This window comes from Dermacentor andersoni, chromosome 6 (genome assembly GCF_023375885.2).
Source record: "Dermacentor andersoni chromosome 6, qqDerAnde1_hic_scaffold, whole genome shotgun sequence".
NCBI classification, from domain to species: Eukaryota; Metazoa; Arthropoda; class Arachnida; order Ixodida; family Ixodidae; genus Dermacentor; species Dermacentor andersoni.
The window spans coordinates 55,453,335-55,525,423 of NC_092819.1; the positions used below are offsets into that span (position 1 = coordinate 55,453,335).

The window sequence follows — 72,089 nt, forward strand, 5'->3', positions numbered from 1 at the left end:
AATATGTAATCTGCTCGTAACTACCCATGTGTTAGGTGTTCATATTATATTACTAAGGCACCTAGTTCTAAGAGAACCAGTAATATCATAGTAAAATGGGTTGCTAGCAGAGCCAGTTCGTACGTAGCTAAAAAGCGAGCCTGAAAACAAGACATGATCAATGAGGCGACTGGACTTGCAACTAAGTGCATTCTGCACGAGTTGTACAGCTGTGAGGGTGACGAAGAATGTGCGCTGTATAGAGGTGAGTTAACTGAGAGGTTGAAACGTTGGCCGTTAAAGTGGTGATGCATACGATATAAAAATTGTATGTAAGTTGGGGATACAGAGTAACGCATTTTAACAAAATATGTGATAATACAGTAGTAAAGAATCTGATTTGGTTTGGAGGTAGTTTACATGTTCAGCGAAGGTTAAGTTTGGATAAAATATAGCGCCATGGATATTTTTTTTTTCTGCCGATGGTGACTTTCGCACAAGAGGCACAACAGGGAAATAACATCCGGGCAGTAAAGCGGTAAACGACAGTTCGATGTTTGAAGAAAGATTTTGTTATCTGATGGCAAACGTATTTAGAGCAGTTATGAGGCTCTGAACAACTGTAATATCTTGGGATGCAAAACATTTGTTGAAATGGCCTTTGAAACCAAAAGCGATGAGCAAAGCATGTGGCTTTTTGCCTTTTATTTAATTGTTTTACGGGGCATGTACAAGGCGAGGGGCACGCTCTTCCCATGTGAAAACGAAATTGTTTAATATCTGTGAGAACTTAAAAATCGTTATGAAATTTTACCAGGAATGGAATTCATTAGATTAGGCCGGTGGGATAGGAGTGAGTTGGGTGATCAGTTAGGTTTCGCTACAAAAATAATGCTACAAGAATAATAAAACAAAGAAAATCTCTGCTGCTCATGAAAAATAATTTTCGGCGTGGGAAGAGTGAGCCCGTCCCAGGCATACCCCCTGAGCAGAAATAGCGTTACCCAATGATGTTCAATTTCTTCAATGGTTTTTGAAAAGTATGTCATTAGTCAGATTGTGCCAATTAAGCCATTAATTGCCGGAGCCTATAGTCTAATAGTCATCATCGGTGTATCTACTGAAATTTATGTGGTTAACAACTTAGCAGAATGTAAAACACTTGTTGTGAACCACTGTCTGGAAGTGGAAGGATGAAAGTTGTTACGTGGCGTGCCGTTTCCCAAATGAGATTTGCAATGCAAGGCCAATATATTTCGCTGTCTTAACGATATGCAAAGCTGCTTGGAGGCCGACGTTTACAGCAAGATCAATATACACTTTATAAGTGGCGAAAGTGATACAGTATTGAAGTTTTGTTGAAGTCCCCTAGTTAGGTTTCTGTTGTTTTTCTAAAGTCCCTAAATTTAGTTATTTAAAGCACAAGATATCCATGGACTTAAGTTTTTCGGGATGACTTGATGTGTTTACGTTAAATCACCGAATCTGGCGCACACCAGGAATTGATCCCGCCTGGTCGCGGTACAACTGGTCGTAAATTAGTTTTACGGAAGCATTTGACAATATTATTTAATTTCTTAATAAAATATTCCAGACCTTCTTTTCAATAAAGGCAAGTTTGTTGAACCAACTGGAAGCAATTTGAATTCTAGAGTGATTCCAGAATGTTTTTGTGTCCCAAAAATTTTTTTAAGGCAAATTTTTGTTGAGGCTTGCTTTGACAGAATTAAGAGAGGGGATCAATTGTTTTGATGGTCAGAATTTCGGAATCACTATCAAACCAGTTGTAGCCGTACGAGTTCAAAGCAAGAGATGATAGCCTGCCATCGATCCAGCTGTGAGCAACGTGCGATTGTAATGTAGTTTGGAATCAAGGGTTATCGAGTGCTACGAGATCATTGGCGAATGCGAATTGCGGTGGCCATGCAGCACGCGCATCTCCACCAACCAGGCCCTAAAGTTAGAGTTTGGCGTTAAAGTCGCTGGCAATGATTATAAATGAGTACATGATGCGAGTGATGCAAACTTGAATTTTGTTGACCAATGGTCCGAGTAGATCAAGAGGCGCTGCATAAACCCCGATGATGACAAATGTAAAACTGGGAGCTGCACCCTTAGCCACTACTATATAAACTTTGAGGCGAAATATCCCCTATCAATTAACGGTGCTAAAAGGTCTAGACAGTCAGATTTTTCGTGGTTTTGGTGCAAGGTTTGTAAGAGGAAACTTGGTCATAGCTTTTCTCCAGTGGCATTCAACCCTTTTCTGCCAAATGAATGAATATAAAGAGGTTTGAAAGAATACCGTACCAGCCTAAGCAAATTTAATCCACTGATGCCAACCTCCTGCGCTGAAATATCTCTAACTGCTAAAGATCCATAGTCTACAACAACGAAAATCCTTAGCTGTATATATTTATGGCTATTCTTTTGATGAAGTTGTCTGCTCAGTTATGTTGCATGACAACACATGCGCATAAAATGAGGACAAATGCTCCAAAACTCAAAAAGTTTCAAAATATGTACGTTACAAAGAAACATGAACTTATCCCAGTTTCCATTCATGCTTCATTGTTCCCATACTTTAAATGGTGGCCACTTGTTATTACTAAGGGGTGTGCAAATATCAAAACTTTCAAACACAAACACATAGCTCCAAATATCAAATAACGATACAATTATTAGTTGCTAGCTTAAGTTTTCCCTCGAGGGTATGCATTTCTTATTTGCCCTTTCATAAAGGCCGGTAAAAAAGACTACCATACATTGATCTTATCCTAGTATGCTCAGATGAGACATCCCCAGTTCCGATATTTATGAACAAGAATCTTGATAAAGGAGGCCCTGATACCAACACACTATCAAAGGTAGTCATTCAAAGAGACACTGATGCCAAGGTATAATGTTTAGCAGCTGATGAGTGCCCCTCAACACCTCATTTTTTGCATTGATTGCATATAGGCAAGCCACTTTTGACAGCAGCATTTTCTGAGGGGCTATGTGGCCTGTATTTGAGTCTGATAGCACTGCTACTGGTTTGCAATGCTGCCGAGCTTCTGGAGAGCCTGTTATGACCTAAAATCATACATGTACATAGTGTATATCATACACATGTACATTACAGTGAATCATCGCGTTCGACACTACACAGAAGCAAAACGAGAACCAGTCACTAGCTTTTTTCACTTCGTCTCGCTGGTAGCAATATATTATCCAATTACAATTAATTTCATTTTATACAAATCTTTTTCGATTATTATATCCTTTGTGCCAAGTGGCTAATCCTGCCGGCGTCCCAACCAAATAACAAAGGTAAAAAGTAGTGGGAATTGAAATGATTACATAATAGAGAACCAGTTGTATGATTTCTTAAGTAAAAAGAAGGCAGTGCGAAAAAACAGGGACAGAAAAGAACACATGAACAAGACGCAGTATTTTCTGTGACTGTATTTGCCCTGTTTGTGTGTTTGTTCGTGCTGCACTCCTTACACTTAAAGAATGAACCAACTAGTCAAAAGCAAAGCCTTATTGTAATAATACGTATTTCGGAAGTATGCCTACATCTGCCAGCCTCTTCCGAAAATCCTTACATGTTGCCACCAAGATGCCAAATCCCTAACTCAGTTAGAAAAACTTAGATCTAGAGACAAATCTCTAGAAGTGGCATTGCTGGTCCTCAACTGCAGTTTGCCAGTAAGTGCGAAGTAACGGGTGCCGGTATATTTTCTCGTAGTTGAGCCGCCTTGGAGCGCAAATGCTATCAAAACTTTCAAGACTGACTATTCTGTTCTTTTTAGAATGCAGTGTAGCCCTTCTATTCCAATAAACAATGAAAATAGGCCCGAGGGGATGCCGCTAAAACCCGCGACATCATTGCGAGCTGGTGAATGAACTTCAGGGCGATGTCTCCACGGCGATGTCTCCACCAGTCTTTCATGTTCGCATCTTTTCTGGCTTGCCCCACATCCTTTTCCCGATGTCACAAATCGGCAACCCTATATTATAGTCAGTGACAACATAAGGTTTCAGTGGCACAAATGCAGCTGTACAACTCAGATTTTGTATAGATGCGCCAGCCAATTAAATTGGCTCATTTTCTTGACGTCACGGCAGAGGCAATCTTCTCTTTTGGAGCACGGAGAACAGAAGGCATGCAGGTCTGGTGGGTTCTTATGGCGGAGCTTGTAATATTGAATTCTTAAGGCTGTGACAGAGTGCATAACAGGCTATATGTCAACATAAAGCTAAACAAATGTACTTCCCAAAGTTATATATATTTTTAAAGAGAGATGCTTGGGCATAATATGTACAATGCACTGTGCAAAAAACAAGCTTTACTGAAATGTGAAAAGTGCAGAAACTATTTACACTGTTACACTGATAACGCAAAGAATGTGTGTGCATGAACACACACATGCACAAACACACACAATTTTTCCACTCCAACTGCCCACAGCACATGGAAGTTTCTGCTGAGCTCACATAATTTATAACGGATGCTAGTCAAATACACATGCACACACAATATGGCAAACTTGTGCAACCCAGCCCAAGTCCTAACAAAGTTGTTTCTTTCAAGCAGTCGTATCAATTTTAACTGCCTGTAATTAAACCACACTTGAAAACCATGTCTACATATACAACTCACAACAAGAATCCCACTTAAAGTAAATTAAAAATTTGTGACGCATTTTGTTCTGCTAGGACATCAAGAAACGATGGACATAAGTTCTAGCAGGTGAGTGGGCAAACAATATTTTATGCTGTATGGAAAACACATACCTATATAATGCATTAGGTTACTTGTATAAGTAGCTTACTGCAAGAACCAGAACTAGTCCAGCGATTATCTGCCAGCCGAATAATTAACTCAGACTTAATACTTGGGCCACAGATTAAACCTTGCATGCCCCCCTTGTGCAATAAATGTAAACTCAGTCCTGGATTAAATTCTCGGACACACGCTTGGAAACAATGCATACAACAGCCACATAATGCTTTTCGGCACTTGGCTAAGCAAGTCCTTGCAAAGTCCATGTAATCAGTCAACTTTGTTGAAAGCTTGCCTGCACATCACCCATAAGATGCCTTCTGCTTCCTTGAAATGTAAACTCTGAGGCACGTTCAGTTCATCAGGCAAACCTCCTTATGTTGTTCATAAAACGCACTTGAGATGCCCTGGTAGGTTAGTACAGGTAACTCCCTGCAAAGGCTACAATTAACTTACTACAAGTTTAAGCTTTAATTGTACTCTACCAATGAAATGAGTGAATTTAGGGCTAGGACACACACTGGGAAACAATGTATACAAACACCGTACAAGAGCTCTTGGCTAAGCAATTCCTTGAAGCCCATAATAATAAACTTGCACAAAAGTTTCCCTGCACATCACCCGTCAAAACAGGTAACCTTCTGCAAAGCTACGATTAACTTACAAGAGTAAACTTTAGTTGTACTCTACTAACGAAATGTGTCAATTTAGGGTTAAAGTGATGTGCCTGCTTTCATTTCCACTATCTCCAGTTTGTGACACTGGCATAATTGCACGCTGGCGTTGCATTTTGGCGTTGTATAGGTTGGCATTGTATTTCAAAATTTCCCTGTCGCGTTTCCTTCCTTGAGTATGATACATCAGACACAACATGCCTGCCATCCCATGGAAATTCAACCTCATGAGTAAAGGAGAGAATGCGGACCAAGAACTAAAGATTTATTGAAAAATGAAGATATTACTGCTCCCATGTGGGAGCCGAAATGCTATAGTTTATCACTAAATGATCTTCAGTTCCTGGTCAGCGCTCTCTTTCTTCATCATGCCTCTTCCTGACCAGATGAGATTAAGTCAAACCCTGGATTTCAAATTTAACCGCAGTTTCATGCTGAGTTCACCCAGGACAGCAGGCAATGCAAGCACTTTTTGTAACGCTGCTAGAGAGAAAGAAAACAAGCATCTAGTCATTTCCAAAACCATGAATTAACCTGCACACTGCAAGCTTTCGATACGCACTGCCTATAACTTGGCCCCTCATTCTTTCCAAACATAAAATTTCGGCCACCTGTGCTTGTTCCAGAACAACAGAATTTTTAAAGTTGTTTATATATCACCTAAAAGACAAAAAAGGAGCGCCTAGCAAATTGCATATACCCCCCTAATGAACCCACACATTTCAACTTTTGCCTACACATGACTCATTACCTCTAACTGTAAACTCTGTGCCGGATTTGGTTATCTTGGGCCACAGGGAAACGCTAGTATTCAAGCACCTCTATTCAGGCCAACAGCTTCACTGTGCTACGTTTCCTGCTAAGAGGAAACTGCCGTTTTCAAGAAATATTGGGCAAAAGATCACTCTGCTATGCTGGTGGCAGTAAATATTTTCCATGCACATCACAGGCACTGTAAGTACAAGATATAATAGTGCTAACCTCTTTGCAACATCTCTGTCCACACAAGAAATCGGTCAACCACCGACAGGCAGAAAATGAAATTTGCCTACAAACAGCTGACAATTGTCTAAGCTGGTCACGCGGGTTATCCATCATACAAATTAAAAGTCCATGATCTGACATCATCGTCACTGCTAATGTAGCATCCAAACAACCATCCAAAGATGCAAGACAGTCATGACACAACTGTTCATGCAAGGGTCCAGCTACCAGACTGCATGCAATCTTCGCAATCACAAGGTGTTCACTGCTGTGTGGTCATTAAAGATCACCCCCGCATGGCAATAACATACACCAAAAAATGAAAGTTTCCTTAGGGCTGTTCTAGCTGGCACTGAAAGTTTATCGTACGGGTGCCAGTAACCTTGATATCGGGCCCAGCACTCGCGGGTTGTTTGTGATCCATGTTCAATGGCGATCACAAGAAACGAGTTGAAATTTTATGTGAAACCTACAGCACTGCGTGTTTTCAGGACTATGGCAGGTGCTAAACAATGATGCAAGACTGAAGGGCATAACCATAAAGCATGCTTTTTTTTTGTGGGAGGACTTGTTGGGCTAGTTGGCGTTTGCTTACCAACATACTGTAGCGCGAAGTCACACTGCTTTGTGGTCGTGCCTTTGCAATACAATACGTTATGCTTTTGTGCACCTTAAAGAATGGTTCAAGCAAAGCAAGTAGCCCATTTCTGGAATAAGGTTATTTCCTCAGTGATGTTGCACATGCAATTTCTGAATCCTGTATGAATAGTCATCCCGGTGCTGTTACTGCAATTTTGAACTCTTCGGGCGATGTTCTTAGTTGACCCCATTCAGGAGCACAATCACTTTCGCGACATTTTCACATGGCTCGGGACCAATGCATGTCAGTGTCTACAGGTGACAGTGTACCTGGCACGTCAATCTAGAATACCACTCCTGCAGAAATATAGGCTAGTGCAGACCGAGTCATCAAACAGCCTCCTGGGCCAGAGGTTTCAAACATGTACGGTACCAAATCAACTGTAGAACACAGCCAAAGGGTGAAATCTGCTGCATCAATTAGGCACAACGCTAATCAAGAACGTAACCAGTAGCAGGTATTAGCATAGGTTTTTTGTCTACTATTAACAGTGTATTTTTAAAGCTATATTTAAAGAAAGTTATAAACGATTAGCTTATCGGTCTGTTTCAATTTGCCAGAGACTACACAAAGGGCAGGAGATTGACATGTTTTTTATTACATAGAAATAGCGCTATTCAGGAATGATTGAGGAGTGATCACGTAAACTTGCACTTGGAGAAGTCCATCTCTGGATGCTGCTCCATGAACCTAGAATAAAAAATTCAAAAAAATATTGCACCACGGATGTGTGTGACAACATAACCTGTCCTACTGTCAACTGCCTGAGAATAATACAGATTTCATCGGTCTATAAGCAAATGAGCAAGACAATTTTTTGCGTTTGAAAAGAGCTCAGAGCATCATGAAAAAATAGGAAAAGTGGGTGTTTAAGTTCGCATACTTTAAAACATTCAGTTAGCCAGTTTTTAAGACATCCTGTGGAATGTCATCGTTGTCTGAAAACGGAAAACACTTTTGCTATGCCAGGTGCCCAATTATGATCCCAATGAAGCAGCATTTCATGAAACGCGCACTGAGAGCACTGCATAAGGATACTGGGTTGGCATGGATTGCAAGAAACAAAACTACTTGCTTGGCATGCTGAATTGTTTTTCTTAGTTACTAAGTGAGCCAATTTCGTCGCCCCCTACAAAAGGAGCCTGATCAGCAGAAAGGTTTGCACCGCTGTATCAATACGCAGGTTGCACAAAAACTGAAAAGATGAAACGGAGCAGAGAGGAACTTGTGCTTCTCAAGTTGCTGTGCATGCAGTAGTTGACAGAAGTGTGCAGCAGGATTAACAGGTGAATCGCTCACAGGGAGCACTTTATCTAGAGTAAAAACAAATAAGCACAGTGAAGTCAGCAGTGACACAAGATGTGTAAGCACAGCACTTACACTCCGAACTAGCTATCGCGTTTGCCCTCACTTGGCTTGCATGTGTCTGTATTAACCTTAAACAAAGCCCTCAGGCACCATCTCCCTTCATTACTTGCGACTTCTTCACAGACGGAATCCTACGTAGTGTTTGTTTTCAGATATACGAGCCGTAATATGTGCAATCAGAGATGTCCAAGCATAGACAACATTCTGTGTCCACCTCCGTAATGCTGGCACCATTTCATGCTGTTTGCAACCAAATTCACAAATTCACTCATTCTCAATGAGAACAACACACACTCTTTCAGCTAAGTTGCAGCTTTTAATCTTTTGTAATAAAAATGTGCCTTTATTGTTTGGGGCAGTGGTTTTGTGTGTAACCATACACTAATGAGACCCTGCCCCTTGCAATAACCTCTAAAATCCAGCTGTACTAAAACTTTGGATGAACAGGCTATAAATGAGTAGTATGCACAGCTGAAGCAATCTTGGCAAAGCCACAGGGCTGGTGATCACCTAATCTCTCTAATCTTTAACTCTTTTCGTGCCACGGGGAAAATGGCCGTCTTTTGCAGGGTACACCAATTTTTTTTTTTCTCAAGAAACTACTGCACTAAAAATTTTACCCAATATATTAAAGTAAAGCAGAATGAATGCTTTTCAGGCATGCAAGTTTGATTAACGAAATATAAGTCATAAAAAGATATAAATTGGCAAGAACAAGACTAGAATTGAACAATGCTTGTATAGATACAGCTAAGAAATATGCTTAAAATTCTTTCCGTACATATCCAAAATGTTTTGCTACCCAATAGCCAATAACTGCAAAGAAATCAAATTCTTTCCTTGAGAAACTACTTTCGCTAAAAAAAATTCAACTGGAAGCCCTACAGTTGGACATGCCATGAAGCAAAGCACCTGATCGATGTGAAACAGGTGAACATTGCAAGCCTTGCAGTAAAATCTTGTTTTCTGCTGGGTTTTGCAGTCGCAACATTTCTGCGGTTTTGGCACGTCGCCATGTTAGCTGGCTATGCTCAATGGCTTTAGTTGGTGGAGGAGCACCAACTAGGAGTGCATCCTCATTTTCTGGATTGATCTGCTTCGTCGTTGCTCTCAGAATCAAAGTCAGATGAAAAAGGCAGGAAGGAGCCTCTGACTCGCTGTTGCTTGAGCCATCGATAAAATCAGCCGCAGATGCGAGATCTGCGATGTACTGGAGGCAGCCACTTTTGCTTTGAATTCTGACGAGTGTGCCCGTCTTCGGAGCCCGTTTAATAGACATCACCAGGAAGGCAAAAGCGAACTCCATAAGAAACGAAAATGTTGTTTTCGTACTATGTCAGATGGCGCAGTGTATCTGTGAGCGGCGTGGAAGGTCTCGAAAATGGCATTCAAAACCATCGTTAGCGGGCCAGCAAAGCCCAACTGGCACATTAGGGAAAGAGTTAAATAACAGCCTTTAAGTGGCGACTAAGCAGACGACATGCGCACCTGGTCGCAAGCAGATACAACACAGATCGCAGAACATATGCGTGTTGATCTTGCTGTTGCATTTTGTCGTACAGGTGCCCATGTGAGTGCTGGTTCTTAATGTTCTGGGTTCTGCATCATTTCCAGTGAGCTGAAGCAATTGGCAGCATTTCCTTGTGTTTTGACACCCAAAAATGTAAACTTTTGCGACCCTTTTGAGATGCATCCGCTCATATTACAAACATGAAAATTTGCATAGATGTTTTATATCTACTATATCAGAAACTAAGCTACGTTATGGAATCCAAACTTTTGTTGCCAGTTCGCCCTTAGCTCCCTCTTATCAAAAACAAGCGGTGAAGCTGTCGTTTACTCACTTCTTAAGAACGTCTTGTTTCTTTTGCTCGTCGGATGTTGGCAGTCCCATTTCCCGCTGCCTCTGGTCGTACATCATTTTCTCCACCATCCCTCGCGTTTCACCGTCAAGGTCAGAGAGCTGCACGAACCAAGCTATTCAGTTACCCAGACAGCAGACACACGAGAATGGCGAGCAAATAATATTTCATGGGATGTAATGTTTGAAAGGTGGAAAAACTTGGCCGCCTCAAGTTCTTCTTTTCAAAGAACACTTAACGTGCACATTAAGTCAAATTAAAGTTGCAGGTTAGCTCTGCAAGGTGTCCAAAAATGGTACTTTACTCGAAACTGAGTTGTGTGCAAGATTAGCAATGTAGTAGCGCAAACACTATGCCACCTCACAGGATGTAACATTCCTGTTTATAACTGATCAATTGTATACAACCACAGATATTAACACTTTTTATTGGCTTTTCCCGTATGACAGGTAATTCATGCTGCCTCTCCACACCAATCTGTCAGAGCCGTTTGCAGGAGTGTGGCGCTCCCTCTGTGCTGCGTTCTGACGTGAAGCAGGCATTAGTGCCCCAGCAGAGCATGACCTCCAAGATTCTGGACACTGATATGTACGAGACCCCACCCCATTCATCAAGAAAAATTCAAGTCCTGGAACTGCATGGCTCCTATAGTAGGAAATTTCATTGCAGCAAAGTCACCTTTTAGCATAAAGTTAGCATCATGAGGTATTTTGATAGACAATGTAACATACTATATCTGTCCTTTCTTTTCCTTCCTTTATTTAAAGGTAGAAAAAAAAAATGTATTTGCAAGGTGACTGATGGGCCAATAGACAAGTGCTAGTAAAGGCCCATCATGAACAGTTTATAAAGCAGTGACCTTACAGCTGCAGTAATGCCTGAGTACACACACTCAAACAAGAGTAATTGCAAAGTGAATGGTGCAACTTAAGAAACAAATCAAAATAGCGCAGCCTCGATAACTTGCATAAGTGAAACAGTGGAAGTGGAAGCTTAAGATAAAGAGATAGCTCCATTGTTTGACCCCTATGTCTCTTTAACATGCCCCGAAATCTCAGCCCATAAGCATATTTGCATTCTGCTCCACTGTTGAGGCCAAATTCTGGTGGCATGTGACACTGCTTATATAATTCATCTGGTGCTGCAGTTGAAAGCCCCTGCGAGCTATTGGCTACCTGGCAATGCTCAAACCGGCTGCATCTACCAAATCGATGGCCACTCATGCACCCTAGCGCTGCAAGTTCTTGCATGCGCTCTCCTGTGCTCTGTGTAACACAGCACACTGTCCTTGGTTGAAAGTAGTGTTTTTACACCGAAATTGCACATGAACACCTGAGCGCATAGCTGATGGCACATGGAGAAAGGGTATGCTTTAGTACATACTGCGCTGTCTGCACATGCGCCATAAAGGGGTTTTCCACGTACTGGAATTACAGTTTAGAACAATCCATTTCGACTTCAGTTTTTTTTTGTTGCCCTTCATCACTGGCTAACAGAGCTGAGCCACTGCTATTAATGGAATAGGGCCACAGTGGATAACAAGAACAAAAATTAAAAGAATCATATCAAAATGTGACCTCCTCAAGTTTCTCACTGTCACTGGGATTATTAGCATTTTATGAATGTGACAGCACAGCACTGCAGGCCTTTCATTTTCTGCAACATTCTTCGGTAGATGCCAGCGTAAAGCAAAACATGTTTTGTTGTTTAGGAGTGTCCATTTTAGTACAGCAATGAGCATTGTATGAAATTGAAAACTTGCAACGCTCATCCGGCACGTTCCCGAAACGCTGTTGTGCTGCTACAGTTTTTGTGCACGCGACAACAGTGAAGATCACTGAGCACCGACAGCTGTATTAGAAAAAGCCATTGGTTCGTGCACAAGAAGTGGCAGAAAAAAATCTTTCAAGGTTGTTTGGCAGTGTGGCGCAGGCTTTTGTACAGGCTTACACTGTGGTTAGTGACAGCATCCCCCCCCTCAGCGTGCAGTGTCAGCTGCGAAAGTGGAGAACCCTTATAACTAAGTAATGAATATACAGTCGCCGACCGATTTTCCGGACTCCGAAAATTCGGACATGCCCGATTATTCGGTCAGCCTCGCGGCACCGCCATTCTTCCCATAGACCATAATGTATAACAACTGCCGAAAGTTCGGACACCTTGCAACCTCTCGTCTGATTTTTCGGACACTCCTTGAGCCAACTCGGTCGAGAGCACCATGCACCGACTCTGATCGGTGCATGGTTCGACTTGCTGAACGCCATTTTTGTTTTGCACGGAGCTTCCTTGCTGCCCCACGAAGTGGCGCTACTGGAAATCCCCGCTCATCATCATCGTTTCTGCTTGGTTAGATAGAGTGGCTCTGCAGCAGTTCCGGTTTCAGTTTAGTAAGCCATGTCAAGACAATCCAGCAGCTGATTTGTTTCTTCGCGCAAGACGCTGCGAGCAGGCCGCGTTTTTCGTTTGTGCGACTGGTGTCGGCACGGTGGTGTTTGCTTTGTGTGCTGTGTCGAGGTTTCGGTGAGCCAACGCGGCATACGTAAACATCGCGTCAAGGGTCTAATGGCGCCGACAGTGCCCGCGCAGTCTGCGCTGGGGAATGCCGGCAAGCGGGTGCCGGGAGGCCTAAGACTTGTCGCCTTCCGATGTGCTCCCTACTGACGCGGAAAATGTTCTGCCGAGACCTGCGCAGTGGTTGCATTGCGATTCCGGACACAGTCTCATTTGACAGTTTCATAGGTGCTGACATGCGCAGAACTCGACGACGGCGAGATCATTCGTCAGGTTTCTGCTGCACCGTCGGACGACGACTCTGAGTCGGAAGATGACGCACCATGTGCTACGCTGCCGTCGCATGCGGAGCCTGTACAAGCAGTGACTGTGCTTTCAGCCGCTAATAGTGACCGTACGACCCTCTCCGAGATTCAGGCTTATCTGATTGCGCGTAAACGGAACAGCGTGCAACGGCGCATTCACGATTTCTTCCAAGCCTACTGCCGAGCCCGAATAAGTGCGTGGAAATAAAGGATTTAATTTTTTTTCTTAATCTGTTTTTTCGGACACCTGTTTATTCGGACATTTTCGCAGTCCCCGTGAGGTCCGAATAAACGGTCGGCGACTGTATTGAAGTAAGCTCCACTCCCTCTTCCACTTCATTATAGCAAGGTCTTGCTGTATAGCAGGAATAAATTTCACACGAAATTCACAGTAGTGGAAATCATTAGCACGAACCTTGGATGGTTCGGGGTTCACTTTCCTAGTGTTGATTTCTGGGTCCGTCATCACTAGACGTGTCCACCATTCCATCTTGTTAATCTGATAGAGAGAGAGCAAGAAGACAATGCCATGTTGAACCTTCACTGTATTTCCTAAAGCTAGGGAAAAGAGAAGTTCTGGACAGCACTGCTATAACAAACAGTACAAATGCCACAAACTAGCTTCATATACTCAAGATCTGACATAAAAAATCAATTAGATATCAATGCTTCTTTATAAGGAACTAGTGCCAAACTGACAACATTTGGGCGGCATGCAGTTTGAACACTTTATCTTCATCAGCAAGTGCCCAATCCCAAAACACCCATGAAAAAAGCTTTAAAAAAAAACTCGTAATACAGTTGGCTATTTCACAGCACTCTGATTGGTTATGTAATAATAAAACTGTATTACATAGACAAAAGAGTTCAATAGCATTATCCTGGCTTTGCTAACATTGTAGGAGCAGGCTCATTGGCACGATACAGGTTCATTGCTATGTTGAACGATCTTAGAAGCTTTGCAGCAATGCTGGAAAACCACCAGTAGAATGTGACATCTACTTCCTCGCAGATTGTTTCCAGCTTGCAATTTAGAGGGGCAAAGCATTTGTCATGCGCAGATGTAAAGCGCATTTTCTGATCTAGAGCAAGGCACTCAGGCTATGACACAAAGCTGAAGCTTGTGCAGGTGGCAACACAACCTACAGCAACAGTCAACAATGTGTACTGGAGACACATTGGCTTTCCTCATACCATAAACACTCACTTTTTCCATTGTGACTAGGATGGTCTTGGAATCCTCGAGGATCCAGCAGGACTCTTCCAACTTGATCTCATTGAACAGGTCACCATCAATGATGGGTGGGAAGCCCTTGAGACCAACTTTTAGGTGCTGCATAGAAATAGGAACACAGTTACACTTTCCTCAACCATATACATTAACCGTTGACTGCATGAGAGCTAATAGCCAAGGTGTAGTACACCTCGAGCACCTGGCTACTTACATCTTACGCCTCTGAGAGACAGTTTCTAGCCAGGTAAGAAGTACTGCGAAATTACGCCAACCGGACCTGTCAAAAGAGCCTCCCTGACGGCTGCGTGTGGTTGGGTGCATTTGGCGTGGGCTGCTGTTCTGCAAGATGTCCTGGTGCGGTCGTTTGCCAAATTTGAAATTTCGCTGGACCACGACGTGCTGTGGGACCGCAGCAACGATGACGATGGCAGCACTAGTGAAGACGAGTAGTCCAGTGACCATGTCAGCTACTAATAAATTTTCGTTATCGAATGCGCCCTCGGGTATGCTCCCTTATCTTTTTTTTTTTTCGGTCACGCGATATGGGGGGGTCGACTTACATTCGAGTCGACTTACAATCGTGTAAATACGGTAACAACTGCCGAAAGTTCGGACACCTTGCAACCTCTCGTCTGATTTTTCGGACACTCCTTGAGCCAACTCGATCGAGGGCATCATGCACCGACTCTGACCGGCGCATAGTTCGACTTGCTGAACGCCATTTTTGTTTTGAACGAAGCCTCCTTGCTGCCCCACAAAGTGGCGCTACTGGAAATCCCCGCTCATCATCATCGTTTCCGCCTGGTTCGATAGAGTGGCCGTACAGCAGTTCCGGTTTCAGCTTAGTAAGCCATGTCAAGACAATCCAGCAGCTGATTTGTTTCTTTCGCGCACAACGCTGCGAGCAGGCCACGTTTTTCGTTTGTGCGACTGGTGTCGGCACGGTGGTGTTTGCTTTGTGTGCTGTGTCGAGGTTTCGGTGTTCCAACGCAGCGTACGGAAACATCGCGTCAAGTGTCTAATGGCGGCGACAGTGCCCGCGCAGACTGCGCTGGGGAATGCCGGCAAGCGGGTGCCGGGAGGCCTAAGATTTGTCGCCTTCCGATGTGCTCCCTACTGACGCGGAAAATGTTCTGCCGAGACCTGGGCAGTGGTTGCATTGCGATTCCGGACACTGTCACATTTGACAGTTTCACAGCTGCTGACACTGCTGTACTGACATGCGCAGAACTCGACGACGGCGAGATCATTCGTCAGGTTCCTGCTGCACCCATTCTCTATGCTGCACCGCCGGCGATGACTTCGAGTCGGGAGATGACGCACCATGTGCTACGCTGCCGTCGCATGCGGAGCGTGCACAAGCAGTGACTGTGCTTTCAGCCGCCTATAGTGACCGTCCGACCCTCTCCGAGATTCAGGCTTATCTGATTGCGCGTAAACGGAACAGCGTGCAACGGCGCACTCACGATTTCTTCAAACCTACTGCCGAGCCCGAATAAGTGCGTGGAAATAAAGGATTTCATTTTTTTTCTTAATCTGCTTTTTCGGACACCTGTTTATTCGGACATTTCCGCAGTCCCCGTGAGGTCCGAATAAACGGTCGGCAACTGTATAGCAACAGCGGGTGCCGAGAGAGCCAACAGCGACGTTCGCATGGATAGCTCACATGGTGACAACTTACGAACAGATGGGTTGATGGGCAGTATGGTTAATGTTGAGGCTTTCTTTATAACAATCTTTCAGAATAACGAACAATTTACCGCGGTCCCCTGAAGTTCGTTATATTGAGATCTCCCTGTATTTATAAATTCTACATTTCAATTAAATAAACAAGCAATTCCCCCTACGCTTTCCTTCTTGTCATTGTTTGTCAGCTTTATATTGTCGTGACTTTCGAAAAACTGGTCCCTTGGTTCCCTTTTTTTCCTTTCATTACAATCACTTTCACAAGACTCTACATCGGACTTGTATAGAAGTATGTGCCTGACAGCATTTCTAGCACTGTGCGCAGATAACACCCTTGGAACAGCGGCAGAAACGCTGGCGTCCGATTACACCAATGCATTTGGTGGAGAGTCGCACAAAATCTTGTGAAAGTGATGGTACATGTTTGAGAGCCGAGAGCACCTCTCTAGATCTTAGTCTAGCGCAAATTGAATGAACAACAACCTTCATAAAATCGTGCTCTGCCGCAATTTTGTGATGGCTATGACGCTGCATCTGACGGCTCCTATGATTGGCCACAGGCAGGACGTTGCGAATGCCGCGAATGTGGTTTTAGTTTCGTATCTGATTGGAATGCGCAAGCAATCTTCAAGCACATCTTGCTGGAAAAAAGGTGCACGTTAAATTCAGGTAAATACGGTACTTTGGCCACAAGCTAATTCACAGTTCCAGATTCGTTCTACTATGAATGTGCAAATGAAACGCTTAAAAAGTCAAACAAAACAACAGCTACACTCAGGCGCAGGAAGGAATACAACGAAGGACTAATTCTATCCTAGTTCTATTGCGAGCTGTGCGGTGCGTGGCTTTTACGACAAAGTGACCTGTATAATTAATGATTCAGGAAGCCTCAAGCACTCTGTTATAAAGGCGTTCGACTGTACCAATTAATGCATTACCCAAAAGGTTGATGCCACTAACCTTTTTCTCAAAGTCGATGACAACATCTCGTGCCTTGATCTTTAGATTCCTTGGTATGGGGACCCTGAGCTGGAAAAGTAAAAAAAAAGAAAGTATGAATGAACATTTTGTGGGTGGAACACTATGAAAAATGCCCATCCTGTGTCTGACACAAGAAAAGAATTGAATGCACTGTAGAACAGCTGATAAACAACAATGAGAACATTCACATATTATTCCTACTCTAACTTGCGGTGGCTTATGGCTGCACCGCAGATACTGAGCCAAGCCCAAACCACCCATCACACTCTGTTAACGTGCCGTGAGCAAGAGAGAAAATGAGGCTAAGACACTTTGTCAGAAAGTTGTCTTTTTTTTTTTTTCAGTTTCATTTTCCTTCTTACATGCACATAAAAAAAACACACAGGTCATTATCCCTATGCTTTCTTAGCTTCATGGTGACATCGTATGGCTGCTAACAAAGTTTTCCTTAATTCAAAGAAGTTTTATAGATGTCCGTCGAATGTGTAACGCGAAGGGGATTGCGAAATAGCTTGATATACCAATAATTTGAAATTAAAGGTGTGCGAATACTTGAAGAATTCAAATATTATCGAATATCATATTTTTAATATTCGTATTCAATTTGCAAAATAGATGTTCTAAAATGTTTGAATATTCAGTTGGATACAAGTATTCCTATCAAATCGAATATACTGCTGGCTGTGAGGGAGAAAATACGGTTCTTAGCATTTGTTTCTATCCAATCTAAGAATACCGGGGCGATCTCGTGCTGAATTTCGTGATGCTTCCGTGCTGCTTGCGAAATTTAGCCTGTAAAGCACACTTAGCCACTAAACGTCTGAACTTTGTGGAAAAACCAGCCTTTCAGTACAAGGGGGCACGGGTTTGTAAACAGCGAGGGTGCACTTTTCTTTTTTTTCTCAGATCTGCCTCCAATTACGACCTTATTGCTTGACAGCAAGTGTGACGAGTGACGACTGGTACAGTGTCAAATGCCTCCGAGATTACGGGCATTTGATGCATTATAGTAAGGCACAGGCTGGTGAGGACAGCTAGTGGGAATGACTAAACATGAGCCAAACACACTATGTTTTAGCATAACGGCTAAGTAGTCTCGTTTTTTAACATTGGCAATGTAATTTCAACATTCTAACATAACAAGTTAACCCAGCTTGCCAATAAATGCATGTGCATGTCATTATTCGATACTAGAAGCTAAGTATTCATGTTCGATTCATATTAGAAAATTTTTGCATTCGCGCACTCCTAGTTGAAGTACAGTAAAACCTTGTTAATTAGAATTTTTGGGGGATGCTACGAAAATTAGAATTATACAAAACTGAACTAATGAAATAAAAAAAATTATATAGCGAGCGTGCGCACTCTACGTCATGTTGGCGAGAACGTCTATGGTTCGAAGCACTGGTGCAGCCAACGTTAACCGGGCGTGGCCAACGCGGTCCAACATGCCTGACGTCAAGGTGGCTCTTGCTCCATCCGCGCATTTGTTGCGACGACTGCACCGAACCACAATGCATGGCACGAAGAAAAAAGGTGCTTACGCCGCTTCACCGACATATGCAAGCAGTTGTTCAAAGCAGCGCGCGGGTTGGGGATTGTTCTGCGCATGCTGCAAAGAAAGCACCCGACGGTGCATGCAGAGAAGTCTAGAGGGGATGGCATTTCAGCTGGTGCAGAGCAAGCGGTGTAGCGTGACTGGTCACAAGCGGCACGTGCCGCAAACGTTGAACTATACACGCGCCTTTGCATCACCGACGCTCTCCAAAGAAGCAAGAGCTGCGCTCTAAAATGCACTCGCGAAACGCACCACAACCTGCTGCGACGTTGGTCTCAGTTGTACTTTCATAGGAGCCCTGGCTGCACACTGCTGAGTTCCACTATATGTATAGGTGGCATCCAAACACATATCCCAGCAATGCTTTCCTTTGAGTAACAGCGACGAATCTCAAAAGCTATGCTTTTAGGTAATGCAAATGCCGATAAACATCAAGGCCACCATGTTTGAGACATTACCTAGTGCCGCTTCATGGCAGAACACCTCATAGAGAAAGGGCATAGCCTCCAAGATGCAACATGATGAAAAAAAGAAAAGAATGTGGTGCCGCGTCTGCGTTTTTATCTTGACGGTCTTGAGAGAGGGAGAGAACCGACCTGCAACAGAGACGTTGGCCACGCCTGACCAGGCCCAACGCGTCTCTCCAGTCAGGCCTAAACAAAGGGCCGCAGGTGGAAAGAGCAAAGCTGCGCAGTGATGCCAGTGTCGCCAACGTGCTCCCACGCACTAGCACTCTCTCCCCATACAAGATCGCGGAGTTCGAGTTATCGGCGGCAGCGTGTGGATTTCAGTGTGAATCGGTGGGATGTGTTACATATTGCTTTCAATACATTGTTGGACAGACCGCGGCAGCTACAGTCGAACCCAGTTATATCAAACTCACAAGAAAATGCCTATCAGTTCGATATAATTCGATATAAGCCTGCTAAAGAATCGGCCGTCATAAAAGCACATAAGCATATATAATTTATAAAAGCACTTCATTGATGAAACCAGCTTAGTTTCGCAAGAAATAGTCCTGTATTTTCTTCTGCTTGGGCAATTTCACTGCCTGCGATGCACACACTTTCCCATTGTCCAAGGAGTCTGAGCAGCTGTGGCCACTACCTTCCACATTCACGCAGAAGCGCCAGACTAGCGCCAGTGCGCCAATCACCTTGGATGATGTTGACAAAGGATCCTCGTTGCTTTCCTCATTGTGCCCACTATCACTTGTGCTCAGTATGATGTTGGCAATGTCGTCTTCGTTTTCAGGCTCTCCCGTGGTAACGACACCATCATCCGCACTCACAAACTCGTCGACCATTGATCTGTCATCGGCTTCCGGAAATTCTGACAGCTTGCTCCAAACTTCGGCCACCTCGGCAACGGCTTCGTCGCACTCATCAGAATCATCAGTCACCACCGGGCATGCAGAAGCCAGCACATCTGACGCAATTTCGTATGAACCACTTGCACACAGCCGCCTTGACGTCGTCGTGCGTACGCGTTGGGTGCCACAGGCATTGGGTTGCGAGTTTGTCCACTTTAGCCCTAATCTTCCCGTTATTCTTTCTTCAAGTTCGTGCTGAGAGAGCTCCTCAAAATCTCGTATGCTGCGGCGACATCTGACTTTTCACCACCTTCGAATCGATTCACGATTTCGAGCGTCACGGAGAAAAACAAATTTTGCCACTTAACGCTAGCCATCATGGCAGCACTGTGGGAGAAGGCCCACAAGGACCAAACACAATGAACCAGAAAAGCAGCGACACCACTCGCACTTCCACCATCTTGCACGACTGGGCGCAAGGGACTCTGGCTGGCTGTCTGAGCAAGGGCTGCGGGAGGGCCAGGATAGGATAATTTTTTTTGCAGGGGAATGTCTACGGCTCGCATGACGCAGCACAGTCACGGTAGGCAGAGTGGGTGGATGGAGCCGCACCGTTGGGCTTCCCCGCCGCCATGAGGGAAAGCCAACTTCTGGGAGCAATTTTGCACCTCTTGACGTTTGATATATCGGGAGTCACTGCTATTTTTGTTCGATGTAAGCGCAACCTTTGCTACATATACTCACGGTAACTATACCGTGTTCAGAAATTGTTCGATATAGAGGATAATTCCATGTAAACGGGTTCGATATAGTTTGGTTTGACTGTACTTCGAATTATCTGAAATTTTGATTTAACGAGTTGTGAATTAACGAGCTTTTACTGTATCAAATTTACCAATATGAAGCTTATCTTATAGCTTCGAACGTTTTGGAGTTTCCAGAGATCACGAAAAGCGGGAATTTACCTGTTTGCTTCTCAAAAGCTGTGACAAAAGCAAGAACATTCTTACTTTTTTTGCACACGAATGCCAAAACTCACTCGCACTACGAATGATCTTTGATATACCGACCATGTTAACTCTAAGAGCCCACGTTTCCTGGCACCAAGACCACAATGTGCCTCTTGCGTCGAAGCATTTATTGTGCCTTTTTATTCAGGATAAGGTAGAAATGGATGCAGCTCAGAAGCAAGCCTGCCTGTATGGATACGCATCATGAGACTACCAGCGCACTTGCCCCACAAAGTGCGTGTGAATGTTCCCCAGCCTGTCCGTTATAATGGGTAGTTTACGACCGATTGCCGTATATCAGCAGGGAATCAATCCAGGCAGACGCTGTTAAATTCGAAATTGGCTTTCAGCTTACGCCATAGCCCGAGCCCATTCCCACTCACGTGCAACCACGCGAGCATGAATGGGACGTGTTCACCGTGGACCCGCAAAGTGGACAGCGATGAGCCTTGCGCACCACTGCTGCGGTGCCCTTTCCCCAAAAAATGACCTGTGTGGATGTGGGGTCAGGTGGTTTTGTTCAATTCAAACTGTAATCTAAAATTCGCCAGTGTGAAGAGTTGAGGTCAAATTCGTTTTGGCCACTTTCGAACCTTAAAATGTCGTTTGCGGAAACCCGTAGTCTGAAGTGACAAATCCAGTGGTGCAAACATATCTGGTTCGGTATCCCGTGCCTGAACCCACTCAGTGAAAAGGTAGTGTCATCCACATTTTCTTGTGGAATGCATACAGTAAAACCTCATTAATTCCGATTTCATGGGTCCAAAAGAAATGTCTGAATTAACCGAATGTCGAATTATCGAGGGTATCAAGAAAACAAACAAACGCTTACTACGTCAACAAGCCCTTATTCACTGAATGAACCAGCAAATCCTGTTTCTGTTTTGCACAAAAGCAGTGCTGAAGCTGCAATTCTTGTCATCTCGTGACCGATTAGCGTTCACAGGGGCAAAGGCCTCGCATTGATTTCCTTGACAGCGCAGCCGCAGCACGCATCATTTGAGACATGCACGCACATCCCGATTATTTTTTCACCAGTGTCGCCACCCATCGCGATGTAAACGGTGCTCTTCATCCTCGACAGCTTTGCACCGCGTAAAAACTAAGCTACTGTTTGCCACAACCACTGTGGATGAAATCGCGGCTGCTGTCGACGTGATCATGGGCAGCGACCTTGTGGTTCTGAAGGCGCGTGGCCAACGCACCCACCGAGTCAAAACGAAACTACCATTTGCTGCAACTGCGGACGAAACCGCAGTCACTATTGACGCGATCATGGATGGCCACTGCGCAATCATGAAGACACACGGCTGACGCATGTACCGAGTTAAAATGAAACCACTGTTTGCCACAATCGCTGCGGACGAAACCTCGGCTGCTGTCGACGCAATCATGGATGGGAACTACGCAGTCATGAAGGCATACGGCCGACGCGCACACCGAGTCAAAGTGAGACTATTGCCACAACCGCTGCGGACGAAACCACGGCTGCTATCGACGCGATCATGGGCAGCGACTACACAGTCATGAAGGCATGCCACAAACGCAGTGCTATGCACGGTGGCAACTGCAAAAATAATGGTTTTAAAGGCACAAATAGGCACGCAGCGTTCTGACATTGGTGTCATTCACATACGATTTCCACTGACGACTATGGCAACGCGAACTCCACCACTTCGTTTCGGTGGATGCCAACGCCGTGTTTGCTCTTTTGCGTCGCACATTTGCGGGGCTCGCCGATGTCTGACAGTTGGCAGAATTCACCTATGTGTGGCCAAATACGTCCGAATTAATGAAAGTTTCATTGCGTTAAATAATGTATACGCCTGCAGGGACGAAAGGGCAGGTCCGAATTATGCGATTTTCCGAATTACCGAGGGTCGAATTAACTAACTTTTACTGCAATGGCCGAGCAGGCCTTTTATGTTTTTGAGGCAGTGTGGAAATCCACTCTTGCCAATAATAAATGGCTGCTTGACGCAACACATACTTCGCTCATTTTTCCTCCGTAGCAGGTGAGGCTCTTTATACTCAACGCCTTTTTTGACAGCATCTGATAAAACAGCATAGGTTACCAAACTCACTCATCAGTTGATTCACTCATACTCAGACCAATCCATGAGCCTGAGTGAGCTTGGCTGAGACTTTTGGCAAGTATGAGTCCAAGAGAGCGCAGCTGAGTAGAATTTGAGTGAGACCGAGTCAGAGTGAGCTCTAAGCCAAAAATATTTTTTGTGAGTGTGTTCCGTTTAATTTGCTGACCTATGCAAAAGGGTAAGTACCATTTTGTCAGCATTGAATATTTCACACAAAAAGTGATTGCAGCCCCATTAGGGAAAAGGTGCACGTGTAGGGGTGCGGAGTGGTGCAGTGTTCCACATATAGAATGTGGAGACACATGAGAGTTTGATACAGGCAAAACTTTGAAGAACACACTGCGGGATAATGTACCAACACTTTCGTTAAGCTTACCTCAATTTCAGAGAGGGTCTGAGTCCACCTGTAGTTCTCCAAGTCACAGCCATTGCCAGCATTGGGCTTGAGCTTCCCTTTGTCCTTCTCGTCTTCCTCCTCGTCCTCATCTCCCTGTTCAAAGTGAGCCCAACAATAATGAGCCACAAGCACAAAGAGTCGGAACTTCTCATCAGCAAATAATAACAATTTACTGTATTTAATTGCACAATGATCGCACTCGCGTAATGATCGCACCCCGGAATTTTGTCGTCAATACTCAATTTTTTTCCTTTCCCGTGTAATGATCGCACCCCGAACTTGTCGCAGCGATGTCGTGTGCCAAGTCTAGCTAATAATGATCGCGCTTACCATCTGTCGAATGCTACGCGAACGACTCTTCAAGACGAACCAAGCGGTCTGCACGCACCAAACATCCTTAAGCAGATGCCCCATTTCATTCCTTTCATCACTTTCCGCACTTCCATGACAAAAAAAAAAGAAAAAGAAAAGCTACGACCAAACTTGCCTTTATTATGTGTAGGCATTATAATGGTTGTGGTCAACAACAAAAAAGGCGCCTTCTCGTCTGCACTCGTGGACACGCAACAAACCGCGAGTGGCAACGATAGCAGCCACGTTTACACTGATACATTAGAAGTGTACCCTATTCATATGCCGACGCTTGTAACACAGTTATGATATTCGCCCACCCTTAGCGGAAACGTACCATATTAGGATAGTAGTGAAGACAAATACCGAAGGGGCTGGTGATATGTCTCTTTTATTATGAAAGATCCTTTAAGAGTTATTTTACGTGCTAAGCTAGTGGTAACAGAGCACCACACCATATTCTTTATGCTCCAGAGACACATGTGTTAAGCTGAACTGGAGAATTACCGTATTTACTCGAACCTAACACACACTTTTTTTCCGATAAAATCGGTCCAAACATTGCGTGCACGTTAGAATCGAGTACGACCCTAAATCTGCATTACCATATTACCATCGGCATTTCAATATGGCCACCTCGTATGCGCTTCGAGCCTAGCTACGGCGGATTCCTCTGTGTGATGTACGTGTGCTTAGGCAATACGGGCAATGCTTTCTTTGGCTTAGGATAGTGCACCGTCCGTCTTCCTGTTTTTTGTGCTTGCTCTATCAACATGGAAGTGCAGACTGCAAAGACATGCCGAGTTCATCACGATGCCGCAATTAAAAGGAAAGTGATCATGCCTGCGGAGACGGACGGAAATCGGGCCGCATCACGGGCATTCAACGTTACTGAAACATGCATGCAGGACTGGCGCAAGCAGAAGAGGTGTTCTACACCAGTGGCTGCTAAGTAAGGCATGGCCTATCTTGAAAGAGATCCGAGAGTTTGCGATGGAGACAAGGGTACGCATCTAGGCACACCGCGCTGTGTTCGCGTTGCTTAGCTCGCGTTAAAGTGAGAGGCCGCACTAAGGTCAATTCCCTCGCTTCTGCTACCGCACTTCCTTGCTCCAGCGCTTTGATAAAGAGTTTCTGCGGTCATTGAGTGAGACACGTTTATTTGCTTGTGCGCGCTTCACACTGTGCTTGTGAATTTAGTTAGTAAACAAATGGTTAAAAGTTTATACGGCCAAAAAAAACTACTATCCTTACTTTTCGTATAGCTATCTACTAATTTGCTATCGTAATCGATGCTTCACCTCTCAGGCGAAACTGCGACTTTTTTCATTTATCGCAACTTTAGTGCATTTGGAGTAAATCTTTTTTTCCAAATGAGAGAAGTTGTATTTCTGTATGAAAGAATGAGGTGCGCAGTACTGTAAAGGACCTTTCTTTTTTTCGGCCATGGCAAACGGGTGCGCGTTACAATCGAGGGCGTGTTAGAAACAAGTAAATACGGTAGTTAGTTGGGGCATGAACTATCAGCTCATTTGCGATGGTTGCAGTCATTCGAAAAAATCAGAATATGGAACACATGTTGTGGTACATAGACAGCAATGAAAAGCTGCCCAAGCGTACATAAATTTTACTTTTGAGAAGGCAAATTTTGGAGGCTGAATTTTTTCTGGTAACGAAAATTGGAGGTACAGAACTTTTATTTTAGTTAAAGTGGGTGTGCATTCAACTCAAGTGCCCATTACTTTCTTACTCTGAACCCATAGAAAGTGGGTGTGAGGATGAATGTGTGAATGGAGTGCTGCAACTTTAAGCCCTTGAGGACATCTCTATTGGTCACCATGAAAAACAAAACTGAATTGTGTTCAGACACACATCACAGCTGTAATACTATACCTCAGCTGCATATACATGGCGTAAACTTCTCCACACGGTCAGTCCAAGGAATAGCGTACAGTAAGGGAAATTTTGGCTGCCATCATGCACCATTTCCACAGCAGCACATCACAGCACCCAGAAGGTCAACACACTCACTCATGAGCCCACTGGCTCATACACACTCTACATCGATTTCACAGGCGTGGCATACAGAATGTGAGTGACAAAAGGTGTGGTTAGCCACGAGTATGAACAGGAATGAGAGCTGGTGAGTTTGAGTGGGTACGAAGAGTGACTGAGCACTGGTTAATGCGAATATCTGCTTACTGTACTGATCTATGACAGCACCAGAAGGACATAACCATAGCACATAACCACTCCGACCTCGAAAATTTTTTTTTTAGTCGCAGCTGTGTCCCAGCCTACAATGAACATGCAGCTGCAAGAAGTCTGCGAAATGATGCCACAATAGCCAAGTTGCAGGCTTATGACCATGACTATGCAGCCGCCTTGGCTTCTTACTCACTTTGCTCCCTTCTCGGAACACACAGCCAGCTCTTGCCATGTTGGCTCTCTCATTCCTCGATCAATAAACAGCATTTACCCTGATGGTGTCACCCGCATGACCTTCCTGGCCCTATGACATGTGAAGATGGGATTGGAAAAGCCCAGAGAGGAGCGCAGGATTGTATTCTTGGTGTGTGGCTTCCCCTCAGCGAATGGTGCTGCCATTTTCACTGAACACTATCATTGTGCCATTTTGCATACAATATGAACGTTTATTTCAAATGTGTTGTTAAAAGTGTCAAAGGTGGTTTGGGGTCTTTTAAAAATAGGTGCCAAAAAAAAAAAAAAAAAAAAAAAAAATGAGCCAGCAGTGTCTAAATTTATAGACATAGTACACTAACCTTCCCCTCCTCCCCCCCCCCCCGCCCCCACTTCTGCATCTTTCTCATTTACCTTTTTCTCCTCATCTTCCTTTTGTGCCTCAGCAGCCCTCTTTGCTTTCTCTTCCTTTTCCTGAAACATAGTGCAAAGCATAGATGAATGATTTGCAATAATTTCCTGTTAGCGTTTATAGAGCCTGAGAAGTAGGGGGAAAAAAAAACTAAGTGCATGTTTACAAATGCTCGAACAAGCTATGAGCCATTTATGAGCCACGTAATGCAATATACACTACATATAAGCGAATTTGAATATTGTTAGATATGGCTGAAATTAACATGATTAGCCTCTTGCGGTAAGGACACAAATTATGTTTAATTAAAGAAACAACGTATTTACAGTATACAAGACACACAACTCACTTGTGCAGATCCACACAGTTCTTTCGATTTCACACACTGCAGCATTTCCTTGAACCACTCAGCCACACATGTGCACGCATGAGAGCGCGCACGCGCGCGCGCCCACACGCACGCATGCACGCACGCACACACACAAAAGAATGTGCGCATTACTGGGCACACATGGTTGGATAATCCGGGGACGAAATAAAGTGTGCAATTTAAAACTCGCATCAAACTACATATACGAATTTGAACATCGCTGGCAGCAGATTATCTGAAGATAAAAGAAGCCAAAGAACCGTTCCTAGAAAAAATTTTTTTATTCATGGAGCACCAGACATACTTCAGACATGTTTAACTGCAACTTTGGTGCTCTTCTATTACAAGTGCAACACACATGACACTTTCCACTTCGGTTTTCAAATGCACAATCAGGATACTGCACCTTAGATGTGCAAATAGAAAGCTACTCACATGTACCAATATAACTAAATTTCTTGCACAAGAAACCGTGTCGAAAGGAACAATACACAGGAATTTAATGAATGCTGACTCAATATCAGTATGAGTGGGAAAAAAATGTCCAGAATACATTTCACAACTTAGTACAGCCCCTGTTTGAACTCGGCAAGAGTTGCAACTTGATGTTGGTGTCTGCCCTGCATGACGTGCTGCGTATGTGCGTACATCTGTTCAATGTCGTGAAACGTTTACAGAAGGCATGCCGTTCCCTCTGCTGTTCCTTCGTAAACCTAATGAGTTATCATTACAGCTCCACAGACCCTTAACATAATAGTGGCGTTCCTCCCAAAAGGAACTAGTTCCATGAATGCCGTTCCGTAAAACACTAATAGGTACCATCATAACTTCTCTCTTGTATGCACTATTTTGCAATCTAGACACACCTCGTTCTTTAACCCCTTTAAAACTTAAATTTTTCATAATAGTGGATGCAACATTTGTAAAATTGTAGAATAAGCCTAAATTCGAAAACATCACAAAAAATTGGTAGAGTTGGCAGGTATGCATCCAGTTTTTGTCAAAAGTAAAGCAGCCACTGCTCTCATGGCCACTGCTGGCTCTGATGTATACCTGTTGACGATCTCATATATTTATGCAGCTTGAAAGCTCGAAAGAGACAGGTGACTTCCATCTCACTTTGTAGTTTTCAAGTATACAGAGTTAAACAGGCACTATACAAAGCTGCCAGGGGCCGAATCTTATAACGGTTCGGAATACGAACCGTTCGCTTCGCCACTTACGTCACTTGATGTGCCACTCCCAAGCCGGCGGTGCAAGAAGGGGAGGACGCGACCAATAGATGAGAGGGTGCCACCTCTGAAGTGCACGTCACTATATGACGAGCTAATCGAGGAATTGCAGAAAGTTTCTGCTTGCTAAACAAATGTAAAATATAAATTAAATATTATACGCCAAGTATTGAAGTATAAACTTGCGGTGCCAGGCATTTACGCAATGCAGAAGTAATTTATTAATGTCATTCTTTTTCATTCTCAGCCCACAGGCGGTATCGTAAGCGTAAATGAGTTGGCCACGGAGTGGGCAGAGCGCACCGCTATGTCGTCTGCTACCAGGAGCTCGCACGATGCATGCAACAGGAAAGCACTACCAGCACTTCTAATAGATAGCGCGACAAAACCGTGAACTGGTTCTTAGGACACCTTTACTGGCCGACTATATCAATTTTCCTTCTTTTTTCGCCCTTCGTCATCGGCTCAGACATGACTCGCTCGCCGCCGCGCTGCCGCTATCCCTGCGATCTGCCCCACGGCGCGTCGCGTGATAGAAGCAATGGAACTTAAATCGAACATTACGGTATACGGGGCCTGCATTTCCTGCGCGAAGTCAAATCGAAGAGTGTGGTGCTGACGGTGCGCGCTGTGCCGTGAAATTGAGAAACAAAATATGGCACTCCCGAAATAGAGAAAAAAGGGCAGCCAAATAACAGAGCTCTACAATACCTTCCCGTCCTGACTGTATAGTTTTATCAGCCGAACGAAGGAAGCGCTGAACCAGCCTAGGTTGAACCCTTCTGACTGCTGAACGGCGATCTGCGAGCTATTCACACTGGCGATAGCACTGGGAATTCGATCTCACCATGCAAATATCTCCTTGGCATTGACCTTGAAGCTGAGGTCACGGGAAAGCTGACCCAGCCCTTCAACGGGCCAACACAGTAATTGCGAGAGCAACTTTGTGGACAATGTCGGCAGCAGAGATCTAGGCAATTCCGATGAATGCTTCGCGTCCGACTGAGCTCTGGGAGCTGCAGGCCGGTGGCAATGAACCCCAGCGCGCAATATTCCTTCCTCTGCGTGGAATGGCCACTCGTACGCTTGCACCCGAGTCTCCTCCATTTGATAGCGTAGCCTTCAAAAGGTCTACTTAGAAAACCAGCAAGGGCGGTGCAACTGATTATCCGCCACTTCTTCGAAAGCGTATCGCATTTCCAGCCGTGGTCGACACCGAAAGAGCAACGCCAAGCAGACGACGAAGGCAAGTAATAGCCTCCGAAGCAACCAACGCACGCGCGCGCCACGCCCACGTGTCTCCGGGGACGCGCGACCGGCGCGGGTCACAAGCCAACAGCCAAGCCACAGCAACGGAACCCAAAGCGGACTACCCCTTCGCCGGTTCCTACGACCGGTTCGCTTTGAAGATGATTGACATATGCGTGACTTATTCGAAAATTGCGATACCGCCCCGCTGCCTCTAACGACCTGTGACGTAATCAAAATTTTGGCCAATCAAGTGAGGCCAAAGGAACGGTTCCCCAAGCGAACCGTTATAAGATTCGGCCCCAGGACTCTGCAATGCTCCATTTCACTTCACTGCTCTTGGCAAATGACTGTTCAGTTGGCCAAAAAAAAAAGTTTACCCAGGACACAGGCTTCACATCAAAGGTGAATTTCCGTTCTGTTAGAGCACAGCATCTCTAATTTAATGAAGATCTACGTAGGTCACAATAACTACTGCAGTTGGAAACTTTGGATTCAAGGCTATGCACCCAGGCTATTTGAGAATTTGGCCTTTCACAAACTTCCTGTCCAACAAATACTGCGCACAAGAACAGGAAACTGGGCATGTTGGATTACGTTCACGATGCAACAGCACAAAGAGCTGGCGCAAACAAGAATACACTTAAAGAAAATGCTTGTGTCATCCCTTCTACGCTGCCTTAAAAATAGCACATTGCTTTTCAAAGTTAACTCGGAAGAAATCCCTCAAAATATTCACCTTGCGAATGAACATGTGGAACTGTGCAAAAATAATTTACTCATACACTTGTCATCCGCTTTGGCAAAATTTGACACTAAATTGATCGAAACATCTGTGCTGTCACAGACTGCAGAAAGCAAAATGTTGAAGTGTGTTTCGAATTCCTTGAGATTGCAAGAAAATCAGCAGCAGCAACATGGGTACATACTACACGTAGTTCCATCTTCACCTCGGTTCTTAGGCAATGAAATGCAGTTTTTACCACAGCAAACATGAGGAGATGGTTACTTTTTCCACGTACATGGAGATGCGGGTTTTGGTATGTAAATGTATTTAAATTGAAAACAACACCTTTTATGTTCGTACCATACCACTAGACAATAAAAACGAGCTTGAAGAACGATTATACCCTACAGCTGTGTTCAGGTGTCAAAGTACTAGCACGTCGAGTAGCTGCATAAACAATAAATGTGACAGCATGACACAGCACTACATGCGTGTCTTGCACTGAGTGACAAATCGACAACAGTAATAATCGGGTGAAAAACAATCGCCGGCTAAACACGAAACGTGTTACGAGTGATCGCATGGTGCAATGACATCGTGGCTGCATTGTTTGGGTAATAGCACAGTGAGAAGCCACCCTCGCGACAACATGTCAAAACTATATTTAGAGGCCGACTGTATATAGCCACTTTGCGCAGAATTAAACAGTGGTACAGACCTTTTCCAGTTCTTTTTGAAGGGCTTCAGCCTCAGCGTCGCTAATCTCTTGGACTGTGCACTCTTCTTTGTCCTTCTTGAGCTTCGCCTTCCGCCGCTCCTCGGCTTCCTTTGACTTCTTTTCCTTCTCCGCCTTCTCTGCTAGTGCCACAGACTCGTACTTAGAAAACTTCTCTAGTATGAGCTGAAACGCGTGAAAATAGATGTTGGCAACACAATCACCAATATACAAAAACACAGGCCACCTCAAAAAATGAAATGTTAAGGTGGCATGAACCGTTGAAGATGATCGTCAATGTCAGCAATAGCTTTCTTGGGTGACCTGCTGCGTATCCCCATGCGACCTGTCAATTGCAAAACCTTATGGGCACATCAAACAACAAACGAAGTGGCAATCTCACTGTTAACCACAATGATGAACGACACCACAACATAGTACACCTTCTTGTAATCACAGCGCCCCGGCTGAAACTCCGTAGCAACACCCACTATCCCAAGTATCCTGGTTGCAACTTCGTTGCAATGGTTATCCATCAAGTGGCTGTGCTTGATGCGAAGTTGTCTGTTGTGGATGAGTCAATACCAATTTAATATATTTAAGATTTACATACCCCAAAGTAGGGGCAAAGTCGGGGGGAAAACCCAAGAAAGCTATCACATAAAAAATTAAGCCAAGATGGGATGCGATTTTGTACTTGTCGCAGACAAGACGAAGCACCACTTGGGCTATGAGGTGTTCCGTAGTGGAGGGCTTCAGATTAAGTTCTGCTTAGTAACGTCTGCTGTCCGGCTAGTTGGTAACATGGCTAGAAACGGTTTTAGGCGCAAAATTCGACACGGACAAGTGCTTGTCCATGTCTGTTCTTAGTACGTGCCTAAAACCATTTATAGCTGATTTCTTTGACGTGCGCCGAAAATCTGAACACGCGGCAAATAATCCCATGGCACAGTAGCAGACAGTTAGCCGCAGCAAACCGGCCTGTACAAAATCGTCTGCAGCACTACTCACTCAAGCAAGTTTCTTAGCTACAAAAGCCACCAGCTTTAACAGTTGCTCGCTGATCTGCACTGGTGCCGAATTAACTGATGGAGCTGCTTATTAAACACAGTATGTATAAATTCATATTCAGAATCAGAAAAATGACCAACAGGTCGTCTCAAAAACGCGCAGCTGATTAGAAAAGGTGAACAGCGAAATTACTTCAATCGACACCTGTTTCCACTGACGCGGAATAGGCTCGAACAGTTAAAGTTCCAGTAGAATCTTATCAACCCTAGCGAAACACAGCAGAAAGGTCGTGTTACCCACCTTTTTCGCGGAGCCTGGTCCCCCGCCAATGTAGAAATCAGTTTTTCTGGCGAGAAAGCTGAAGATTGTGTCTAGGAGCTAGGCAACAAAACGAAAGCAGATCATTACTACAAAAAGTCGAGTAGTTGGGCCGCTATTTCGTGTCAAAAAGTGCATCACTGCCATGCTTTCAATGGCTAAGTATTACATTCTGTTCGTTATGTTCGTGAGCAAGCAAGAACTTTTTTTAGAATCAACATGAGCGATAAAAGTCAAAAACCGCCAAAGCAGCTCGTTTACATACTCCTGCTCAAACTTCAATAAACTGAGAGATGCAGGTTCAATAGACCTAAGATGATTTCAACGCTTCTGTTTCAGGCGACGTTGGTTTATCTACCACGAAGGCCACGCCGGCTCCAGTCGGAGATCCGTCAATCGCCGGATCAGGCAGGCGTGTTTACGTCGTTAGGCCTAGTAACAACCACGAGCGGCACGGCGAACGGGCACCACTACGATTCGAGTCAACTCACATGCTGCACACCACCTTCGTGCTGTTGCGCCAAGGCAAGCAGCATACCGTCGAATTTCTCAACGTCAGATTCAGGCATTGTGGTTTCTACTAGGTAGTCAGTTCACTAATCGGGCTTGGCTCAAACTGCCAAAGCACGTCCGACGTCCCTCTCGTCCGTCGTTTACCGGCGTTGCCTGGCAATGCGCAAACCGAGCGTCACGGATATCATAATATAAAAAAGGATGTAAAAAATAATAATAAAAGTCAATTTACATATCAAATTAAATTAAATTAATATTTTCATTGGCCAACTTGGGCAGGATCTAGTTAACAAAATGTATTGTAGAGAATTGGTTAAGATTTCGCTTTCGCCGCTAGATGCAAACTTGTCGATTTGCTCCGTGTAGGTAAAATTGTATGCTGGCATAGAATTGAGAAAACAATATGGCACTTTATCACTGTAGAAAGCCTCAGAAATAAAATCTAGAAAGTTTGTGTTTCAGCACACAACGACGCGTAAACACGGACTCGTGTCAGAGAACACCCTAAGAAATATTTGGTCAATGCTGACACACACGTACGCATACGAATTGACAGCCTTGAGAGTATGTACATTATGACGTACCACAACATCACGAATGTATTTGTTCGACGGTGTGTTGTCCAGGATCGGCCGTCCCTGGAAGTTTCGATTCGCAAAAACACAGCGCGGAACATAAAGCGTCGGCTATTTCGGAGGCCATCTAAACTGGCCGTAGGTCACATTGCCTCTTCCTCTTTATTTCCAGTAGATGGCGACTCTAATCACGTGAGTTTCTTTTTATTCGTAGGTCTTCTGACTAAACGTTTGAGGGATCGCCAGTCGTTTGTGCGCAGGCGCGAATAACAGCAAGCGCGAGAGAGAAAGTGTGGGGGATTCTGTGGAGCAGGTTTGTGCTGTATGCGTTTGTCCCATGCCGGCATTGCGGAGTGGCGTCGAGTTTGTTAACGCTCGGACAGGCGCGATAAAATAAGTGAAGCTGCGGGCACTGACCACCGATTTGGCGACCGCTGTGTTGGACAGGCTGTCTCACACCTGCGGCGCTCGTGCGGTTGGCGGCTCGACGTAATTACATTTAATCAATCGTGTTTTTTTACTAATTGTAACAACGTGTCATTAAATGATTTCGCGTGCCAGGGATGTATAAGATCGGCTGTCCGCCATCGCAAACAGCCAATTTTTTATGTGAGCGCCCACTGGCACGCTTCGACCTTCACGGCCCAACCCACGCGGGTCGCCCTGCTGCCAGCTTGATCCCCCCACTACCTCTTGGGTGCCCGGAGGTCCTGCACCGCCTGCTTTATGATAACCTCAGGTGCTCTCCTGAGGCCTGCGCTTGCCGGTTACATGTGCCCTCCTGAAGCAGTGCTTGTGAAAAATCAAATCTATCGTCGCGACAAAAAAAGCGACCCGCGAGTTACACAACACCAGTCAGAAACTTGCCCCTTTCAGATACAGCGATCACCAAATGGGGCGTCCGTGCCCACTGCCTCACCGCGCGGGCAGCTGCAGCGGCGGAGTGTACTCGACCGCACGCCGCAATGCCGGCATGTCTAGGGGACAAGCGCATACAACACGCGCTAAGAAACCTCTTCCACAGTGCCCACGCAGAGTCACATATTCAGGGAGCCAAATGCCCCACATTTTCTCTAGCGCCTGCTGTTAGGGCCGATTTAGGCTCGAGCCACCCATCGCCGCAAGCCGCACCGCACGCTTGCGGTCGCGTGAAAAATTGCACGTATCCAGCACTTCCGCGTCGGAGTTAGCAAAGCGGTGTGTTAGTCATCTGCAGCCACAGATAGATAATCTTTAGCTTCAAATGTTGTGGAAATGGCGCATTTGCTGATATAACATAACGTCAAAACGTAGCAAAACATACACATATCTGCGCGTATGACTCACGTTGTTGCACATAGAGATGAGTCAATATGAGCGACCGAGCCACTTATCCCATTACGAATGAGGTGTTTAAGTACCCCCCCAAAACTACCTAAAAGTGCAAAAGGCATCAATATCCATAATCAACAAAAATTTTAAAAAAATATCTTGCGGGATTTTTTTTTTTCAGTAATATGGGGAAACACCCAGGCACGAAACTGGAAGTGCGCTTGACCCCAAGCCACTTCCTTGACCCCAAGGTTTCGTTTTATGTTTCTAAAGACAGCTCTCGTCATATGTGAACCAAAGGTGTACATTTCTTTTTACAGCCCATGTGTGACACCAATGCAGCTGGATATTTCGTGGCGGCCGGCTTCTTCTGACTTTTCACTCGAAAGACATGATGATGATGATGATGATGATGATGATGATGATGACCTCGATGAGTTTGGCGCATACCCGCTCACGGGGATTGGCCAAGAGTCGGGCAGTCTGCAGGGAGTCGCGGGTCAAACTTCTTCCTCGTTCAGTGTTCCTGCTCTAAACCGACAAATGACGCTTGCTGCCTGTCGTTCGGTGTTGGCCTTAAACATAGCCGGAAACTTCGTACTCAAAACTGAAACTCGGGAAAAAAAAAGAAAACGAAAGATGTTTTTCTGGTCTGTTGCCCGCAGGCAACATTAGTCAATAAAAGGCTAAACAACGTCAACTGTGATCCAGACACATTACGGGCTGTTATTCCGATTACCACTTTTGTTTCACTGCGTCACACTTAGTTTGCGCGTGCCATAAGGTATTGGAAAAGGAAACCGCTCGACATAAGTGCTCACTTATAGGCCACGTAATTCTCTCGCGAAAACGCGGATGCCAGCGCGCTGGTATTTGAGCGAGGTGGTTGTTTACGCTGTTGTACCAAATGCGCATGTAGTCTCTTGTTTCCCGTTTGATGTAGACTTAAACGTGCATCCCTGGAATTAAACGTGTCGGCATAACAGCACGTACGGACCCACCAATCTACGCAGTGAATGAGACTGGCAGTCTTAGGGAACGGTGATCAGGGTTGCCAGATTGGGCTATTAATAGCCAAATTGGGCTACTTTTTGTCCGAGTTGGCGTCAGAATTTTCCTTTTGGCTATGTGGCTATTTCTGGGCTACATCTTCTTCCTGTATAAAAAAAAGTAAAAATAGTTAAGCACAAATGAAAAGCACACTGGAATCAAAATGCAGGCGACAGTAGGATAAAGAAATTGAACGCGTATGCTAAGAAATCAAAATTTTCAAATTCTATGTAAGAGGACACATCATAATCATCATCATCAGCCTGGTTACGCCCACTGCAGGGCAAAGGCCTCTCCCATACTTCTCCAACTACCCCGGTCATGTACTAATTGTGGCCATGTTGTCCCTGCAAACTTCTTAATCTCATCCGCCCACCTAACTTTCTGCCGTCCCCTGCTACGCTTCCCTTCCCTTGGAATCCAGTCCGCAACCCTTAATGACCATCGGTTATCTTCTCTCATTACATGTCCTGCCCATGCCCATTTCTTTTTCTTAATTTCGACTAAGATGTCATTAACTCGCGTTTGTTCCCTCACCCAATCTGCTCTTTTCTTATCCCTTAACGTTACATCCATCATTCTTCTTTCCATAGCTCGTTGCGTCGTCCTCAATTTAAGTAGAACCCTTTTCGTAAGCCTCCAGGTTTCTGCCCCGTACGTGAGTACTGGTAAGACACAGCTGTTATACACTTTACTCTTGAGGGATAATGGCAACCTCCTGTTCATGATCTTAGAATGCCTGCCAAACGCACCCCAGCCCATTCTTATTCTTCTGATTATTTCAGTCACCTGATCCGGATCTGCGGTCGCTACCTGTCCTAAGTAGATGTATTCCCTTACCACTTCAAGTGCCTCGCTACCTATCGTAAACTGCTGTTCTCTTCCGAGAGTGTTGAACATTACTTTAGTTTTCTGCAGATTAATTTTTAGACCCACCCTTATGCTTTCCCTCTCCAGGTCAGTGAGCATGCATTGCAATTGGTCCCCAGAGTTACTAAGCAAGGCAATATCATCAGCGAATAGCAAGTTGCTAAGGTATTCTTCATTAACGTTTATCCCCAATTCTTCCCAATCCAGGTCTCTGAATACCTCCTGTAAACACGCTGTGAATAGCATTGGAGAGATCGTATCTCTCTGCCTGAAGCCCTTCTTTATTGGGATTTTGTTGCTTTCTTTATGGAGGACTACGGTGGCTGTGAAGCCGCTATAGATATCTTTCAGTATTTTTACATACGGCTCGTCTACACCCTGATTCCGTAATGCCTCCATGACTGCTGAGGTTTCGACTGAATCAAACGCTTTCTCGTAATCAATGAAAGCTATATATAAGGGTTGGTTATATTCCGCACATTTCTCTATCACCTGATTGATAGTGTGAATATGGTCTATTGTTGAGTAGCCTTTACGGAATCCTGGCTGGTCCTTTGGTTGACAGAAGTCTAAAGTGTTCCCGATTCTATTTGCGATTACCTTAGTAAATACTTTGTAGGCAACGGACAGTAAGCCGACAAATATGCATGTCAAAAGGCCGAGGATCGCGGCCTTATGATAATCATAATTAAGAAAGCTGGCCTCAGGAAACGCGTCTCCGTACGTGAACTGACGCTTCCCGCGCGCATGCGAACATGGACTATTGCTGTCTCCACATGTGAGCTTTCGGCGTCCCACGTTTTAAGCACGATATGCTTAAAAAAAAAAAAAGAAAGCTCCAGTTGACGGTGCGCCGCGGCTCACCTCGGCGCCAGAACGGAGGGAGAGCACCGAGCTGAACCTAACCGAAATTTGCCGAATTTCCTGCCTGCCGTATGGCGCCTACGTGGCAATTAGCTCGGACCCTTCCTGCCCAAATTGCCCCTTCTCCGACGCCAACGTAGAACGTATCCTCTTCCGTTGCCCCACAGCCACCACAGCCATCCATTCCCTACACAACTCCAAACCCTCCTCCCGTCTTTGCTATCACTATCCGTATCAAATGCCGCCGTCGAACGAGTGTTCAGCCAGGTCTTGCTCATTAAAACCGACCTTCGAAAACAAATGTCGACGAGACATTGGTAGCGCTCTCCCACGTGAAGTTTGGCGTGGCCAGGAACGGAGGCTGGTGCAAGGATTTTAAACCGGGCTAAGAATTTTCGTCCCGTTTCAGCTTTATCATTTTGTACGGACCAAGCAGTTCCACTTCGTAATAAGCTTGTGATGCTTAATGATAGCATGCTTTTTTGATGTCTATGTATCGTACTAGATTTTGTACCAACCGCCATCTATTGTGTTAGACTTTGTATTGAAAGTTTTTGTAGTTTTTCGTTTAATGCACATTGTGGCGTTAAGCGAAATTATGAGCTGTAAGCTAGTAATAATACTTAACGCCTGAATGCATGCCATTGCTTAGCGCGTTTATTGCGCGGTGCATTTGTGCGTTGTTCCTTGCGATTTTCTGGTGCTCTGGGAAAAATAAAACAGCGCACTTGCAATGAAGACCGCATTTGCCTGCATGCCTGCGTTTCTGCACTTCTTGCGCAGCATCAGTTTTCCGTGCCGCATGGCATGCGTCACGATGCGCGCGGAGATCATGCGTGGAATTAATATGTGGGTACTCTTGCCGAAAATTAATTCAATATGCCTAAGAAATGACGTAACAAAAAGACAAAGCTTTTTGGCTACTTCGGGGCTACCCAAAAGTTTCGCTTTTGGCTACTGCGGAGGCGAATTTGGCTACTTGTGGTTGGAGCGATCTGGCAACCCTGGACTGACGTACATACGCTGGCACAGCCGTTTCTCCGCTTGCCACTTATTCTGCACGCGCCGTGCGAAGTAATGACTTGATTTGAAATCGCTAAGGCCAGAACTGAACTATAAGAGCAGCTTCCATCGTCATAACTTAATACATTTCAGTTCCGCCGGTATAACGGGTGCGCTAATTCGACGGCGCCAGGCCTTACCTTCGCTGAACAGGACCGTGGCTGTTGATCGGATACGGTACCACACCACAGGATCGAAGGATATATCAGCATGCTGCAAGCTGAAAATCCTTGGAGGCATTTCAAATGCAAGACATTTCAGAAGCTGCATTATCGACTCTGAAACTATGTGCAAAACTTTATTTCAGTTCGCATGTAACTCCAGCGAATGCCGAGTTTGCAAGAATATGTACCACAAAAAAGTAAAAATGTTTGCAACTGTACAGTGTTCTCCACACAGGGGAAATATTCCTAAAGAACAGCTTCGTCATTTTATTAAGTCCTAGTGAACATTATACCGTAAGTGCATGTTACAGAAAGGTACAAGTGGATGCAAGCAGGTAAATTTACACAGGGCAGTGAACAGTGAAGTACAAAAGTAACGGTGATTAAACTGATCAAGACGCAACATCGCAGGCCCGTGCGGTGGTGGCTTCCGATCAATGCACAATCTCGCTGAAGGGAGGTTCAGGATCCGCTTTGCTTGGCTGTGTAGTGGTACGCAGCTTTACCGCTAACATGAATAATGACTGTAGACAGGTTTCTAAAACTAAGTTTGGTGACATGCCAGCACTATATTTCAAAGGATAAGCTGATAAGCAAGATGCTCACATGCTAACGGAAATGTTTTATTGCCTTTAATTCACACCATATGCTTTTTGTAACGGTACGCTGATGCTTTGCATTAGCCATGATGAATAAATTGATAAACAAGGAAGATCTGGACAAAGAAAATATACCGACAAAGACCTCTTCGAATAGAAGTCGACGAGGCAACGGCCACATATAAACACACCACTGGATGCCCTTCGATTAAGGGGAACGCCCAGAGCCAGAGTTGGGAGGATTTTGGAAAAGACTGGCGACCGTCACTAAGAAACCATCAACGAGCTTTCTGAAGAATTCAGATGAGACGAGGCGAGCCACGAAGAATTCCATGAAAGAAGTGAGAACGCACCAAGCTAAAAATATGCCAACAACCAGATGAAGTGATCGAAGTTGCACGCACATAGAATATACAACATGCATGCAGCAACACACGCACACGCACGCATACTCATACGAACACATACGAGCGCGCGCGCAACTTCCCAATGCGAAGCAGCATCAGCGTACCATTACGAGAGCCCAGGATGTGAATTAACGTGCACCAACCTCCAGATTGACTGAGCAGTGTACCACAGATGAGCCAGCATGTTACCCGGAATTGTTTTGGTCTGCTCTTCAAACAGTCAAGGACCCTCAATACGAGTCTTTGGCGAACGGCTATAATACAGCTACCGGACGGAAAAAACTCCCACAGGGATGTCGTGATCGGTGGTGGCAGCACGACTCCGTAGTTATGCAGCGTCATCGAGGCAGCACAGAGAAGGCAGGGAGGGACTTTCTGCAGCGCAACGTCAGCGGGCGTAGCAATCTGACGAACTGTCGTGAGCAAGGCTTGCTGGACTACGGTGAGCACTGGACGCCATGGCCGACTACGCAGGCGGAACAAATCTTGAGGGGCGGTGGATGCAAGACAATGGTTGCAGACTGAAACGACAAAAAATAAAGGATGTTAATTAGCCGTCAGCACACTGTCGCAGCACGGGTCGGAAGAATTCTGATTTACCTACGCGCAATCGACGTACTGCAGGGCTGGTCGTGCAGGTTTGTTCATTGGCCATGAAACCAGTAGCTGTGTGGCTGGAGGAGGAGTGCACAGGCGGTCAGCCGCGGAACAGGCGATGAACGTCATCCGTCCGGGACACGGCAGGGTGCAGGAAAATCAGCCGCACGGGACTGATGGCCAAGTCTGGGGAACTGGAACGACATGGAGGAATTATGTTAAGCACTCGTCAACACGAAAGCAGAGTGCGGGCCCAAAGAACCCCGATTTACTTACAAGCAGTCGACGTACTGCAGGGCTGGTCGTGCAGGTTTCTTCATTGGCCAAGAAACCAGTAGCTGTGTGGCTGGAGGAGTAGTGCACAGGCGGTCAGCCGCGGAACAGGCGATGAACGTCATCCGTCCGGGACACGGCAGGGTGCAGGAAAATCCGCCGCACGGAACTGATGGCCAAGTCTGGGGAACTGAAACGACATGGAGGCATGTTAAGCACTCGTCAACACGAAAGCAGAGTGCCGGCCCAAAGAACCCCGATTTACTTACAAGCAGTCGACGTACTGCAGGGCTGGTCGTGCAGGTTTCTTCATTGGCCAAGAAACCAGTAGCTGTATGGCTGGAGTAGTGCACAGGCGGTCAGCCACGGTACGACAGACACTGAACGTAAACAGTCCGTCACACTTCTTCGCGCAGGGACGTTAGTGGAGTGCGCTGGATGCGGAGGCCTATAGGATGCGTACCTGAAACTTATAAAAAGGGGCAACTGTTCTAATTACAAATATAACCGGAAAGTAGGTACTCACCGTGACAAGCGTGATCGCACGAACCGTGGCGGAGATGAACTCGTCAAACATGGTCCGCGTGTCGAGCGACAAAAACACAGCGTGGCACAAGGAATGGAAAAGAAAAAAAAAAGTGGGCACGTACTTTGGCCGCAACGCGCCGCGCCGCGGACCGAAGGCAACGTCCGTTCTTCAGCGTAGCTGGATGAACTGGAAGTAATACGCCACTGGTTAGCCTGACGCTAATTCCGGATGCCACCGACTTCCGCGATTCCACATTTCGCGCCCTTTCGCGCGCGTGGACGCGAAATTGTGGCCGGGAAGCGATAGGCACTCGGAACGGGCCGATGGCCGTGTCGCAAACGAGAGAGAGGACCCCTGCCAGCTGTTGCCTGCGCGCAGCGTCAGCTACCTTCCTAGTGTTAGCTGAGCCTGAAGCTAGAATCGCCCCACCCCGTCCTCTCCGCTTCCGTCACGGCGACGACCCGATGTGGCTGCGGCCGTCCAAGGAAGCTCGTGCCCAATTAAGCACCAGAGTTAACTGCACATAATTTGCCAATGTCGTCAATCAGTTTTGATGAGGAAGTTAATGGCCGCGCCGCCCTCGCAAGCTAAACACTCCCACCTCGGAGATTAGATGCCGAAGCGAGGCTGCGGCGACAGTAGCTGCGTTGTCCCTCAGGGCAGTGCCACTGTCACCTGGTTGCACGAGCTGCACCTACGGTTGGGAAAATAAAAAAAGACAAGTCATGGCAAGCTCGGGCGTTTTGAAACCATATATAGCGTATATGCACGCAAATAATGCAACCACGAACACAAGGCGATGGCGTAGGACTTTCGGTTCCAGAAAAGGAAAGATAACGATGCATGTTACGAATATAACACGACGGCATGTCGAAATACAAAAACTCTTGCATCGCAGGGCTCTATTCGTTACTGTGAAATGCGGTCTCAAAACGAAGTAAAACTACGGGCTCGGAAGCATCGATGTCGACGAGAGCGGCATCATGCGTTGCTCTAATTAAAGTTACCGGACAAACAGCACCTCAAGTGTATTGCAGCGACACAGTCGAACGGGACAAAGTTTTTGGCGGATTGTGCGGCGATTCACCGCGCGACTTCGAAGACAGCGTGACGTACGCGCCTGCACAACGGCGTCTATCGTCTGGCGCAGAGCTGCGATGGTTACACTGCGAGCACGTTTACGCGCCACTAACGGCGTGGTAAATCAGAATACGGCGCAAAAATATGCAGTGGCAGCGGGCACGGAGAGCTGGAGTATACAGCAGCCTTGTCTGAAGAGCACGCATCCCTGACCCCTGCGGTGCAAGACAGCGCTGTCTATAACGTTAGCCGCTGGGCTCGAGTACCACTGCGCACGTGCCCCTAAGAACACTAAAAACAGTTCCATTCTTTGGGGTGTATATTTGCCACAGAACAATAATAGTCATCTGTCTTGCCCGCATTTCCTTTCTTTAACGCTGCGAGCCCGGTACTTCCAAGTTAGAAACGACATGCGCGTTAACAGCATGACAGAGCATTCCCGACAGGAAAGTAACGAGCGCAGCGTTTTCAAGAAAGGAAACGCAAGCAAGCCAGATGACGATTATCGTTCCGTGGCAAATATACACCCCGAAGGGTGCAACTGTTTTTAGAGTGAAGAGCTGGGTGACTGATCGCTTCACTGTCCAGTTCCCGCCTTCTGCGCTCGCTTCCCGCCCCCATGGCCGCGCTGCATGGCTATGTGGTTTTAACACGAGGCGCGGTCACCCCGCCATCACTCTCGCTTGCTTGCCTGGAAGCCGTGGCAACCACCGCTACTAGATACTTCTAGTAACGTTGGTGGCAACGTCATTTCAAAGCCACAATATGGATGAAGCGCGGCCACGGCGGCAGGAAGCGAACGCGCGAGGTGGAAACGGGTCAAGGAAGCGATGAGCAGGCACCCGGCCGACTGTTTGCCGCGCGTGCGCAGTGGATACCAAACTCGAGTCCAGCGGTTAGGCTTAAGACGAGTTTCTCCGCAGGGCCCCGGCGGCACGCCCTAGACAAGGCCGCCTACCTCCGTACAGAACAGCATCGAAGACTATACAATCTTGCCACGAATCCGAAGACTTCGCGAGGAGCGTTAAGAGGAGAGAAATAGCGGGGGAAAGAAATAAAGTCGTTATATTTGTGGGAATACGCTCGTTACGTATTAAGGGCTAAACATGGGAAGAGGCCGTGATGCCGGTATAACAGCAAAAAGAAAGAAAGCCGCTCCATCGTAAGATATGGCGTTCAGCTAACCTTATCCAAGGTGTTACAAAAAAAAAAAAAAGCATGCTGCAAAACAGTCTTAAGGCTACGGTGTTCGGTTGCCAGAATTCTGACGATGGAAAACCGCAGGTTTTATCGCATCTTACACCGTGAATTCTTACGCTTTTTCTTTCTATTTTTTTAACACCTTGCATAACTTGAGCTGCGACATACAGTATACAAGCGCGTGCACACACACACACACAGTGGCTCACCTCCAAAGGTAGTTGAAGCAGCTGCCGACGACAGTTGCCTCGTTGTCCCTCGGTTGAATGGCAGGGTCAGTTCTTTCGGGGGAACACGCGCACAAAAGAAAAGACCGCGATAGGCGAGACTTCAGACTTGTCGGCAGCAACGGCGTCGTTGGCGTCAAGGCGCGACCGCTCGTGCGCGAGAAAGGATGCAATGGCCGCCGCGCGTCGCATACGTATATTCCGGGAGCTCCAACGGGCCGTGCGAGAACTCCGGAGCAGAAGAGAGTCCCGTAACCGCAATTGCAGAAGTCCATGCCGTAACTGGTGCAGCCGCGACTTAAAGCTTCGAAGCACGCCATACGGCAGAAGCCCGCGCCGGAACCCATGTCTGTGTTTCGGGGTCGTTGATGTGGTCGACAATCGCTGCCAGAACATATACGCTACGATGCAGAGCTTCAGCTGACACGGGCGGCTGCGGCGAGAAACGCAAAATGAAGGGCGGGTCTCTCGGCGGCCGCTTCTTAAATCAAAATTTACGCGCGACTATCAACTGTTGACGCATGCGCTGCTGTGCCCAGGCGTCTTTCCTTCGTGCGCCGTACGTCATCGTTCGTCGCCAGTGGACCGCAACAGCCGTTATCGCCGAGATCAACAACTCGGTGCAACCGCTCGTCTGCAAGAAAGAAAAAAAAAAAAACGCAAGGAAACAGAGGGAAAATGATCGTTGCCATAATCTGGCCTTCCATAATCCGCCGGTTTCGGAATGTTCCAGTATAGCGTCCACTTCGTTCAACTGCGGCTGCGTTCCGCATTGAGGATTACGGCATGATTACGGTGCTGCCCGCAGCCGCATTGTCTATCGGTGGGGCACGCGGACGCAACCGCTGCTCCGAACGCGCTATCAGAAACTGCGCGACTTGCAATTCACGGGCGCGTATATTCTACGTAACGTGTCGGAACCCCTTTCCGAGTTTCATTATCGACTTCATTTTTTTATTCGCGCCGTCTCGTTACGGACTAATAGCGACAACGGTTCGCCGTTCATTTGATGTGACCCCGCGTTGCAAATGTTTCGATTCCATATCGCACGCGCTTAAAGCGTGACGCCAACTTCGTGGATATGCTATAGCAGCGCCCTATAAATCACGTTTAACGGTTCAAAAAATTAAGGCAAAGTGATGTTCGCTGCAATGCTGGCGCGAATGAGGCCAACCGTCGAGGCAAAGGCCCGTGTGTCGACAACGGTGACTGTATTACATTGCGGGAAACATTTCGCGCAGACGATATGGTTGTTTCATAACGTCTCTTTCTACGCCTGTTCTCAGAGCGTGCTTTGCGGGGTGGTAATGCTCGCTGTGCTTTAGCTAGCCCCCACTTATCCTCAGTATCCTCGTAACCCGCCGTGGTTGCTCAGTGGCTATGGTGTTAGGCTGCTGAGCACGAGGTCGCGGGATCGAATCCCGGCCACGGCGGCCGCATTTCGATGGGGGCGAAATGCGAAAACACCCGTGTACTTGGATTTAGGTGCACGTTAAAGAACCCCAGGTGGTCGAAATTTCCGGAGTCCTCCACTACGGCGTGCCTCCTAATCAGAAAGTGGTTTTGGCACGTAAAACCCCATAATTTAATTTTTAATTTTAGTATCCTCGTAGCTGTCCGCCGCAGCTGTGGCATTCCGCTGCCCAACCCGAGGTCGCCGGTTCGGTTCCCGGCGGTGGCGGCTGCCACATTCTGATGCAGTAAGAAAATGCTCGTGTACATAAATGTATATACAGTCGGCGTCACCCTTGTGGGGAACGCGGGAACGGCAGCCCCCGCGGCGCTCCAGAGGCAGCCGGCGACGTCTAAACGCTAAGGTGCTGCTGGACCCGACGTCTAACGGTAGCTGCTGGGCACTTCTGAGCCCAGCGACCATCGTTAGACGTCGCTGGCTGGCCCGTGAGCGCCCCGGAGGCCACCGTTCCCGCGTTCCACACAGGGGTGACGCCGACTGTTCTTATACATCTCTTTATGTAAAAAATCACTGCAGCCGTTATGACCGTTCGTGTCTGACGTTGATCGTGTCTGGACCGATTCTCTGGCATTTTCTATCTCGATCACGGTTGTCGACAACACGGAGTGCCTGGCTTATCTTACCGTCAACGCATCATTTTGTTACTTTTAGAAGGCTAATTTACGTCCATCTCGGACGAAAATTAAAAAAAAAAAGTAAGAAGACAACGCGAAAGCGAACGACGACCGCAACGTAGCCAGTACTGTTACCCTTGATAATATTCCATCCCACAGTGGCATTCTAATGTCGCGAAAATGAAGCAGGTGTGCTGTCCCCGCTTCTTGACCTGAACATAAAAAAAGAAGTCACCTTGCCGGTGCTCGTGAAATACCTAACGCGTCTCTTATGAGGTATGCCGAACGATGCGCTCTCCTTTTTATATGAGTAATTTGTCGCCCGAAAATTCAATTGGATTGGAAGCATGCAATAATTATTCCTAAATCAGAAGATCGGTTGTTCCTTCCTCCGACCCTCCGATATCCGTACTTCGTACGTCATCAAAAACACAGGAACACCTCGACTCATCTCAGAACCTATCCCACGATGAATGATAACGTTAACCCGATTAACATTCAACCACTGTAGCTACCAATGGTATTGCTGAAGACACCTTTATTTGGAATCTGTAGTGGTCTTTCTGTGATTTGTATTGTTTCGGCCATATTCCACACACACTGTCTCCGGGACGAGCCAACTTTGCTGCGACATCCGCTCCTTACATACGGTCGGCCTCGCGCATGACAACACGTGACGACAGCCGTATGACGACCACTCCCTCCAAACACACCAGTGTTCCTGCTGAGCTCCTGTGTGTAATTAGCATTCGGAATGGTAAAAGTCAAGGGAGAGGGAGTGAAACGAAGAGGGATATGTAGGAAGGTCAACCAAAGACGTGCCCAGTTGGCTACCCTACACTTGAGGAGGGGGACAAGGGAAGAACAGATAATGAGAGAAAAGAAAAATAGTTAAGCAAAGACCGACGCCCAAAAGTAGTTAGTTGCCTTGCGTGCTGCGTACGATTCGCACACCGACTAAGGATTTCAGACGATTCAGGCACAACGGCGATACCTATCGCCTATAATTAGTAAATTACCACATCAGATTCTCGCACATTGAGGACGGCTCACGCTTCCGGAGCCAAAGCCCCCATCAATACGCCTGTAGAATGCCATCCCTACAAATGTGCGCAGTAGTTCCGGCAATCCCAAAGGTATTGTTGTTGCGGTTGTTCAAAAATTTCGGAAATACGTGAAATGCCGCGAACATCAGATGACTAGTTGCTTGACACGTATGTCTTTTAACCCAACTTTCATAACTCCTTGAGGTCTCGAGTCCATGATTGAAACCACGTTCACCACAGTGAAACGCTATGTTCAGTAGCTCACTCGACACACCCTCCCGCCTCTTCGAAGAGCGATGTGCAACTGGCGGTGGTCCGAAGCAGATCACCGTCAGTTGCCGTGTGTATATATATTATATATATAGTTATGGCTTGAGGAAATCACGCTGGCCCCGGTAGTAAAATGAAGAAAAAAAAAAGTACGACGTACGTTGAATAAGCACAGTATATTGCACTGACGTTTAGGCTGGTCGACCACCCGAAACGTCAGTGCAATATACTGTGCTTATTCAACGTACGTCGTGCTCTTCTTTCTTCTCACTCACACACACACACACACACGTATATATATATATATATATATATATATATATATATATATATATATATATATATATATATATCTGTGCGTGTGTATACACGCACATACATGCTCTTCTACGCTCTCCGGTCCCTTCTCTAGCTGCCTCTGCCACGTGACCGGTTTCCCACACAGATACACTTTTATCCCTTTGACGTTCTCAATGCTAACAATTTAATTTACAAGGAAGAAGTCGGGAATTACAAAAAAAAAAAGAAAAAAGAAGAATAGCCACCCTCCACAAAAGCAACTAAGGCTGTGAGTTTATCAAGCACCAAAACAAGGAAGAGCCACGGCCGGCCGTCAAATAACGCAAATTGCAACTATCATGCCGGCACGCTGGAAACTATATTCGAAACTAAAAGCAAGAAATAGAGAGAAATAATAACACAGCAAGAAAGCAAAGCCAACGAAAAGAAAACACGTTAGGAAAATAACAGACAGCGCATGTAAACCGCTAAACACCAAATATGCATCAAAATCAGCCGTATAAATTTATCTATAATGGAAAGGAGCGTGGTGCGGGATGAGTGTAAAATATGGAATAAAATTATTAGAAAACGTCAAGAAAAACATAAAGAAACTTTGCTTGTCAATATCGCTCTTGATCGTAAGTTATACGCTCGCTAACCAAGTCTCGTTTAAAGGCGCATCTCCCGGTCTATCTACGTAGCAGCGAGAACAAGGCAACGACACGCTGTAAACCACGCCCACTGAACACATTACAAACCGTCTGGTGTGGCCGTCACACCTCTTCGCAGTGCTGGCGTTTTCCTGCGTCTACACGCCTGCACAGCCGTCCAGGCTAGTTCAGAGCTGTGAGAAATAACACCAGCGCCCACCTTTAGTGCTATAGCTTTTTGATCAGGTGGGATGCATGCTGTGGAAGCAGGGAATGACGCTTTTCGAATTCCTTTTAAACCGGTGGAACTTTGGAACGAGTCCCCCCCCCCCCAATCCGCAGTGCTGACAGGCACGCATGCGCACTGGACAGCTCTCGAACCCAGGCTCGCTGCCGTCCGGGAGCACAACGATGCACTTTGGCCTAAATTTAATGCGCAAGCATATGCATGGACACTAGTTTGGATTTGCTCCCGACAGCACCTATATAAAGGGACAGGAAAGTGAGAAGCAAATGAATGTGCGCTAGTGAGGGACATACGGAACTACATCCCTGTGCCCCACTCATGCAATATGCACTCATGCAATAGTGGCAGGCAGCGAAGCAAGACAGTATTTTCGACCTCCTTGCAGTTCCTTACTTTGCGCCCTAAAGCCAGCTCTCTTGGTATTGATCGTGCGTTTTGTATCAGCCGTTCCGGAAATGTTTTGTTTTTTAGCGAGAAGTGCTATTTATCGAGGACTTAAACTAAATTCGCTTGTATCCCTGCGTTCATCGCATAGTAAAATACATACCGTTAAGGTCAGTCTATATACGTTTTATTGCAGTTTTTCGTGGTTGGACAGGACCAGTAAACAACCGCTGTTGGATTGCCCGTGTGCTTTCCTAAATTTCCACTTCCCTGGAGGCGTCCGTAGTTATCCGTCCACGTTTTTGGCAGCGCGCCTGACAACAAAATGTTTGCGTAGGCTCACACCGGCTAGTTCGCAAGCCCGCTCGCAGATCTGTGTGATCGCAACATTAGGTTGCTCTTTTCGCAGCTTCATAACACACATTCAGCAAGATTTGCTGAGCGCCACGGCAGAGGGCGTTCCCATTGCTGTTTCACGTGAACAACTGGCTCGGTGTCGTCGGAGTATAGCCTGGCACGTATACCTGGTGAGGGTGCAGTGGATGAAGGCGAGCTCGATGAAGCAGGAACGGCAGATGCATAATCGTGCTCAGCGAGAAACGCTTCCCCAGGAGAGACGTCCATGCTGGAAACTGGAGTATGTCTAAGCCCCGATAAGTTTTGTGCAGACACATTTTTCTTATAGTGCAGTAAAGGATAATAATAATTATTGGATATAAACGTCTATTGTAAAACGCAACAGCATTTGCAGTGTTGCACGAAACTGCGACAAGTTGTGGCTTTTGCTTCTTGTGAAGATGTGTGGCGCACGCCGGGTTTTTGCGTTGCAAGTGTTCTCATCATCATCATCGTCGTCGTCGTCGTCATCATCATCATCATCATCATCATAATCAGTCTAGTTTATGTTCACTGCAGGACGAAGACCTCTCCATGCGATCTCCCATTACCCCTGTCCTTTTTTTATTTCAGTTCAGTAAGCAGGCTTCACCGTTCCACTATAATAGACGCGTGAAAACGCATAAAATTATGCGATTATAACTTTATTTTTTTGTGTGATTACCCCCTAATTTAGATAACTAAGGGAGTTTAAGTGCGACCTATTTGCAGTACCGCTTAGAAACAGCGACTGGCGGTTATGAGGGCGTTGGCGAAGCTTCACTGATAAGTTGTATCCGGCTATACGTGAATTTGGTTCATTGTTTACAAGGGTTATGCAAAATTCCTACTCACAAATAAGTGGTATATTTAGGAGCTATGTATATTATTACAATTTGTCCTCTTCACATGTACTATCAGATGTAATTTACAGATTTGGGATTCGTGTTTCATTGCTGAGTTACACAGCTGCAAACTTGGTAATTTCTATAAAAATATTGATATTCATCAATTTTTATTAAAAAATCGACGCTATAATTAAAAATCCGCTCGCAACAATCACTAGCTTTTAACTTCGCCTTTTAAATGCAACGATACTAATCAAATTTGGTGCAGTGGTTGCCAAGGAACACGATTTCTTCTTTTCCGCAGATAGGAGCCTCCGACTTAAAGCTTTTAATGCTGATAAATGAGAATAACGGTTACGCTGCGCATGGTGTTTACATCTGTTTCGCTTCCGTAGCGTGATGTAAAATACAAACATATCAATAACAAAACCTGGAAATGTGATTGATGAAAGACGATTTGGTCTGCAGCCTCTGCTGGTTTCCACAGCCTTTTCCAAATGCAACAAAATTTCACTTTGGCTCAATTGACTATAAGTGCCTAACGTGCGTATACTCTCGAAGTAATATAGGCCAAGACGAAGGGCTGGTAACTGGCTAATTTTGTTATTAGTAGGTATTGAATATAGCGCTTATATACGCAGACGGCGCGTGCACCTGGCGGCAAAACGGTGCACTCCTTTTTAAGGGAGTGCACCGCATTTAACTCCCTTTTAGGCCCGCCTCCTCATTTTCTGTTTCTCCTATTTGTTTCTCTATTTCAAATTGCTTTGTCTACCACATGTCTTCTCCGTATGTCTTGCACTTGCGTATTATTTTTAAGTGCGCCAGTACGAAGGCTCCGTAGCTATTCCTGACCGCTATAATAAACATTTTATTTATTTATTTATTTATTTATTTATTTATTTATTTATTTATTTATTTATTTATTTGTGAAGGGGGTGCAGCTGCAAGATGAGCACATGTTTTACAATACGCAGGAGGATAAGACTGGAGGCATCTGGACCAGCGCTGCCAACCTCCGAAGCCAGTTTGCCCCTAAGTTGGACGACGAAAAATTCGCTAAATTTCTCTGCATTCATTGCAAGATGTGGTTGATAACCAGTTTGTCAACATAATTTCTGCAAGGATAAAATGTTTCTTTGCATTATGCAGGTACACTAAACATCTTATAGCTCAAATTTATTTCTAAGCTAGTTTTAACGTATTCAAATAATGAAGTCATGTACTCAAGCTGAAATTGTGTCAAGATGGTATGCTAACAAGAATACCTCCTGGTTTGAGACCATATCCACAGAACGAAAAAGTCATCACGTATTTATTTGTTGTTGCCCAGAGTTGCTTTCCAACTGGAACAAAGTACGGAACCGCATAGAGTGGAGCGCCGGAGCTCGCTTACAGAATGTAAACATGCCAAAAAAGGTGTGCCACTCAGCGAAACCGATGTAAAGATGCGAACATCTTGTTTTGCATGCCGCGCACAGGCGTGACACAGCCACGTCTACGCGCTTAGGCGTCATTTGCAGCGAAGCACGCAGATGCGCGAAAAATATTTATCTTTCCTCTAACGCAGTACTCGCCCACTGAACACGTGGCCACTGGCACTCTGTCCAAGGTTGCTCTGGTTATATAGGCGGCTTCCAGTAAAATTTTAGTGTAAGCTTGCACTGTCGACTGTTACGGCCGAATCGTCGTGCCCAGAGTTAGGCATACGCGTCCGCTTAGGTCCAAATTCGCCTGTGCTGCTTTGTTTGGTGCTGCAGTATGGCGCCTTCGTGTCGCCTGTTGCAGACAACTATTTCATTCTGAATGCGTTAACGTCGACAGCACAGCTAGGGGTGCCAACGGCAAAATTTCGGTATACGAGCACTTCCGCAAAGAGCCAAGGGCATCCACACCGGCCCTGCCGTTTATTTGGTGAGTGAGTGAGTGAGTGAGTGAGTGAGTGAGTGAGTGAGTGAGTGAGTGAGTGAGTGAGTGAGTGAGTTCCACACCGGCCCTGCCGTTTATTTGGTGAGTGAGTGAGTGAGTGAGTGAGTGAGTGAGTGAGTGAGTGAAAGAAGTTCATTGGGTCTAGAGAAGACGCAGGAGAGACCTTGGTGACACGCGTGCACTGCGCCTGCAGTACGACGCAGTGCTATGCTTCGCATGCTAATGTGCAGGTAATAATTTGCGGTGGCTGAAGTCAAAACGCGCTGTCACGGGAGCCGTTCTGCCGTTTCCATGTCTCAGCGCGAAGTATCCCTAGACCTAGAGACATTTCTCTAACGTTGGTAGCATTGTTCTCGACTTCTAGAGCAGCTGGGAGAAGTGTGATAGACCGGTCGGGCGTGAACGGAATGTGCCACATAATTTTCTAGCTATGACAAGGTGAGACAATAATGACTACCGCCACTACACTAAGAGGCCAACATCAGTTGGCCTGTGTCTCTCTCTGTCTCTTCCCGTCCGTCCGTCCGTCCGTCCGTCCGTCCGTCCGTCCATCCATCCATCCATCCATCCACCCATCCATCCATCCATCCATCCATCCATCCATCCATCCATCCATCCATCCATCCATCCATCCATCCATCCATCCATCCATCCATCCATCCATCCATCCATCCCTGCGAGGGAAGGAACTATAAGGTGTTTTCTAATGTGAGTAAACAAAAGGAGAGTGCCAGGTCGAATGCTCTGAATACTAATAATAATATTAATAATAATAATAATAATAATAATAATAATAATAATAATAATAATAATAATAATAATAATAATAATAATAATAATAATAATAATAATAATAATAATTACTCTTGCCTTGCGCCAGTTGACCTCACATAATGCCTGCAAATATGTTTGATTTCATCACGCCACCTAGTTCTATGTCGTCCTTAGAATGCGCTTCGATCATCTTCCTTTGACAACCACTCTGCAACATTAATAAACCATCGGTTATATGTCTTACGGATTACATAGCCTCCCAACTCCGTTTCTTCCTCTTGATTGCCGTTTGAATATCGGCCACCCTCGCTGGCCCTATATATAATCAAAAACCGATGTTTTCCTATCTGAGTGCTTCACAGAATTCGGTTATCTGATGCTCCGCTCCGTAACCTTTTTTGCAAGGTATATATACACTGCAACTTATAAGCACACGAAAGGGAGGAGTTGTCATCCACCCGAATGTAACAGGAAGCTACAAAGTAAACCGATGCGGGTTCCTCAGGAAGAAAGCTTCGCAGAAGAATATAAATTCGTCCTGGTCCGGGGATTCGAACCCGCGGGACCAACGCCTATTTGGGGCGGACGCTCCATGATTCGAGTGAAGCAGGAGGCTATAGCAGATTGCTACACGAAGGCGAACTGACAACTCGAAGCTAAGTGACACTGAAACTTATAAGTACACATTTTGAGTACATCAGCAGGTATAATTTTTACTTAACGAGCCTTCAAGTACGTACAATAAAGCAGGGGCTCGGGAACAACGACGTGCCATCGCAATGGCCGGTTGCCCATCGTTTCTTCCAAAATTGGAGTGCTTTCTTTCTCTGGATGCACTCAAGGGGGTGGGCCACGATGCAGGAACACCGTAATTTAGAGTGGAAGAAAGAAAAAAAACAAAGAAGAAGGGAAACGGAAAACTCGAAGCGCTGGCACCACGACCACACGCGGCGTCGCTCTTTGGCGAAGGCACGGATTTAGTACTACCGTAATGCATGGACATCAGATGCGTTGTAGTGGGGCAAAAATAGGAGGGTGAAATTAGAGAACGGATTCGGGGACTTCAGGTTGAACGAACTGCGGAACTTACTTTCTTTTTATTATCCCCCCCCCCCCCCTCCTCAATCTTTTACTTCTTGCCGCCGACGAAGAAGGAAGAAACACGAGGAAGGGCGCGTTCTCTTTATTGTCAGCTCGGGAGTTCCGCAACTTTAGATATGCAAATCGAGGTGAACGAGACCGCGGAGAATAATAGTATAGACTTGTTTCTGTGCGACGTATGTACGTATATTTAAGACGTAAATAGTAATAGTGAGCGAGCTAACAGCTCTATTATTTGGCTGCGCTACAAGCGAAAAAAAAAGAACACAAGAAGACGAAAACACAAATAAGTAAGCGAAGTATATTAGAGAGAGGACGTGACCCCGTGGAGTTGGAGGCGTTCGCTCAATACGCGACCCATGCAATCTAGATCACCGAACACGCGCGTCAGCAAGTTTGCAATAACCCATTTCCATTCAGCACGACATGTATACGTTACGGTGCGGACCGCAATATTGGCGGCGAGGAGTTACGGAGTCGCCATCTGTCGGAAGCGCCTCGATCACTTGCGTAGTATGAGGGATCACGTGGCGCGCTCCTCATAGGTTTCGCTTACGGCGCTCAATAAAAACACCACGCGGCAGCCCTCCTGGACATTTATGCAGGTGCGCTCAAAACGAGGGAAGTTTTTGACTGTCGATATAATAATCTTGGGCAAACTGAAAGCATAGAATCGTTTACAGACGCTATCTCTTTACAGAATACGTATACAGTACGTGAACGCCACTGCGCGCGGTCGCCGCGATGGAGACTCCCGAACCGGCTTTTTGCGTGAAAGGTAGGCAAACGCTGAGAGTAAACCATGTGAAATATGTTCTTATAGTGGGCTGTCTATGTAACCAAATGGGGCATAACAGAATGGAGCCTCAATCCAGCGATCGCACAGGTTCGCAGCGCCCGACTGCGTGTCTGCATGCATGTTCGTGCACAATGTTTTGCTTTCGCTGTGAGCGCGTTTTTGCACCATGCCGTGAGCTTTAGGCCGCAGCATATGAGCATTTGACTGTACACTAGCAACCATTATTGCGTGGACGCTATCAGAACTGTTCAAAAATAATTCCGTTATAGAGACTTCGACGCCTAGCTACGGCGACTGTGATGTGCCGTCGCGACGATTCAATCTTTTTTTGTCTTCTAAATTCTTGGACATTTCAATATTATTTCTCAAGTTGCGTCGCAGTGTGTGTTTATCGGTCATCTCAGCGTGCGATTTCCCTCTGCTTGATTTTCGTAATCCAGTGCATTAATTCATAACACAAACATGACCACATGACGTGCCTTTCTTTAATGTGCGTCTTACCGCTCCCTTTCCGTTCCAGTGAACTTGCCAGTATCTAGCATCAACAAGTTCATAGACCAAACCGTCATGACATTAGCCGGGCAGCAGGCGCGGGCGAGCGTCTCAGTGCGCGTTTTCTGCTACTCACCGAACATCGAGCAGTCCCGGCGCCGTAGCAGAAATGTTCTTCGCGTCTGTGCTTGCTGCATACCGGAGTTGTAGCCGATGGCTGTCTGCCGGTTCTAAGTTTCACCAGCCAAGCTTCACGCAGCTCCTTGCCCTGTGGCTACGTGTGAATAAGGCTGACACCGGGCTCCGTTGCGTGCGTCCGGCACTGCGGCACCGAGCTGTAGCCTACCATGCTGCACGCCTCCAAAGGCAGCCACCTACCTATTATAGTATTCTCAAATGTTATCAAGCAGACACCCAAGGCGGTAAAGCGTCACCACTTAATCAGAACCGCGGCGCAGGTGGGACTTTAAACTTTCGTTTTCAGCTCGCTTCGGCGCTTCCGAAGCAGCCGACGCGGCCGCTGTGTCCACGTGATCTCTCATGCCAGGTCACGCCGACGGTGGCGCTAGCTTTTCCATAGGTCGAGCTCGACGCCAATAACGGACGCCGCAGACAACGCGCACCTCTAATTTCCATTAAAGACTACCGATTACATACAAGACTATATATCTCTGCTGTCTCAATTAGTCCTCCCACTGTTTAGATTCGCGCTTCGGTGCATTAGGAGTTGAAGCGCAGTCATCTCAATGCACTTACGTGACGTTTGTGTTTGCGTTTCTTCGTTACAGAAAACACACAGTCATGCGTGTAGAGCTCATTTACGCTATTATACTTACCGCCGCAGCTCAGCACACTGCGAGATTAGGCGGGTTCTCCTGGCTGTTGCAATATGAAAGATGGCCGGCTCTGTTAGATGCTATGCATTTTCGATCTCTATAAACAAGCATTCGAAAAGCAGACTTGCCAACCTGGGTTCTTTAAAGCGCACCCAGTGCAAGTGGATATACACTGTTTTCTTTTTTTTTTTTTTTTTTTTTGCATTTAGCCTTCATCGAAATTCGGCCGGGATTTGGTCGGGCTTAGCAGATCAACGCGAAAGCCACTATATATACGCCACCTTGGCAGGTGAGCTGCTATATATCGTGCCTGCGGACGTTATTGTGCCCGAGTTTTTAGTATTTCACTGATCGTAGCGCGTGGTAGGCCACAAAATAACGTGTCCTCACACTGATAACAACACAAACATCCACTGCTACGCTACGTGTATTTGCACACATGGAAGAGCTGTATAGTTCACGGAAGGACCACGCGCTCTGACTGGGACGACTTTTATATAGAAATGCATGTATGTAGACGACTCCTCATCGGGCGAAATACGGTCATTTCTGGGCGTCGTGCAGTTCCCTTAAGAAACTTGTGGGCTTTTGGCTTTCCCATGTGACGTAACAGCGTGACGTCAAAGCACGGAGGCCTGCTCCCCAGACAAGGAACGGCGGGGAAGTTTTTGCTTGAGGAGCTCAAACGCAGCGTGATTTGGTTTGAAAGATGCCTGGGTGAGGGTGAAAGTGGCGAGCGGTTGCATAGTGCTCCCCAGTTGTTAAAAGAACAAAGGGAACGCATATGGGCAATGCGGGTTCTCGCCGCAGTAACAAACAGTGGTCTTCATTCACTGTGCCATAACCGTTCTGAACGCGTCATTGTTTCTACATATTGTATAGACCAATGACCGTATAATCACCTCAAAACAAAGGAGTCCAACAGCACTAAAAGCGACACCATAGGAAATAATTTGAGGCCACGCAGTGAGCACCAGAGATAACAACGGGTTGATTATACACAGCAACGCCGTGTAATCAAATTCTACTGACTCGACATTTCACGGCAGGCTAGAACCGCGGCGACAGCTGCCGAGCACGCAGCAATGAACACCTCTCGCTCTACACTCCCCATCCAGACGTACAGAAAGAAGAAGAAGAAGAAGAAGAAGAAGAAGAAGAAGTAAAAGATTAAAAAGTGGACGTCGCGCTTATGTCGGAACAGCTAACTTAATTACGTCACTCAAGAAGGAAGGAAGGAAAGAAGGAAAACAGTAGGAAGAGTCGCCCACTTCAATGACGTCCCATTTTTAACTCGGCCACGCACAATTACGTCGCTTCCGAAACGACCGCGACCTCAAGCGCACCCGCGTGGTCACCCGCAAACAATGACACATGAGCCGGTAATAACAACTGTCAGAGCGTGTACACATCTGGTATAAGGCGTGTTGTTGTGGAACCGTATGCGAGCCTCACAACCGCTGTGGCTCGTGTCGAATGCTGCCGTCACATATATCCTATTCAGGAAGGTTCAGCCCACCGGAGAGCAAAGGCGTGGAACAAGAAATCGCTTCCGCGTTCGCCGGACCCCTTAACGTCTGGAGAACTTCTTTTCCCGACCATTACCGGAGTTTACACAAAGAACAATGCTCACTTTCGATTGTTTATAGAAGAGACTGCCAAGTCGGGCAGCTTGAAGCGCAGCGAAAGCCCGTCACATTGGAATCTATAAGAAGGAAGATGCGAAAGCCGTCGACGTAAACCCATACACGCTATTCGATTGTTCCGATCCCCGGTCGTGCCAGTATCTCGTGCGCGTGTACGCGGAACACATGGGTCGACGCTGTCGTCGGGGCGCATGCGTGTCCTCAAGCGCCCGTTTCAAAGTCCCGCAGTCACAGTATACAAGTACGAACTCGGAAGTACTTTCGTGACACGTGTTTGACGTTCCCACGAGCAAAGGACAGGAAAGGCAATCAAACGTGCGAAAGAAGTGCCTTCTGTTCGGTACGGCCGCTGTTGAGCGGAGAACGCGGAAGGTCGTCTGCCGCGGAGCGGAGGTCAACGCGATTTAGAGCGCGCTGTACGGAGTCAAGCGTTGCGCACACGCTCGACTGCCAAGTTTACCGAGTCCGAAAAGAGAGTGGCTGCTGGGAAAAAGAGCACGCATTGCACTGCACGCGCAAGCAGTGCCCGTCCCTCCAACTCTTGTTTTCGTGACCGGGAAGGTTCGAATGCGAGCGGCCTTTCGATCGTCTGTCTGTCAGGAGATCATGCTGCGAGGAAGTGGCTACATACGCATGTATATGTATACATGCCGCTCTCCTCAGCACGTTTCACTGGCGTCAGATCGAAGAGATGATGATCCTTTCTTGGGTTAGAGGTGAGCAAACATTGCAAGGTGTTTGAGACGGATAAGACAGGGCGCGGAGAAGAAAACGGGGATCGAGCATTAATTCACGCCGTTACGTTTTATATCTATCGCCTTTGGCGTGTTCGAGGACGAAAGTGTGTTGGCATTTCGTCCGTCCGATGGAACTGGGTCGAGGAATCGGGGGAAATGTTTGGAGCCCCGGAATTCTGACGCAGCTATAGAAGAACCAAGGGACGCTGGCACAGGTTGGCGCTTCTGAAATCGATTTTACGATAAATGCCGACTTCCTCGCCGCGAATGAAGTTTGCATGCATTGTGTCAACATCGGGCGCGATGCGCCTTGACGCGGACTATTTCTTTTTCGACTGCAAGGTTTCCTTCCCGAGGAAGTTGCAAGGGTTTCTTTTATAGTGTTATGTATGGGCCTATCTTTCTTTCTTTTTCTTCATTTCTTTAAGAAACGTTTTTGTCTCGTCATGTGCAGACGGATGACAGTTTTTCCTTGCACTGCGGATTTTCGCAACTCTGTTGGTCAATCATTGTTACAGCGCTTTATAGTGTTAAAAAAGTTACTTGAATGGTCGTGATGGTGAGTATTGCTGTTGCGAATGCTGCGACGGCGACGTCGTTTCGTTTTTCTCGTTCAGGGGGGGGGGGGGGGGGCGGAATGGGTACGTATGCTGATTGCGTTCACGATTGGGGCGTTGCGGAAGAACTGAAAATCCATACTGCAGATGCAAATACAGCGCTATAAGTGCTACATTCTTCAGCAAAATAATAAATGAATGAACGAACGAATGAATGAACTAAATAAATATTTACTTTATGTGCACAATTAGCAAGCAAAAATAGCATGCTGAATGTTTAAATAATCAACGTGGAAGAACAGCTGTGCCAGTATATTAATTTATCTTTTTTATTTTTTGTTTAAGTTTTTTTCTTCCTTACCAGATTGCCGAAGTATATACTTACAAAATAATATCACAATAATCATACAATGCAAATTGCGTCCCCGATTCACGCGAACGTGGAGACCGCGAACCAAAAATATGGAGAAGGAGATATGCTTCTAAATTTGTGGGCCGAAACAAACGCATACGATAAACCTGTTACTCCGCCGGTTGAGGTTGTTCACTTCACCACTCGATCAAAACGCCGCTGTCGAAGCATTTGGTAACTGAGCTTGAGTTACAGCAGCGATCCATGCGTCCAGGGTCCGAGAAAGCATGTAGGGTCGTTCCGTTCTCGGTATATATAACTTACGGATAGTCTCACTTATACATGATACCTAGACGATCCACGTCGCAACACTGGCATTACTGCCGGGCGGGATCACGTAAAAACACTTCACGTGCGTCGGCCGCCACCACCACCACTTGAGCCAGGACGCTCAGTGGGGACGAAATTTGGCGGACCACGCTGTTGGGATTAAAGTATATATGTCGGACGCCAAACGAGGACACTTGTATATAGACGGCGGCAGGGTGAAAAAGGTCGCCCGGTGATGAAAGGACGCAGTGACAGGCAGTAGGGCGTGTTGCAGGGCTGCAGAGCTCTTCTGCGTAGGGTAGTTCGTATATAACATTTATTACTGCGTGTACGGTGGAACCCTCTGGTGGAGCCGCGCACAGAGCAGGGCGAGTTATAGCTGCCACAAATAGCGGTGACCCACAGCGGCGGCGCAGCTCGCTTCACTGACGTACCTGTGGGCATATATACCGCGAAAAACCGAATATAACGTCCAGCCGAACGTAATGCGAGGGCAGTTTCTGAGTGAAAGGGAAGCGGTGAAAGGAACCCGAGAACACACACACAGAAACATGCGCAGCTTCGCAGATGAGGGTGCCAACGCAGCTATACAGGCCAAGGACGTTCTTAAAATAAAATTCTTGTTTAAAGCTCCTTGAGCTAGACTCAACTGCGTAACTCAACATATTACCACAAGCAGTACTCAAGCCAGTGCTCTGAAAGAAGAATAATAATCAACAAAGTACTTGGTTTCTTGAAAAAATTACATAAAAGTTCAGGTGCACCATTCTTGGCCAGTCCCCCAGGGTGGATACGAGCCATATAAAAAAAAACGAACTCATCATCATCATCATCATCATCATCATCATCATCAGCAGCAGCAGCAGCAGCAGTAGCAGCAGCAGCAGCAGCAGCAGCAGCAGCAGCACCACCACCACCACCACCACCACCACCACCACCACCACCACCATCATCATCATCATCATCATCATCATCATTATCATCTCGCGGGTTGGCTGTGGCTTCCTCTGGTTATGGACTCATTAGCTGCGACAGCCGCAAACTCTCACTGGAGATGCTATATAAAGATTGGCCTTCTAGCTCTACCCTCTGTATAACGCTCTCACGGAAGACAACACCGTCTTCTTAATAACGTCTTTGCGGCACGCACAATTAACACCGTCTTCGTCCGCAACAGCATTGCTTACCGCGTCCCCCTAAATAAATCTGCAGGTGCTAACAATCTCGGGGTCTACGTGATGCACAACACCCCTCCGGAACATGCCAAACGCGAAAGGTGCGCGACAACGCAATTGTTAGCGCGTGCGTTATATCTGTGTCTCCTTCTCGACAAAATTAAGCCATATAAAGTGCTTCTGGCGTCATTGCGCTGGACGACGGACCGCTGACCACTTTTATTATACATTTAGTGTTCGCTCTAGTGCCGTATTTGTTCAAAGCAGGTAATAAAAAAGAAAAAAAAATCGGCGAATCTCACGCTTTTGATGTTTACGTAAAAGCTAGATCTGCAACTACGCTGTTCTCGTTCAATGCGCGCCGTGGTTCTATATTGTTCCTTTCAATTCTTTCGCACGCTCGGATAGCTGCTTCTTTTGCCGACTCCTTGACTTCCCTTTAGTCGACCTTTTTCAATTTTCTGCTGCCAAATTCTTGCCTCTAGTTCTTCTTGTCTATTCGGGCACACAGCTAGTGAAACATACCCTTACTAGTGCATTGGCCGAGAAGGGGCACATAGCCAGCTATAGTGTCCCGTATGTTAAATTTTACATAACAAGCGGCACGAGTTGTCGTCTGCTCGGCAAGACAGCACTGGTAAAGCGGGAGGAAGAGACAAAGGAAAATTCGCTCGAAAAATAATAATAAAAGAAAATAGAAGAAAAAGAAAGGAGTGGCTAGAGCGTCCAGACTCTCAATTGAAAATTGCCGCAGGGGCTATGCTTGATGAATTACTTTGCTATGAATTGATGAATTCATAGAAAACTTTGCTATGCTAACAAACTTTGCTATGATGAATTACTTTGCTATTACTATGCTTGATGAATTACTTGAATTACTTTTCCCGAATGAAGGTTCTGGGAAAAGTAATTCTTTCGTTCTTTCTTTCTTTCTTTCTTTCTTTCTTTCTTTCATTTCTTTTTTTTTTTCGCCACGTGGCTAGAGTGGAAGCAGAGGTGGCCTGACGACGGCGGCGGTGTAAGGGACAGCACGGACAGACAGACCGACCATGTACACACAGTAAACCATCTTTCGCGCTTGTACAGCTCTTGTGTCCCTATAAAACAAGTGCTGGTGGCCTAAAGTTCTGCTTCTGCCGTGCGCGTATGATCCTTGTGCAAGGGGTATATAAAAGACGAGAGAGGAAGAAGGGGTGGATAAACAGCATGGAACCGTCTGTGGGGGCACTGTCACGCAGTCTGTGATAGGCCGATGAAGCGCTACATAGACGCGGAGGTGTTAGGCCCGGGTACGGACGAAAGGCGGCCACCGCCGCCGCATACGGGACGGGGCAAACTGGCAACCCCCCACTGTGAAGGTATAGCACGCCTGGGGGTAAGCAAGCGCGTTGCCGGTGCGGAATTCGATCTCACGGCCCCCCCGCGCGCAGGTCAACCGAACGCGGGCGGAGGCTGCCCAGTGTTGTCGTTCGCGCTGCTGCTCGTGTGTGCCTGTGAGTATGGCGTGCTCGCGCGTAGCGAACGCATCTCTAAAGACGCGCACATGCGGTGGTCCTGGGAAGAAGAGCGAGCGCGGTGAATCGGCGCACCCAGTTGCTTCTTTCGCGGGTTTCCCTGCAGCGTTATCGGCTCGATTCGTGGCCGTGCATATCTAATGAGGCCGTACAGAGTGACGTTCCAGATCCATAGTTGCGGTGACGACCGAAGAATCAAGCGAGGAAGCTTCACCCACAAGAAACGCGAGTGGGCCTGCTCTTCATCCTCTGAAGGAAAGCTGAACCAGCTGGAGCCCGCTCACAGATTAATTATTTCTGGTCGGCTAATGGTAAACGGCTAGTTAGAAAAATAGAAGCTAGATGTTGCAAGCCAAAAAATATTGCCTCTGGCTGAGCAGTGACATCAGGATGCCCTACAATATGTGCCTAAGACGTTCAGGTTCCATCCTGAAACTTGCAGCGACACAGAGACCGTTCTGTACGGAGAAAACAGTTGACAGACGTCAGGCGAATCTAATTGGCTAGCGCATCTACGCATCAGTGAAAATTTTGTTTTAGCTGGACAACCTCGTCATTCTCAGGTTGTCAGCCGCTACAGCCAACCAATGCACAATAAACAATGGTAATAGTTCAAGCGCAAATACGTCTGCTCGGTGCAGACTGGCTATATATCGTAAAAGTAGCGCTCGTCCAGCATTTGCGTGACGCTACAGTGGATCAGCATATTGAATTGATATTGTGCGAACCACGGCATGAATATTAGTCCCACATTGGGTATGTGTATAGGTTGTATAGCCTTGGTCGTTTGTCGGTCCAGCATTGCCTGCAACAACAGTGCAACATTGGATCGGTTTGCACTTCCGTACAATGCCACTATCGCGCCAACACATAGGCGTGCTACTTGGGTTCTCACGTGATATTTTCTACATTGTAAGGCACATACCTATTGCCTTCTGTCTGCTTAAAAGATAAACTCGGAAGCAATTGCGTAAAACATTAATCTCGGCTGATTGGTTCAGCAACTTTGCAACACCAACCGCGAAGCTGAAAAATATGAAGCAGTGAACGACTCACCAAAAGGGTTATTTGCTTTTGCACCAAAGCGACCCTTTAATGGCAGTCGCATTTTGCAACCAACTTAATCGCGCGAATTCAGGGCCTCGCCGCTGTAAATGGGCCGTAAGAATTGTTCCGGGTAACGAGACAATTCCTCCAATCCAAATCACTGGATTCTTGAAAGAAGCCATTGAAGTTTCTTACTCTAGCTTTTTGCCAATGACATTCATCTAGTTCATCAACACTGGAGTTGAGTTACGGCAAGTGATTGAAAACTTCGACCTGGAACGTCTAAGGGCAGGTTCACCGTAGCACACGCAAAATTCTAAGGTATAGGTATACCGTTCAGATGCCTGGCATAGGACACAACAAGTGTTCGTGAATATCAGCGACACTCTTGAACCTAAGCGAGGGTGCATTTATCTAGTCCAATTAATCACGGGGGGGGGGGGGGGGGGGGAGGACTCGGGTCACGAGAAGAAAGAAGTGGGGCACCCGGTGCTCACGTAAGTTACGCCGTTTCAACATATTTTCCAGGGCACCGATGTCATAGCCCCCTATGTAGATCTCGTTCGGCAGCGAACGAACTGCTCGCCTATATTCTTAAGACGCGGTTGTGTATATATACTCGCAAACACCCAGCACGCAACGCGTTATGGGTGCGCTGCGGCTTTGCCGCAACGCACGCGCGGGACGGTTTCGCGCCCATTCAAAGTGGGACAGTTGGGCGCATATGCATGCGAACTGCTCCAGGAGCCACCACCGCCGAGGGGCGTCCCCTCCTGTGAACAGTGCGCTCGCTTTACACGTGGGAAAGTCGTACACATGTACGCGCACGCTATACAGCGGCGTGGCTTCTCCGAAAACGCGCGAGCGCCACCCGTATCAGTTTCCTGCCCTCTTGCAGAAGACCCTGCACGTACACGTACGTGCCATCGACGACCGAGCCTCGCACATTCCAGTAGCCGTTGCAGGTCGGTCGGTCGGTCGGTCGAAGCCGGCTGCTCGGGAGGTAGCGCGGAGCGCGCCACCCGCGACACTATTCTTCTGTTTGTCACGTACACCGCGCCAACAGAAAAAACCAACGAATAAAAAGAAAGAAGGAAAGTAAAGAAGAAGAAGCGTTGACACTTGCTCACATATCGAACCGCACGGGCGACCATATACACTCACACAAACGCGCACGTACGCAAGCAAGTGTGCACTAAGGCGCGTGCCCCGTGCGCGAAGGAAGACACACACACACACACTCTACACTATCAAAAATAGGATGGAAGATTCACTACTTATAGCCGAACGCTGCCCCAAGGCCCCGTCATACAAGCGGAGCTGTGTTATCTGCCGGGGTCTTGCGGCCGCTTAGGAAAGACAGGACCGGAGGGCATGCAGACTGCTCGGTGCCCCGCAAAGCTTTCGCGTTTATAGCTCTTGGTCGCCTATCGCTTCTTTTTTTTTTTTTTTTTGCTCTTATTTCGTTGGCTTTTGTTTTCATTCCCTTCTTTCACTGTCGTGTTACACGAGTCGTCGGGTTGGTATATAATGCGTGGCGGTCCCCGCATGGCCTGCTTGCGCCAGAACGGTTCAGGGGCACAAACGTTTTGTAGGCGGACGTGGCCCCCAATGCGCATCTTATAATAACTTCTCTCGAGAAAACCACTTGGACGGCGAAGCCCTGCGTGTCGGGATGTTTAGGGTCGACATATGATGCGGGAGCTTCCATATAACGACTTGCGCTTGCATGGCCCGAAGTATAGGGCAAGGAATACGACCAGAAAGTTCGACTGTATATAGACGACCCATAAGCGCTGCAGGCATAAAGAAGGAGATTCGGTACGGCGTTCGGCGCCTTCAGGGTGTGGGTCGGTAAACTTTCGCCGCTCCAGAAGATCGCGCATGCATAAAAAAGGAGGAGGAGGAGAAGGTTAAGAAAGGCACGGCGCATCATTTGAACGCAGGGCTATTTGCGCACCAGAGACTGCAGCAATCGTTTCACTTTTATTGCGTCCTGAGCGGCTTATCCTATTTAGAAGAGCAGGAAGAGAAGAGGGACTGCCTCGCCTTGGCTTAACACGATGACAACGACAACTACAACAGCATCTGGCCATGGGCTGAGTTGAAGATGGGGCGCTGGAACCACGCACCAACTCGGCCAACGAGCTATGCCCTAAAATGTCCCCGACATGACCCACCGAGAAGCGCGGGCCTCGGACGTATGCACTCAGTGTATCGGCCCGGCTATAATCATAGGCACGTTCAGAGTTCTAGAGGCGCTTTGCGGGGAGTGCGAAGCTTTTGCTGGACAACGTGTATTACAAGCGTGATGAAGGTTCGGCGTTGATGAAGCAATGACGTGCAGACGGCGACTCCTCTCTTTCGTATATATACAGTGCACAGTACTTAGCTTGAGTATAGTGTATTTGGGGCTTCAGGATAAGCGGCTCTAAAGGAACCCGCCTTCCAGGTTTTTACATTGAAACTGAACAAAAACGAACCCTTAGAAAGAGATCCGGTTTGTTATGAAGACGGGTCGAGCGCGGGAGTTATTACAGCGAAGCTGTATATGGCTAGGGTTCCGTGCATTTTTGTTCTCGGTGAACAAAAACTACCATTGTCAACGGCTCCTAAACCCGTAAGCATTCATGCTCCCGTAAGCAAGCAAAAGATGCAATTGCTCATAAGCCCCGTATGGTAGAGGCTACAAGCACTCAGCAAAGTGAAGCGAACAGTGCTTAAATTCTTTCTAATCACGCACACAACATACAGAACTGCATGTCGTTAACTCTCATCATCAATGGCTCATATCCCCGTGAGCAATGGCTGATACCCCCGTAAGCAAGCAAAAAAAAAAAAAAAATGCGATGACTCATAATCTCGTACGGCTCATGGCTACTCACTTCGCGTGAATTAGCTGCGCTGACACTACCCCTGTTGTTGCGGGTGATCTCAATGTGGATGTGTCGGTACAGAAAAGTGAGCGGTTTACGCGTTCCGTGTTACAGTCATATCCCTTGCGGTGCCACACCGATCCGGCCCAACCGACCACCCAGCGGCGTACGTGCATCGATTTACATTATCAAAGAATGTGATTGCAGTTGCGAGTGAAATAATGGCCACTGATCAAGACAATAAATGTGTGCGTACCTTTCGTCACGATGAGCGCCCATCAAGACAATAAATGAGTTCGTACCTTTGTTCAAAATTATGTGCCACGTCGCTGGTCAACCACCTTAACAGAGTGAAATGGCTCATGATCTTTACTCATGTTCGCAAAAGCATGAGTGGCACAGTCACGTGTACCACCTGTTTCAAATGGGAAGAGCTGACATTTTTGAGAAAATGGTAAATGGCGTTAACTATTATTTATTTATTTTGCGGCAAGCGGTTACGGGCATCTATGATAGTTTCTGGTAACTACATAATTGATCAGCCTTTATAGCTAATAACCACTGAACGACTGCGGCGCGTATACCGAGAACTGTTCGGCGCATCTGCCTACATATGCAGAAAATTTAACATTCACAAAAACCTGAACTGCTTAGTATGCAACAGAGGCCAGTGCAGTGCGAACTGTGAATCCACCGCAAGCCCCTCTCACCACATACCCCTCCCGCTTTCCCTCGGAGGGAGTGGGGTAGGGTATACAACATCGCGCACTGACGCTTTTCTTTTCCGTCGAAAATCTTGTTGTCTCACGCGGCTGTCATTATACATGATCGGAGCAACGAATTCACGATAATGATGCCTCGCGCGCGTAATTGTTCACCTTGCATGGTTGCGAGGAGCGACAATGTACGCCGAAGAGTCACGTGTCTCGTCTTTGTTCGGTTTGTGCCATTAGCACATATAATTTCCTTCTACAGTCGCGATGTCAAGGGCAATGACAGTTATGGGAAACAGAGGTGTTCGGAACCAAGGCATACCCTGCTGTTGCATGCGGGCATGACGCTGGCCTATTCGCCAGCCGTGCCTCATTAAACGCTCGGCGCCTCTTGAAGCTACATACCGCATTTATTCGAATATAACTTGTTGCGATTGTTTTACAAGATGCAGGAACGTGGCATCGGAGCTCGACTTGAATTGTTGGAGGCAGTTTGATGACTCTGCAAGTAAGCAGATAGTTAAATTTGAATCCGTTTGAGGACCGCGGCTACGTCGCAGCATGAATCGGCTGACAGCAGAACTGTGCCAGCTACAGTTGACCGGTCGCACCGACCGCGCTGATTGCATGGTGAAATGAATTGCAGGTGCTTACAATGACCTTCCATCCTTCCAAGGTCATCTCACACGACCATTTCGAAATATGTGTATTTCAATAGCAACGTGCTAATCCGAGGAGAGTAGTACTGCATGTGAGAGGAACAAAGTTATAAGGAATCAAGTGATGTCGATGACGATGTGATTTCGGGTGAGTTTGCGTCACGAAAGTGAAATTTGGATTATCATGCGGAAGAAAATGCCTGCGACTAACGTGGTAGGTTGAAAGTGCGAAACCTTACTTATACGGACATTCCCGCCTGGCTTAGATGCTTACATCAGAGGAAACTTTTCTTTTTCTGAACACTAATATTTCTGGGCATCGGCCTTGATTCAAGGCCGGCCTATGTTCGGGTAAACACGGTAGACAAGCAGTAATATGAACTCACAAGAGCCGCACAACATATCGAGGGAACACTTTATTTACAACAGGGTTCATTCGCTGCAGAAAAGTCGAAGATGATCGGCCGCGATTCTCCAAGTGCTATTGCGAGCACTCCGAAGACAACCCAAGGTGGCAGACTTGTACACCAGATGTATACCCTCCACAAGGTGCCTAGATAGGACTGAGAAGGCAAGTCAAAGGGCAGTGGAAAAAAATGAGGGAGGCGGGTACTTGGCGTAATGACGGTCATTAAAGAGCCAATCATAAAGAGACCCTGCGGAGCTCCGGGCAGTTTGCTCTAGAGCCATGAGCTTGCGTCCAAATCGCTTTCGGGAAATTGAGGGAGCGGTCATTGTCACCGGGGAAGTTCAGGCAAGGCGTGCGAAAAGACAAGTTGCGTGCATCAGAAATGAAAAGAAGTCAGTATGGAAACACGTATGGAATAAACTTCAAACACGGGTGCTTAGTATCCCTTTCTTTTTTATGAAATGAATAAAACTGGGGAGATATGAACCGGCCTTACGGACTCTCGCCGTCTGTAAGGTTGGTTCATGTCCGTCCGTCCGTCCGTCCTCATTTTTTTCGCCTTACATCTTCAAGAATTGAGAGCCACCACACAGAGTCTGATATGCCAGCATAGGTGTAATCAAGGCCTAAAATACGAAGCGAATCGCTCTTTTGAAGACGCGAAAGGGGACTTCGACGTGTCTGTGGTGAACCAATGAACAAATAACGACAATGTTGGACTGTATATTTTTTATTCATCCAGTGTTCTACTGAGTGTCATATTTTGTGTCACTATTCTCCCTTTTTACGCAATTTGTTTCCTTTGCCAAGTGACAAGGAGTAACCGGTGCCACCATAAAGGCGCTAACCTCTCCTAATATTCATTTCAATAAAAAGAAATAACGGTATTTTGAAAAATTTAGCGCAGCACCTGAAATATTTCCGTACTCAGTGAATATTCGAAGGCTACGGGATAAGCTATCTTCATTCTTGAGATACAGTGCGAGGTCATCGGCGAAGGTTGTCACCTTCACAACACTGCTACTAGGCAGTGGGAGACCGCACACGTAAGGGTCTCTCAGTACTGAGCGCAGAAATGGCTCAAGGCTGAGCACAAAGAGTACTGGGGATAGAGGGCACCCTTGACGAACACCACGAGTAATGGCAAATGGTGCACTTTCACGACCATCAAGAAACAATGTACTTAAGATATTTGAATAGGCATTCCTAATGAGTTCAACAAAATTTGACGGAAAGCCGAACGACGTCAGTATATTAAATATGTAGCTATGTTCAAGGCAAGGGAATGCCTTTTCTTGATCTAGTGAAACCAAAAGACCACGTGCTGACCTGGTCAGCGTGTATGTACTTATGTCACGCGTAACGAACGAGAGACTATATATGTATCTTTCTGCCAGGGACTGAGCATGCCTGATGTTGTCCTATGAAGGAAGAAGGCATCAGGTTTCCCAAGCGTCGAGTGACAACAGCTGTGAAGGTTTTGTAGTCAACGTTGAGAAGCGTGATTGGCCTCCATTCCTCTGGACGAACTGATGATGGATCGTGCTTAGGTATCAGCTTAATACGACCGTCTCGGAATCTAGACGGCAATTCAAAGTTCTCAGAGCAGCGGCTGATAACAGACACGAAAGTGGCACCTATATCTTCCCAGAATGTTAGATAAAACTCTACGGGTAACCCGTCCGGCCCTGGGGTCGAGCCACGCGTCATAATAGCTAATGCTGCTTTCGCCTCGTCAGCTGACGGTCGTGCATAAAGACGTTCAGCGACCTCAGGTGCACTAAGCAACCTCAGGCAGCTCACTAAGCATTTCAACGTTACCACGATCCATTCGCATATTCCTACGCGCCATGTTTTCAACATGCAGTACAAAGAGCGAATAATGACGCGCGGGAGGCGACATAACAGGAAGTGCTCTTTGGGCCGAAGAACTGAATGCATTCGGCTGTCTAAAAAGCGAGTTTCTTGCAAAGCGTGGAACTTCAGGCTGTGCACACGGATTACGTCTGCATCGCCAAACAGCAGCTGACAAAGACGACGACGCGATGAGGCGTTGGAAACGCCTCCGTAGCTTACGCTGCCATGAGTGCGTCAGCGGAGTCAGTCGATTGACCCGAAGGGCAATACGCAGCTTCGTGGCAGTATCCGCCAGTTCTTCTGACGTGCGTCGTCTGAGTGCACGACCTTCAAATGAACAATGCAGACGCCACTGCACCTTGAGCGCGTCCCATGACTCTGGGTCAGAACTAGAAACAGAGGCTCGCAAGACTCTTGACAAACAAGAGCGTGAATGCGCGCCATGTAGAACGCGGATGTCGAGGCGCCAAGGTTTTGCTGAGGAAGACGCGGAGAAGAAATCCAAGCATAATTGGTCGGTGATCGGAAATATAAACAGGAGATGAAGGTAAAGTTATTACAACAGATCAGGAGACATACTGAGCTAAATTTGTTGGCACATAGGCACAGTCTAACCTGCTCTACGACGCGCCGCGTCGCCACGTCCAGACAAATGAACCAAGAGAAAGTCAACATGTATCCAGCAACGAAAAGTGCTGGACGAGGCGACGCAACTCCCGTGCGTTCCAATCAGGGCGACGCCAGCCCGGGCTTTGCATATCTCCTCGCGTGTCTAAAACGCACCTAAAATCCCCAACAAGCACCACGTGACGACCGTCCAGGAAATACACATACAGGTCACGAAAAATATCACTAGACTTAGTGGCTTGCGCGGGTCCATAGATTGCCAGTATAAGTAACGTAACTGAAGACGATGTTTTCCCACTAGGTACGCACTTCCCGTCGGTAAAGCCGAGTATTACGCACACGCAAGCCTACATGTTACCGCTCATAACCACCGTAGTCACTCTGGCAATCTTTGGAGTCTTCTGAGAAATGTTTCGTTATCATTTAGCTAACAAGAAAAATCAGAATAGTCTTTATCACCGCTTCGGTAGCAGCAAAAGTCCTTTAGCTCAACAAAGCCTTCAAAGAGCATAAACGCGATGTTGAAGGCCATATTCGGAATGAATGAGCCACTTGAGAGTCGAAGAAAAACTACGACGCCGACCCTCATTTGCAAGAAAAATTGCATCACGTGAATGTCACTGTGCAGGTGTGATGTAGCTGTGATCTTGCAGTGACCCCAGCTGACTTCAAAAAAGGTTCACTGGAGAGCGGCAGAGGCCCGCTGGCCCCTGGGGCATATACCCAGTGACATACAGCCAGCGGCCCATGAATAGATACCCAGTGGTATGTATTTTATACATATGCATTTACAGTATTTTACACAAATACATACCCAGTGGTATGTATTTTTGCATATGTTAACGTGCACCGCAAAATAACAACTGGAACATAAATACTACAGCTCCAAGTCGTAGCTTACTGCGCTGAGCTCTGACGGGGTGCATCCTAATCGCAGTTTGCACTAGTATTCTACTTCGTATATTACATGGTGTCATAAATGTGGCCTGCCTCGTACGAGTGGCGACCTTTCTCAAGGGCAGACAAACGAAAATGCGTGTTCCGATACGTCAGTCCTTAAAATGTGCAGTGCGAAATCACTGTAAGCACCGTGAGCGCCTTTGCCCCGTCGTCTGCTTCACATGCCAGTGCTCTGACTTCTGCCGTTCGCGGCACTGTTAGTCTGCACGTCGCTGACGCTCCGCTGGTGTCTTACGACGGCTCCCCGGTGGCTGTAAGACGCACACAATGCCCCTATACTCAAGTTTGAACTTTCTCGAGTGTGTCCCTCTCAAAGCACGCTTTATTCTTATCAAATTACATCTTTATATGCTTAGCAGTTCGCAAACGGTGAACGTTTTATTCTACGAGCAAGTACCAAAAACAACACCGATCAGCACGCATTTGATCATACCCGACGACGGCCGCAGATCAGCTACAAGTTTGAAATAGGCTGGGCGTGTTCCTCCTAACCCGTAGTATATCCTTATCGCGACTTATTCCAATAAGCTCGTTGGCTCTGTGTTGAGATCGAACGCTAGCGTAACACAAAGAAACTGTTCAAACAAATTGTAGTTCAACAAAAGGTCCCAGGTTGTCGATACCAGCTTTACTACATTAAGGTCCCTGTATAAGTTATCTAGGGACATTATGCTACTTAAGCCCCTTTTATTCAAGAGGCATATGCTATTGCCATTGACGGCTTAGGCCGCCTGGGAATCCATAAAAGCTAAGACATTTACGCACAAGCTAGAGCTTTCTAATAACAGCATCGCCGTTAAAAAAAAAAAGATAGAAAGAAAGAAACGCGCACGCACGCAAACGCACATTAACGGCTATCTCGGAGCCGCCGCTTTCCTTTTCTAGGAAACTTTGCGCCTACAGAGTAACGTAGCTGCACACGTGACCACAACTGAGTTATACGCAAGAAGCTTAAACGCCACTGTTTGCACTAGTGCTTACTATGCTGTGACGTTATCGTGGCGTGCACAGCTGC

At 46.5% G+C, this 72,089-nt stretch overlaps 1 protein-coding gene and 1 long non-coding RNA gene across 2 annotated transcripts; both read right to left on the reverse strand.

Moving 5' to 3' along the window:
- Positions 1–7,623: 7,623 nt before the first annotated feature.
- On the reverse strand, positions 7,624–32,838 carry nudC (nuclear distribution C, dynein complex regulator). Its single transcript, XM_050171684.3, has 10 exons — positions 32,665–32,838; positions 32,156–32,233; positions 30,848–31,030; positions 26,555–26,614; positions 23,348–23,461; positions 16,975–17,043; positions 14,302–14,427; positions 13,510–13,593; positions 10,261–10,379; positions 7,624–7,738 (listed from the first exon to the last, which is right to left on the reverse strand). Exons 1-10 carry the CDS (start codon positions 32,740–32,742, stop codon positions 7,687–7,689), a joined length of 963 nt encoding a protein of 320 aa, XP_050027641.1. The 5' UTR covers positions 32,743–32,838; the 3' UTR covers positions 7,624–7,686.
- A 7,362-nt stretch (positions 32,839–40,200) lies between these two features.
- LOC126522846 (uncharacterized) lies at positions 40,201–44,469 on the reverse strand. The gene is made up of 4 exons (XR_007597545.3): positions 43,477–44,469; positions 40,728–41,681; positions 40,462–40,648; positions 40,201–40,379 (listed from the first exon to the last, which is right to left on the reverse strand). It is a non-coding gene; the product is annotated as an uncharacterized lncRNA (long non-coding RNA).
- Between the last annotated feature and the right edge of the window lie 27,620 nt (positions 44,470–72,089).

Excerpts from the sequence above, each read along its gene's own strand:
- nudC (XM_050171684.3), bottom strand. The coding sequence starts at position 32,742 with ATGCCTGAATCTGACGTTGAGAAATTCGACGGTATGCTGCTTGCCTTG. Across the intron at positions 32,234-32,664 it reads ACGAAGGTGGTGTGCAGCAT|CTCCTAGACACAATCTTCAG; the intron begins GTGAGTTGACTC and ends TTTGTTGCCTAG. Across the intron at positions 10,380-13,509 it reads TGAACCCCGAACCATCCAAG|CTCTCTGACCTTGACGGTGA; the intron begins GTTCGTGCTAAT and ends TGGTTCGTGCAG.